The sequence below is a fragment of the Dermacentor andersoni genome, chromosome 1, assembly GCF_023375885.2.
Source record: "Dermacentor andersoni chromosome 1, qqDerAnde1_hic_scaffold, whole genome shotgun sequence".
Classification (NCBI taxonomy): Eukaryota; Metazoa; Arthropoda; class Arachnida; order Ixodida; family Ixodidae; genus Dermacentor; species Dermacentor andersoni.
Window position 1 is genome coordinate 198,117,416 of NC_092814.1, and position 71,943 is coordinate 198,189,358.

The window sequence follows — 71,943 nt, forward strand, 5'->3', positions numbered from 1 at the left end:
GACGGTCCACCTACATTATCACCAGTATCGCCCGTTCGTGAGTGGTGCACGATAAGAGAGGAAAAGTATCAAATGAAAGGAATCACTGCATTACACCGGCGCTATCTTCGTGCTGACACAGCTCTCGCGCAGCATATTATACGCACATCAGGATTCAATTGTGTTACTGCGAATGTAAGCTTTGCGCAGCTCCAAATACTGCTGCCCGCCTTTTGAGTGACGCTTAATTTAGGAGATATGGGAGGGGGGGGGGGCGGTAATGTAACTACTAGATCTAAGCGATTCTAAACGTCCTCCTAAATTTCGGAAAGATATGGATAATCCGCGATTTGCATAAAAAGAGATCCACAATGCACGTACGTTACTTCGCTAATTGCAGACTAACTAGTTCAGCTTATTCTCTTTTTTAACGGCCATTAACGATTTGTCCGTGTGCGCCATCAAGCCTCCCACACTTCTCCTACAACAACGCCGCGTGTTTGAGCTGCGGGTATACGACGAATAATTAAGCTCGGCTTGTGCATATGAAGGCTCGTTCTAGCTCCATTCATCGGTCGACGCCAGCTTCGCCGCTGAGTCCCCCTAAAGAGCGGCGTGGGCCTTTCGAACGCGCGTCATTCGATCCTATAAATAGTAAACTCACGGCCGTATTCCCACCCGCGCCTTTACTCGACTCTCTTCCTTCGGCTCCGCCGTGAAGGCGCGCTTGAGAAACAGCTCTTCATTCAGGTCCCACTTGGGTGGACGCTGAAAATGCCCGATTACGGAACAACAGTTCAGGAACCAAAAAGTGGCGCGTCGCGATTGTAGCGATAACGTCAGTCGAGAAGGGGGGCCACAATATCTACAGCACGGTAGAATGCTAGGAGGACTTGGAAGTGTGAATGCGCGTTGGTGAAATACGGCGGTCCATTCCTGAAGGCTCATTTAAGTCATTATGGAAATTTAATCTCGAAATCTCACTGTCGTGGTAGGTCTCCTTGATCCTCCTGATATCGCCATTGCTTCGCGTGCACAGGATCTCCACAAGGCAGTCCTCGTCGGTGCCGATGCCCTTCATGGCACTGCGCAACTCGCGCGCCAGGTACTCGTGCATCGGGTACAGCAGGCCGACCATAATGGACTCCAAGTTGCTACGAAGCTCAGATTTGATGTCCTTGATCAGGTCCTGCGGAGTACAAGGCAGCATAATGACTCGGGCACGCCGGTCCGAGCCCTGCGACGAGCTCTCAAAGGTATATGCTAAGGCAGAGTAACTGCAACCGCACTTGGTTAAGCCTGCTCCAGCGCGCACAACCATAGATTTGGTGTGCACGCTGATGCTTCGATGCTTGGATGAGTGCCGTTGCACGGCCGGTTGGTGCAGATGCTTGAAATGGCTTTGAACGACACGTAAATTTAACTGCTAACAAACAAAATATTCGACCACTAAATAATTCAAGTTCACTCACACGGCCGAACATCTGCTTGTAGGTGGTAACAATATCCAGCCTCTGGGTGGAAATCCGTGAGCAGAGGACATTGATAATGGTGTCTTCATCTGTGCCTAAAAAAGTACCAGTATATGGTGAGAGGCCCCACGGATGATTCTATTGATCAGGCCTGTTTTCAGACGCGCGCTGCAGGTGGTGCTGTCGAATACAGATGCAAACCTACCGAATCCTTTCATAGCCTTCCTTAGTGTCTGAGCGTCTTGCTTTGCGTCGAAGTTTGGGTATGGCTTCAGCGTTCCTTGCTGCCCAAGAAAAACAAAATAAAACGAACACGTTGTGACTAACGTTTCTCAACTTTCTAAATACAGAATAATTTATTGAAACGAAGTGAAACAGTGCATCGCCGCCTGCGAATGGGCGACTCCACTCCGGAGCAGAGGTTAAACGTTAAAAGAATCTCAAGCCCTTTATTTATCGAAGATATGTTCTCGCTGTTCAAGCTGATTTTCAATGAGTATCATGATTGCGAGTGCTCTGAGCACTGTCCGCTCAGCAATGGTAATGCCCCAAGCGTTCGAGTGCCAATGCGTCACCATTCTGGACTATCATTCATTCCTCTGTCACCCAAATGCCCATTTAAGTGGGCTCCGTTCACCTATATAAACGAAAAAAACATCCAATCTTAAAATTTGTCTTTCGTAAGGCAGCTACCCTACGTGAAGCAATTGTGCGGGAGTGTGCCTCACATACAGATTATCTCTGTAACCGAAGATAGCTCCTCGAATAAGTACACCCAAACATACACCCTACTCAAGGCGTTATGACTACGCGCGAAGAAAATCATGAAGGAAAAATTTGTTGGTACGCTTACGCAGGATTTGTAGGTGCCTCCCGTCCCGCCGGATCTCGCGTTGTAGCTGGAAGACTGCGAACACATCGCATTTGAAATATTTAACGGGGGAATATGGATATAAAGTATTTTCCTCAGAAACTCCACGCGACTATTCACGTGGAGTTTCGCGCACAGTCTGGTTTGATATTATCAATATAGCTTGCAATGTAAGCCTCTACAGTTTATATAGATTTTCTACAGCGCCAGAACTGACCAGCCGCCGCGAATGCAGCTCCAAAACAGGGCGTCACGTTCACTGCGGTATCAGTAGTAAATGACTAATCTTATTGGTCCTATGGACAATATTTATGGGGTTTAAGGTACCCAAAACAAAGCACTGGAATCCAGCACATCGTCACAAGTCACTCCCACGAAGACGTTGGCCGTTCATCCTCCCTTCGGCCGTCTCGGCTACACGTATGGTCGGCGACAAGCACAGCGTTTCGCGGGGGCGCTGCGGGACCAGTCACCCACAAGCAAGCTTTCAAAACGGCCGGGCCTGCAGCCCGCTGTCCTCCTCCGTTTCGCCGCACTGTGGACGCACGCTTTTCTGCGCGCGTAAGCATTGCGGCGATGATTTGCCACTAGTGCTTTGTATCGAAGGACACGTACTATCCGCGTCAAATGAAACGCAAAGGATAACTGAAGCTATAGGGCGCGCCGTCCAGTCACCACCATTGACGGGCACGCACATCCGGTTTGACCGCACTGCACGATGATGCTTTCCATTTCCGTTTCTCTTCTGGTTCTCTTTTCTCTTTTGGTAGAAAGCGAGAAAAGAGAAATCAAAATTAAACGAAAGCAGAAGCTAAAATATCGCAGCATAGGGCGAGTATTTATTGTCCAGTGCGGCGAAACCGCTATCGGCGTCAAATGAATCGCGAACATCGGTGCGCGTGGTACTGCTTCCGCCGTCATCATTGCTGCACGGTCATCTGTTTGTCACTTTCAAATAAAAGGGAACCAGAACAGAAACGAAAATATCGCAGTACAGGGGCGGCAGCATCGCGCCGTGCAGCGCCATGCGCGCCTGTCAATGGTTGATGACTGGACGTCGCGCACTATACGATCAATTATGCGGTCCGCTGCTCGCGTTCCACTTGACGCCGATAGTATACCCCCTGATCTAGACCGAACTCAAATTATTTTCGCCAAGGAAATACGCGTCTCTGTGTGCTCATCTCAGCACATTTTAAATGTCCTTAAGGCAAAATGAATGAGAAGAAAGGGGGTTAACCGAGGGGTCCGAGTTTATTAATCATATCGTAAGAAATCAACAAGCAAGGACACCAAGGACAACGCAGGGGAAATTACTTGTACTTACTAATTGAAATAAAGAAATGATAAATTAATGGAATTGAAAGTGGATGAAAAAACAACTTGTCGCAGGTGGGGAACGATCCCACGTTCTCGCATTACGCGTGCGATGCTCTACGTCAATGAAAAGTGCTCACTTCATTAAATTGCGGCGTTTATCATCCAGACACTGCAAGGTGGACTATGAAGGACGCCGTAGTGGAAGCCTCTGGATTTACTTTTACCGCCTGGGGTTCTTGACTGCACACCTAAAGCACGCTGAACACGCGATCTTGCAATGAATCTCTATCGAAATGCGGCCACCATGGCTGGGAATCGAACCCATAGCATCGTGCTAAGCAGCACGGATTGAGTAAGTAGAACAAGTGTGAAATGAAGGCAACGAGTTCGAATACAGGTCATTTGATAGCATTCAGGTTCTGTTAACCTTTTTCGTTTTAATTTTTATTGCTCGTTCTTCAACGGTCAAAACAGTATATCTCTTCTTCCAATTTTCCCGAAATATTAGGCCCCTGGGATTGACAGGGCCCGCTTACGTGTCAAGATTCGTGTTTATTTTGTATTCTTACAACCAATTGAAATAAAGAACAGTCTACTGGCTTTTTAAAGAATTTGGTGTACAAAATATGTTTAAGGTAATGCTAGGTGCCAGGTGAAATATTTGAGGAAGACACTCAGTATGTTGTATGTTTTAATAAGATAGTCTACCAGTGATACCGACAGCCTCACTTACCTATATTCTTAAAAGTTCCTTCTACTACCAGTGTGCCGAATTCAGTTCCTCCACCCAAGGTGAATTGTCTGGCGCTTCCGCACAATCTGAACAAATTTGCCTTGATTTCTGTCGCGCCCATGGGAATATTCCCGATAAAAACACGTTGCTGGACTAGTTCGTGCACAATTTTTCTTACTATAATTACTATAATATTGGCGCAGAAAAAGTCCAAGGGTGACAGAACCAACATGGACAGGCCCACTGCCATGTTTCGCGCCTGCCCACGTCAGTTCTGTCGTCTTCACTCCTTTGTTGCGCCATAATTCTGACCAAAAATTGTCGGTTTGTTCACAATGGACATAATTCAGCTTCTTCGCATAAATACTTCTCGGACGACTCTCAATTATAGGTGATCGCAAATAAAGGGCAAGTTGGCATAATCTTAATTCCTTGCCGAGCCCCATTCACTCTCTTAAAATTAGGTAAGCTAGAGAAAGAAAACATCGCTTTTTGGGAGTGCAAATGGGAGGCAACATACACGAGCGGTGTTAGCGTTTTGGCGACGAAGTTATACATTGCTAGTTTATAACACTGGATTTGCCACTGCTGTACACATCACTTTACGAGAGGCTGCGTGCTCACCCGTCCTGCGTCATAATTGGTGCTGGATCCACCATAGCTGGAGCCTTGGCCGCCGCCGTAACCGCCGCCCCGATCGCTGGCGTAGCCACGGCCTCGCTCACCGCCGTAACCAGCGCCCCGATCACTGGCGTAGCCATGATCCCGCTCACCGCCGTAACCACCGCCCTTGTCGCTTCCGTAACTGGCCCCTTGTCCACCGTAGCCGCCTTGGGGAGCTGGCGGATAAGTGCTGGATCCTGGCGGTGCGGCGTACGGCGGTGCGCTGTAAGGCGCCGTGGGGTATTCTGCAGACGACTGCCGACTTGGCGGGCCTCCATACGATGGCGGTGGTGGAGCTCCGTAGGATGAAGAAGGAGCAGGAGGAGCTCCATAAGGCGGCGGGGGCCCGTACGAAGGCGGAGGAGGAGCCCCGTATCCGTCCGCTTCGTGCCGATAGCCTCCGCCCGGTGCCGGCATGCCTCCCGGTTGCGGCATACCACCTGGTTGTGGCATACCACCTGGTTGTGGCATACCACCTGGTTGTGGCATACCGCCAGGTGCACCTTGCCCGTACGTTGGAGGGCCACTTGGCGGTTGCCCGTAGCCTGGGAAGCGCGGAAAGCAGTCGCTGACTCTAGGCTAATTCGCGAGGCCTCTCGCACCTAAGCACGGGGCCACAGCTGGTCGCCGGCAAGCCACGGAGCGATGCGATAGGACAGCCGAGGCTGCCAGCCAATCATAAGCCTCCGATGTGCTAGGTCGTTGGCTGAGCAGTGCTCGCTCTAGCGTTCACAGCGCTTAGGGTTTAAAAACAGAAGACACTTTGTCGAGACTAAAGTGTGAAACGGCGGAAGCCGGACACCATTGCCAATGGCGATTTGTTGCGTCGGAAACACCACGGAGGCACACAACTCGAACACTGTTATGTGACTGCTTGTTTATTAAATGCCTGCAACGTCGTTCTGGACAAAGTGTCTGTTAAAGTAGTTTGTGGCCGCCTGGAACTGTTGCAGCGCCGTTTGTGGATCAGGAGGAGACGCGTCTTCCATGGCGGTGTTGGGGTGTAGTTGGCCATCCTCATCATCCACTTCGCTCGATTGACTTGTACTTGCTCGGCTTGCCGCGGCAAGATGGCGGTGACGGTGCTTCCGAGCTTCATTTACCTTGGTACCCGGAGATGCAGCGAGTCGCTTCAAACGCATTGCCTCTCTTGCGTTGGCCCGTCGCGTCCCTGGACTCTGTGGTGTCGGACGCGCCTCGCCGCCCTGATGCATGCGACGTATACGCTCAGCCTCTCTTGAGCGCCGCTTGCGTTCAGCGGCTGCCGCACGTCGCGTGTTGGGAGACACTGGTTTGGCGAGACGAGGCATCCTTCCCACACGATACCGCAAAGTAAACTGCCGCCATCGCCGGCGCCACACCACACCCAAGCAGACGGTCGCCGCGCGCGCCTCGGAGCAGTGACGTCAGAGCGCACCGTGGAACACACGGCCGCCACGCGTGCCGATGTGATGAGTCATCTCGCGTGGCGCCGAACCACCCCGAAACCCACACTTGACGACAGTGACGTCACGCACGCGAGCCAATCAGGAGGCGCACACCTGTGCCTAGCGACAGTGACGTCACAACACAGAGGAGACCAATCAGGAGGCCGGAAAGCTGTGACAGTTTCTGCTAACTGCAGATGACCTTGACAATGAGCCATTAAAGGCTTCCGCCTTAAGAGAGCAGAATTTCTTAGCTGACGCGACTGATGTTTGTCTGGTCACATTCACAGCATAAGCGCTTCGATGGAGACCTCTCGCCGCGGTAGCTTAGTGGCTATGGCATTGTGCTGCTCAGCCAGAGTTCACGGAATTCCGATGGAAGCCAGAAATATTCGGCTAGTTATGGCGCACGTTAATATAACTTCAGCTCGTCAAAATTAACCTTGGTACCTATCCACAAAAAAGCTCTTCCGTTAGAATTGTTCGTACAAGAGAAAATTTCAGCCAATCCCGATGACGGACATATTAGCGAAGGTGTCCAGCCAATGGCAAGAAACACGAACGAATGTGAACTGGGCCCCAGTTTTAAGCACATAACCAAGAACCCACCGGGACGAGTTTGTTTCTGCAGCATCTGTTCTACATATAGAGACTGCCGCAGGCGGCATCGCACGGAGTGAAACATGAACAGACCCACACCAAGCTCTCCAGTGCAATATCGTCTCTATCTCCATCAAGCGCAAACTGCTTTCGCTTGACCGTGTCCAACGTAGCCAACATTCGCATGCGGTGTTTAATATGTCCTTACCACCAATACGTATTCGTGCGCGTATAGTAATCTGAATACTCTCTGCACAATAAATAAATCGACGGCAAAATAAATAATCTTTAAGGAATATGCATTTGCACTACGAATTCTTCTTTTCTATTCCCTTACCAGAAGTCAAGACTGTGACTGCAAGACGATTGCAAGACGACCAAGCGCATAGTGTTCTACAATGCTTGCTCACCCAATCTTTTGTCCCCCGCGAAGCACGCGAACAGTAGCGATTCATATTGCCTCGCCAAACATGCGTCGACATGCGCAAGATGCTCCAGATCTCGCCCAAATACTGCTGAGCGGGATCAATAACGCGATCAAGACATGTAATTAATGAGAACAGATCTGCCACTGACCGCCGTTAGGTCATAGACAGCAAGTTGGGCTTGCTATAACTAGGAACTGAATTTTTCGGCATCTATTTTTGAGATTCGGCAGGCATTAATCAACGTTTACTATGCTCGAGAAATCCGGCAGTTATTGGCAATTATTTTTTATGGTGAGCTTTTTAGGCATTGTCAACACTTTGTTGAGTTTTAAACATTAATCGTCGGTATTTAAAACGGGAAGCAACAGTGGCACGGGAAAGCTTTGATGTTGTAAAGGCAGTCAGACAAATGAATTACTCTTGAAATGTCGCTTTTATTTTTCAAGTTGTTGGAAATATACCGAGTCTTCTTTTTAGAGCATGCATAATTTTTAACAGTCACCTGTGGCAGGTAGCATATTTCTAGTCATTGAGCTGAATTATAGAGGCGGACATAGCTTGCAGGCGAAATTAAAATGCATAATAATCGTATAACGAACAAAAGCTAATTAATCTTTTAACTAATTATTTCATGGCACATATTGCAATTTACAAATGGCAGCCGGTGAGTTCGCAAGGCGTATCAACTTGGAAGGAATTTTTGAAGCTGAACCAGTTTCGATAAAATCCTTCCCAAAGTGGGCGACGAAATGCATGGGCGTTCCAGTTTCTTTTGTGCTCCAATGTAAAGAACGGCGTTTGGTAAAAAAGTAAGAGGAACAATGGTGCATTTTTACCGCAAGTTTCACCGCGCATATCTCGAAACGCGTGCGATCCTTAGAATTCATTCCATGTGAATATGCCTTCAAACTCACCGGCTACCATTCGTAAATTACGATATGTGCGTAAAGTAATTAATCGAACATTATTTAGTGACATTTTGTTATTTTTCGATTGTGCAGTTCGACTTCTCGTGCGAGTGATGACCACCGCTTCGAATAATCGAACTCAGGGACTACAAGTGCGCTTTCTGCGAGAGGCGATTTTTTGATGCGAATGCGCCAAATGGCCGATTGGGCGAAAAAGCCGGCGTCTGTCCTCTGTAGCAGCGAAACAGCACCTAAACTCGCATTGCCATTGGCTGCAACGCCACGTCACTAGCTGCGCCTCGACGGAGCAGAGCGGGCGAAAGCGAACACCAGCTGGAGCGATAGCGCGCCAGGTGTTGCGTGAGGGGAGAGAGCATCGACGCGACACGTTGTCCGATGGGCATCGCCGCGTCGGGTGGCACCGAAGGCTGCTGCTGCTGCTGCTTGCTGGCTCGGGCAGCAGAGTACCGCTGTGGTACATTACTCGCAGCGCAAAACTCGAAGGACCGCTCAGCGCCGTTCAATCCGCCGTTTTCATGTTCCTGTGCTGCCCTCTGCCGCAATCCGTTGGAAACGTTTTGGAAGGGTGTCGGGGCTTTCGCCGGTTCATTTGTGTACCTGTGCCTATGTTGAGTGCGCGTCGGTTGTGCGTTTCGTGGATCTCGATTAATTATTAATGCCTTTTCCGGGACAGCATGTCGTTCCTGGAAGTCAGGTGGCACTCAACGACTACTGGGTGAGCAGGTCTGAGTGCACTGTTGTGCTAACAGCGCGGCCGATAAAGGCACGCCGAGTTCCGTCTGCCGATGCGGCTGCCTTGGAGTTGTCGCTGATGTATGCTCTTACACCTCGCTTTCTGTATTCCTTTAACACATTCTTTGTACATTTTGCATATTCAAGAAGTCTTCGAGTGCAGCCTTACGCTTCGGATTTGCCAAAGCGGTGCATTTGTTTATATCGACATCTACAGCCACAGATCGTTGCTAGCTTCGAATATTGTGGAAACAGCGCATCGCTGATATGAAGTAATGTCAAAACGTTGCAAAATATACATATCTGCGCACATTTGCCGTGTTGTTCCTCCCTGAGACGAGTCGATATGAGCCGCCGAACCACTTAAAGAACGGCAAATGTGATCCAGACACATATATTACGGGCCGTTAATTTATTACTGGTTCTCTCTTTTCGTAAACTCCATAATACCTACAGTTTGCGTGTGCCATAAAGCATTATCTGTGCTCGGGAAACTGTGCTCGCGATAAGGGCTCACTTGAAGGCCGTGTAGTAGTTCTCTCGCGAAAATGCGGATGCCATCGCTGACACCATTGGTAACTGAGCGAGGCGATTGTTTATGCGGCTTTACCGAATGTACTGCCTCTTGTTTCTCGTTTGATGCATAGGCAAAAAGTGCTTCTCTTGAACCAAGAAATGTGTCAGCATAACGACGTATACAGAACCACCCAACTACGTAGCCAATGCGACCGGCAGCCTTCGGGAACGGTGACGTGCAGATGTTGGCACGGCGATGTGTCGCCGATTGCTGCTTATTGTGCAAGCACCGTGCGAAGTGTACTTGACATCAAATCTGTATAGGGCCACAAATGTAGTATAAAAGCAGTTTCCTTCACCGTAACTGCTTATCTTTAAGTTCAGGTCTACGGGTAGCCGGTGCACCAACTCGACGGGGCCAGGCCTAACCCAACCTTCGCTTAACAGGATCAACATTGACTCAAATTTCAAGTGCACGGCTTGAGAGGACTGAAGCTTGCGCATTTAAATCAATGTCAGTCCATATAGGTCGCGAAGCTTCGGCTGAAAAGCGATTCAGAACAAATTGTCACCGACATCAGCAAGCGTGGTTATGGGAGCAGCGATTGAATCGCGACTATGTTTGGCGGAACAAACATTGGGAAAGAAAAGCGCGTTTCTTAATTAAAACGAGACACAGTTAGATTCATCAACGAAAATAAAATTCCTTATGAATTTTATATATGCGTGACGAGTAAAGAAAAGACAACTCAATATTATTTCATCCTTATCAATAAATACCTTTTTCAGCGCCCATTGTAAGAGGGCAAGTCAGGCACGCACTGCCACCACCAGTAAGAGAATGCTGACGCTGCAAAGAGGCTCAACGTGATATTCTTAAAATGTCGCGCAAGTGTAACGCAGCGTTTTTTCGCTAAATTTGCTAGCCGTCAATGCAAGGCGGCAACATCAAAGGCGGTTCACGGTGCAGTCCGGACGAAGCCCTGGTCGCTTTCTGTGGAAACATGGCGTTGCAGTCTAACGCTACGCACGTTTTCGGCACCACACCGACATAGAGCTACTATCGGAGTTCCAACGTGGTACATGGCACGAGTGTTTGCTAGCAGTGCGTGTCCGTGAGCTTTTTAAAACGAAGCTTTCTGTGTCTCACTGATTCGTCCGTGAGCGCCGAAAACACACTGCAGGAAAGCCAACTTACACCATCTGCGTAGAACACTACAGTTCTAATTCGCAGTACCGCGCCAGCGTCGACTGGCCGGCCGGTCAGTGCGTGATAACGGCGCGAAGTGACAAGCTCAGCAAGAGTAGCGCATGCGCACAAAGTTCACTGGAAGCGCAAGTTGCGTCTGCTAGGCATGACACCGCCCCTGTCGCGACTAACTGAGCTTCCCTGCTTATCGGATACAGCAAGTGCGCGTGAACACGGGCTCGTCTTAGGATCTGAAAAAAAAATTTTTCAAAGCCCCTTTCTTAAACAAAGATGGTTGAACGCCACGCTACCCAATGCTACCCAGGCGAACTGTATATATCTGCATTGCATTATGCGTGTCACGCAATGCATTCCCGGCCGTCACCATGGGTAGGCAGCGGGTACAACGCACGGCAGAAGAAGAGGCTGCCGTACGCGAACGTAAGCGCGATCGTGCCCGTAAGGCCGATCCCGTGTACCGGCAACGGCGTGCAGAAGCCATGTGAGAGACAGACGCTTGTGCATTCGAGATGCCTACTGGTCTTGTGATCGCCAGCGTGTGCATCAGACCGAACACCTCTCGTTGTGACGTGGAAACGTTCCTGGCAGAAACGATGAAGACCTTAAAGCCACGTGCATAGTACACCGATCCTCGTGTTCGGTGACCTTAACATCGGTGTGGCGAAAGAGAACGGCAAAAGGATCGAGAGTTTCATGCTAGATCGCTACTCGTTGAAACTGAAGACGCTACACGACGCTGCTACACGACGCTACACGACGCGTCGTGGGCTGAAGACGCCCACGATGCTACACCGTTCCTACATTGATCTCACGTTTGCAAGCAGGCTGTGTCACGTTACGATGGCAGAGCCTCTGACCGTCTACCACAGTGATCACAAGGCAATACCGCGCAAGGTTAGAGTCGTCCGTGAAAGTGTGAGTGTGTGCGTGTAATCAACGGCTACATGATCTAAAATAAGGGCTAAGCAACTCAACGAAATGTGTCTTTATTCAACTTCAACGTTCAGAAAACACAATCCTAAACAAGCAATCAAATCACATATGCATAGCATCGGGTCACTCAGCATTTCTTGGGTTGGTTGCGTGGTCGTTGGCTTTGGACTTCGATTCAGTTTGCATTGGGGGAAAGCTTCGCGTCAGCCATGTTTTCTTAAGAAAGCGGCATTGATTCTTCTCTATTTTTATTATGTTTATATTTTATTTTTTTTTTGGGGGGGGGGGGCTTTTCTCCGATTTCAAGCCGCGCTGCCGAGCGCGCGTCCCTACCAAAACGTTTCGCGACTAATCCGCTAGGGCAGGGCGCATGCGCCGTCGTGCCATGAAAAAAGGCGGATTGGACATTAATGCTTTCGCATTCACAACTCATAAGTACTTAGGTGTTCTCGATTTTTTTTTAAGATTTCGGAATAGCCTTTAAAAAAAACGCGCCCTATGTACATGAAGAGGATTTCGTCAGAGAGCTCCCAACGCTGTCTTCAGTTTAGCGTCCGCACTTGGGAGAAGCGGCACGCCACATCGACACTATACATACAGGAAAGGAAAACGCTTTAAATACCGGCGCGCGCATTTAAGAGGTAGCTTTAGCTCGTGACCAACTGACTTAACCTAACCCAATCTCTAGTAATCCGCGAAGCACGCGAATAGTAGCGATTCATATGGCCTCGCCGAACAGTCGTCGACATGCGCAACATGCTCTTACTATTCCATCATCTGAATGTAGCTGCTGCAGTGATGCAGAGGTCGGAACACGAAGTTATGCACCGAACTGTCAAACCATGCCCGGAGACTGGGGCTTTTTTTTCTGTTCAGCGGCAATTTGTGATGATGACATGCCGACTGGCTGAAGAAAAGCGCTATGCGAAGACCCGTTTGTGAACCGTAGAATGGCTATCACCACTAAATGTGAATTGAAGCCAACTAGAGAAGCGAGTGGCTGCGGAGACGGGGGGACTGATTTCGCCTCCTGTCGATAACTGTTAAGTCCGTACAAACGGTGCAAACATCGATTCCAAGTATCTTATTAAACGAGTCATACAATATAATGCATTCTTTTTGTGAAGACTGAGGGATAACGAATCAGTGGGAAAGACAAAACCTACTTTTACTGTCGCTGTGTTTAATTCTTTGTTACTACATAGAAATGTTTCGTCTGTTGTGTGGTTATACCGCACGTCATTGCTAACGTTTGCGATAAAGTACTCAAGACGTACCTCCTGGTGGACCGTAATCAGCTCCTGGGGCAGGCGGGTAACCAGGGGCTCCTCCTCCGAGTGGCGGGGGGTATCCGCCGGAGCCACTGCCATAGCCGCCCCGAGGTGGTGCCGGGGGTTGGCCACCGTGTGGAGGGTAGCCCCCCTGTGGCGGGTTGCCCCCAGGGTAGCTCATCACTCCAGCGGTACCGCCCTGGCGCCGCAGAGAACCTGCACGGGATCATGCGCACGCAGCTCGCGAACACGATTGCCCTTCCCGGCGCTTTCGCAGTCCGGAGAGACAGAATGCTCAAACGGTGAACAGGCGCGTTCCTTGAGGCTGTTACTAATCGCAATGTGGTTTTTACCATAAGCAACGAACCTGTTCCTACTCGCCAGAGGTCATCCCTGACCTATTACCGACCGCGGTGTCCCAGTGGTTACAGCGTTCAGCTGTTGAGCACAAAGTCGCAGATTACATTGCCGCTGATGCGGTAGCATTCTGACGGGGCAGCACGCAAAACACTCTCGTGCACACTCTAAGGAACTCCAGCTCATCAAAATTTACCCGCCATCCCTCAGTACGGAATTCCTGTCCACCGTGAATCTTTAGTATGTAAAACCCCCACAGACCCCTCTCTAAGCCGTTCGGCGTCCAGGGCGTTTGTGGAGAGATGTTCTTTGACTATAGGCAAGAACAGCAGGAGCTTGATGTTATAGGCAAGAGGTCTGACTGACGCTGTAATATGATGTTCCAGGCAGTAGCACTGACCAGACTGGCACGATGGTTTCATATGTGACGCGTCCTGAAGTCAGTGCTATAACCGAAATTTCAAAAACATGGATCTCGGCACTCCGCTTCCTTCGTCTAAATTGATGGCACGCTGAAATGGCAGAATTAACGAAGCATACTCACCGGAGCACAGAAAATTTTGCTGCCGGCTTCCGGCGAACGGCGAAGGCCGAAATCTTCTTCCACTGCGCGACGGCTAGCACGCGCCACGTGCCCCGGGCGCGTCTTTCACTTTCATGGCACGCGACAGGCATAGAAAAAATAGACGTGTCAAAAACTCTACGCTCCATTTCGCTGTAAAAAAAAATATTAACTTCTAATTTTAAGAAACTATAGCATGAAAATTATTATTAACGATTGGAATTAATTTAATATCACATTTTCAGTAAAAAAAAAATCCTATTTAGGCATTTATTCTTTTTGAACCCACTGCCGCCCGATTCATGGCCAATCCCCCGTAGTGGGTTGTGCTATATCTACAGGCTCCAAACCAAACCAAATTCTTATCCACGTATCCTCGATGTGCACTAGCAGGTAACTGCTGTTAAAATGCGGTCAGTCTAAGATCTTTTTTGTAACTATATTCATAATAGATTCTTGGTTGGCGGCAGTGCAAGAGACAAGGAGGAAGGAAGCGAGACGACAAACACGGCAGATGAACAACAACAACAACAAACACGGCGCTGATTCACAGCGCAATTCTTTACGTGATAGATTTCTAGAGAACTAAAATGGGCGGTATATTTCTTTGCGTATCACCTGCACCGTAAAGAAGAAGAAAATTTCATTGTGGCGAATAGTTCCCATGGATGTACGACGATCTCTTCATACCGCGGAAGCAAAATGTGCTCGATCCCCAAGTGGTCGAAATTTCCGGAGTCCCTTACTACGGCGTATGCAGCTTGAACGCTACACTCCGCCAACAGGCGATCGAAACTCATTTGGTTGCGTCGCTCAGCAGACATTCAAGTGATTTACGATGTCGTGCTACTATTGGGCTTCCAATGTCAACACGGCAATTCTCCAACGTTTTTACAAAGAAAGGCGCTTTTAGCAGCTATACCGCAGGTTCCAGTTATGCAGTTATGCAATTATGCGCAGTTCTGCGCGTAATTTGACTAAAATGAGAACGGAAAGGCACCTTAACAAGCCGAAATCGGGTACTCTACTACCAAGATTATTGAACGAGACCGAGAGCGTGACAAATTCTCTGCTAAGGAGCCGCCATCTTGTCCTTGTTTTTAGTGCAGTGCTCCAGCCTCCTCCTCCCATGCGGAGTGCGTGGATTCGAGTCCCGCCTAATCTTTCTTTCCTTACTACAGCGAAGCTGTTTATGGCTAGGGTTCCGTGCGTTTTTCGTGTCCGTCAATAAATCTGTAAGCAAAAAACTATCATCAGCAACGGCTCGTGCCACTGCTCGCGCGTTCGTCGTCGTCTTCTTCCACAGCTGGCTCCGTTGCCGCTTATCATGGCAGCATTCCCATACTGCCCCTCCCTCTGCAGAGGCGCTGACGGCAGTGGCCTACTGCTAGTCGGTGCGGTGATTTCGGTCCCACATTTGGTTAATATGAAACGATAAGTGATTTCAAAGACGGCTGCTTTGTCTATTGCGTAGACATTAAAATGTTTTTGCGCTTTCCAGCCGCACTCACTCGGGAGCCTACATGCAAGTATTAACATTGGCAGTGACGCGGCGAACGCGTAGCGGCCTCCGCCTTTTTTTTCCCTCCATGTAGCGCAAGTCAGCAAACATTCCGGGTCGTGCGCCGCTTCTTTTTCAGAAGCGTGAAGTTCATCGTAAAATTTCGCTGCGTGTATATTGCGTGGCCCTAGTGTCGAGGACAGCAGTCATGCTGCATGTCTTCTCTTTTTCTACGCGGCGAGAGAGAGAGAGAAATAACTTTTATTTATGTAGCCGGCAGTTGGTGGTGATGGGGGGGGGGGGGGGGGGGGGGCGACACCGCCCAGATGGCGGTGAGAAGCCCTTGAGCTCTAGCGGCATCCTCGGCCTGCAGCACGGCCAAAAGTTGGTCTTCGGGGGCCGAGCTGAGCAAACACGGTTTCCCGCTGCTTCCGATCCTTAATTTTTCGACCCTGTCAGGGCGCCCAAGGGCAGGCTCAGATAATGTGATCTAGGTCCGAGGCACTATTTTTTTTAGGACGTCTGAAATACTTACATACCAGAAAACAATTTGAAGCGCTGCAGACACCCGAGCGGCGAGTAAAGCATCTTGCGGTCTGCAACCGGCTTTTGACGTATGCGAAAACGTCAAACTCAGCTGCGCGATAGTGCAGAGGACAGCTTTTCTCAATCCTAACAAATAAAATATGGAAAGAAAAGCCACCAGCAGCAGTCAGGTTCGGCAGAAAAATTCCAAGCACGCTCCAGAAGTGTATCTTGAAGACTCCAGAGTCTCTGTCACAAGAAGACACAAACACCTGGAAGTGGCACGGCTAGCAGCGCTGTGCAAAACCGAAACGCTTCGTAGGGAAAATTCCTGCATGGCAAAGCTTCAAATACCGAAATGATGGCGTTGAGAGGGAGCTGTCGGGTGACGAGGAAAACTAGAGCTCGGAAGGACCACACCTGAGGATGTAATACAGTTAAGATGTTAAGGATAAATTGAACAAAGTGGAAGAAAACGCTACACTGGCTAAAGAAAAACAGCCACTACGGGACGCAATTGATGAAGATAAGCGATAGTTAGAGGATGATTCGTGCATCATAAGCGCGACGTCACCGATCCAAGACTACCGATTACCTTCCAAGGTCAGTGCGGATCATCAGATTTACTTTCCGCGTGAGCTTTAAAAAAATCTTTCTGGGTAAAAATGCCATGCTAGTGCTGTTAAGCCGAGACCACACGTACGCTTGCGGACGCGCGCTAGCTGGCGTCCGCGCGCCTAGCGCCTGCCGCGCCTCGCGAGTAATGGTGGTTTGCATCCACAAGGAGGCGCGACAGCGCGCGCTCACTGGGCTCACTCACAGACGCCTCGGCAGGCGCCGCTTCGTACTTTGTTACTGACAGCGTTTCAAGATGCTTCGATATTTATAAACGTAATTGTTATATTTTTATAGCTGTTAGATCAGTGCAAAAAGGAAGGAAGAACCACATTCTTGCACGATATAAATCTGCTTCACTGAGAGTTGAACGCTCCGCGCCATAGCTGCGTAGCCAGGCGCGCCGGCGCGAGGCAACCCAAGCGCGCCATGAGCGCGCGAGCGCGCGGTAACAGAGACGCGCTGTTCCCCGAGATCACGCCGCGTTTCGACGCGTACGAGCCATGCCGCACCGTGTGCGCATGCGTGGGCGCGTGAACGCGAGCTTGCGCGCGTCCGCAAGCGTACGTGTGGTCTGGGCAGTGTGGGCTTTACAGCTGCCACCAGTTGGTACGGGGACGGCATTTCGGCAACCTTCAGCAGCGTCTGCTTGGAGCTCGAATCAGGTAGACCATCGGAGAGGGTCCGGCAGGGAAGACGAGGTGATTCAGTCATATATCGTTACGGGTGAGTGGTGCGCTCCACGGAAATTACATAAACGTCAAGCGTGCGTGCACCTGCGTGCACCTGCATGCAAGGGCAGAGAAGATGCCTCCACGTGGCGGCTCGCTGGCCTTATACCCTCCACCATCCGGGCAACCTCATTCTCTATTGCTCCCTGGTAGAGTGCCTTGTAAGGACACGTCGGATCAACCTACACAGAGAGAAACCGCTCTTTGGCGTAGAAAGGTTGAACGTAGGTCACGTCGGATCAACCTACACAGAGAGAAACCGCTCTTTGGCGTAGGAAGGTTGAATGTAAGATAAAGGAGAGTAGGATTTGCACTGGTGCATAGTCCCGTAGCACACACCCGAAGGACAAGTATTTTCATGTGGACGAGCGTGACAATTAGACACGTCGTGTCTCAGGCGTTTGGCATCCATTTCATTCACTGACGCACAAAGTGAACCGTAACAATGCCAACATGGATTCCCCCAGAAGCCCTTTAACCAGTGTACGAATGAGGAAAGCATACAAGCACAGGCTTGTCTTGTGGCTTAACGCGCGACACACGCCGGCGTAAACGCCCTTGCTGTCAAAGAAAAACTCGCAACAGCATATCGTCATAACACTTTACGCTCTTCGTACGAAATATATCGACAAGTAGTTGCACAATATAAAGCACCGCCGAGTGACAAGGTCGTGAGCTGTAGCACATGCTGCGGGAATGCACCGGTAGCGAGCAGCGGGAGTTCCCGACCGTGTCCACGGACTCGAGGCCGTCACCTGGGATGGGGTGCTTATGGCCCCACCCCGCCCAAATCACCGGACATTTCAAACACAGCTTTCACTCACTCAGAAGGATAGGAGCAGACGCCGAGGCTGTGGTTTTCTTGGGCATGTTCTTCAACTTGGGCATAGATGCACTGTGTCCGCGAATGTTGAATACATCAGTGGTGCAAATAGTTTTTCATCCAACGCGACGACAGGACTGAATAACATAAGTGCCACGAACGCTTCTTTAAACACCCCACTACACCAGTAAACATACCAAGTATACAGACTTTGAGTCAATGTTAACCAGCTCAACACTCAAAACCCAGCACATTGTCTGTCTGTCTGTCTGTCTGTCTGTCTGTCTGTCTGTCTGTCTGTCTGTCTGTCTGTCTGTCTGTCTGTCTCTCTCTCTCTCTCTCTTCTAAATAACTACGTCCGCACAACCTCAGAGTTACTTGTTGGAAGTGCTGTTCTTATAGTACAGATTTATTTTACAGTGAAGCTGTATATGGCTAGCCGATTCGTCCGCCCGTACATCCGTCTGTCGGTCGCCTGTACGCCGAAAACTCCTCCGGCGCAACCCCATGCGCATGCGCATAAAACATGAAACAAGGAGGCGCGCGTTAGATAACACCACATAGACAGCACAGGGCCTGTTTACTCCAATCCATGACTGTCACGCTACCTCGCCCGAAATTTCCATTGACAAGGCTGGCGTGATAAAAATGGTGGTGTCAAAATCCCTGTTGCCTACTCGAGAGCGTCCCCATTAGATTCTATGGCAGTCAGACCAGGTAACATGACGTCATGGATCGGAGTGAAAAGGCCTTGAGCTATCTAGGTGGTGTTGGATTAGCTGCGAGTGACATCGTTGCTCTCCGTCGCAGCCGAGCGCGGGCGCAGCTGTTTATCTCCGGCTCCGAAATAGGCCACGCATCATACGTGCTCCTTCGGAGAAGGCAGCTTTCGATCAGCAACGCCGCGAGCAGAACTGGGAACGAGTTCGAGTATGCGGCGCCGTTGCTGCAGCCCGGGCACAAGAACGGGCTCGTGCAGCCGAGCGCAAACAGCAACTGCGTACCGAGGATCCGGCAGCCTACCAAGCCGTCGTTTAATGAACCGTCCGGATTAACCCAGTGATGAACAACGGGGCCGCACGTTTCAGCTTCGCTGGTTAACCATCTGTACAGAATGCTTGCGCGGTGATTTTTGTCGGTGCTTGCGATCGGCCTCAGCTAAATATAAGTCGTATGCATTGCTTTTTCTCCGCCCTGTAACACGGAATAAATAGCAGAAGAGCGCTGAATTGCTTAAGAAAAGTCAATAGCTATATTATTTTTACGTAATACTACTGTTTAATCATAACTGCTGTGCGTAACAAGAATAGTATGTGCGCAACTTCACAGGCACATCTTACGAAATATGCACACAGCTGCATTGCACTATAGTTGTTGCGCATTATAGGTCAAAGTCAATAGAGAGTTTTAGGTAAGGGGACACAAGCGGCTTGCTTACGCAAGAACTAGCAGTGACGGTACTGCGCATGCGCAGATACCTACGTCTGGGTCGGCGCATGCGCAGTACCGTCGCCCCTAGATTTGCGTGCACAAGCCGCTTGCGTCCCCTTACCTAAAGCTCTCTAGTGGCACAGCCGTCGCGCACGCGAAGTGCGCACCCGCAGGCACATGCAAACCTGACAGCAGGGTTTTATCTTTGCCATTGAAATGGGACGTAGCGGAAAAAATTCTTACATGCGATTCGGAACAAAGAAACGAACGCATGCTTTCAATCCATCCCTAATTCTGAACATCATTCTTCCAGGAACCGTGCAGGCTGTCCAAATAAACGAAAGCCATGTAGTGACTGGTTCACCGAGCGCGTCACGTTGCCGTACGTGTCATATCGAAACATGCATTCTCATGCTGCAGCAAACAGAAACGTTGCAGCGCAGTCGACAGCATTTTCATCTCGACCGCGATTTTTGGCGATGCCTTTTACTCGATTCGATGCCACTCTGTCATCCACCGTTCAGGGCCGGCTGATACGTGTTGATAACGCGGGCGGAGCGCCGCCATATACATCGCCCTGACGAAGAGCGGAAAGCGTCATAAGGAATGCCATAAGAAAAGGTATCGCTACGAAATCGTGGGCGAGTCGTCACAGCCTTATGTTTGAGGCTGTCAAAGCACTCTGGTGACGCACAGCTCAGCAGTGTGTGCGTGCATGCGTGTGCTTCATCACTACGAGATGCCAACTGATGCCACCACTTCAGAAAAGTACGCATTCAGTTCAACAGATCCGCATTTATTATCGACACAATCAACGAATAAACTGTTTCTCATCAGTTGAGAAAGTACTGGTCAAAATTTATAATCAAGCATAGTGTAGCCAGTGCGACGCTGCTGGAAATCACACAAATTTACGCACACCTTGGCAGGAATAAAAGCGCTTCTAGGCATAATTTTGGGTGTCCTCGAATTTCTCGTTCAAAATCGTCAGAGGCTTCTGCATCGTAGACGAATGAGTTGATTCACGGGGCTTGCCTGTCCCGACTGAACCGTTCGGCAACATTGGTAGTCTCCCACGGATACTGCAAGCGAGCCGATGCCCAGCAAGTGCACCTCAGTTGCCTCCGACAATGGCAAGTAGGGCCTTCCTGTAGTTGCCCGACGTGTCTGACTGCAGGGCAGAAAAGAATAGCGTGCTGTAACTCGGCGTTGCACCCTGTTCGTCCTGAGGGTGCGCAATAAATAATATCGGCAGTACTGGTAATGGTAAGAACGCCGGAACAAGAACAGGCGCTTTTTCTGCCCCTCTTACCTTTGTGCGATAAACTTTCTATAGATGTTCACCCTGGACCAGGCCGTCATCGAGGGCGAGGGGGTGATGGGTATACGCATCGTGTTAGAGTACACGGAACAGTTGAAAACAATAGGAAAAAATTTTGCAGTTTCACTCATAATCGCGATGCAATGTTACTGGCATCTCCGGAGGCCTGTCGCATGAGAGGGTCGCATGAGCAGGGGCCTCCGACGCTCAAAATTATTGAAGAGCCTCCACCAAGTTTACATGCTAAACCAACAGCCAAAAAAAAAAACAATTAGGCCAATAAGTGGCAGGTGAGCTCTAAGTGGCAGATGAGATGAAGTTGTGGTTAGTGTAGCTGTAGGCCCAGGGCCTAAATTCTGTGTATGACAAGGATCCGACCATTTGTGTTTAAAATATAAAACGTCTAAGCTATCTGCCCAAATTTTGGAGCCCGTCTATTGGACAGTAGAGTGGCTAAAATGTTCATAGGGGACTGGAAAGAGTGTTTCTAGCACAGGGCCAAGCTCCACGGTTTCTTGACCCATCACTACCCACGATACGGCACAACTGCGGCAGGTATTACATGCGCGCTGATGTCCCGAGAAAGTTATGCTTCATTCTAGTTTTCCTGTATATGCAAGAAGAGTCATTCCACGCCAACTGTCCCAACCGTGGCGCTCGAGCAACATCCATTGCACTCAAGCAATTACAAAAAAAAGAAAATTACATGTATATAAGCATTACTTTCACAGTATTTTACCGAAATATCTTTCTATTTTTTATTTATTTTTTATTTGTACATACTGCAGCCCGATCAGGCTATTGCAGGAGTGGGTGTGAAAGGCAGAGAAATGAAAATAGCAAGTAATACAGGCAATACGAACAATACAAACCAACACAAACCAAAACTATTCAATGGCCGTCAAGAATAAGTTTAAAGGAAGAGAACGAATAAGACCAGGCAAAGAATTCCAGTACTCGATTACACGGGGAAATAAACTTTATTTAAAAGTGTCCGTACGGGCAAAATAAGGTGCGATGTTTAAGTGATGGTGACTTCTAGTATTGGATGGTTTTGCAGGAGTTAGGTAGTTGTCTGAAGATATACGGCAAGAAGAGTTAATAATTCAATGCAAAAACTTCAGTGATTCCGTGCGTCGGCGATCTGAGAGCGGTTGTAAGCCTAGGGATGAAAGCACTGTATACGGTGAAAAATCCCTATAGTACCTACGGCATATGAAGCGGATCGCTTCCTTTTGGATGGCCTCAATTTGATTAATGTCACACTGTTTGTGTGGATTCCAGACGGGAGAAGCATAATCGAGTATAGGCCGGATTAGTGATTTATACATCAGTAGTTTAGTATCCCTTGGGGCAGTGGTCAATGTGCGGCGCAGATAGCCTAACTTTTTCAGTGCTTTTGAGGTTATTAAATCTATGTGCTACGACGAAGACATACTGGATGTGAAAACAAGACCAAGGTATTTATATTCACTAACGCTCTGAATTGGAGTATTATTAACTTTGTAAGTAAAAGCGGAAGGGGTCGTTTTATTAGTGAAAGTCATAACAACGGTTTTACGGATGTTAATTGTCATTTGCCAGGTATTGCACCAAGAGCTAAAATTAGAAAATTATTTTGTGGTCATCAAAGGAGGAAATTTTATGATACAATACACAGTCATCAGCATACAAACATATATTTGAGTTTATGTGATGAGGCAAATCGTTTATAAAGATCAAGAAAAGCAACGGACCCAGCACGGAACTTTGTGGTACTCCTGAAGGCACCTCTGTCACCCTGGAATTAGCTCTGTTAAAGGTCACAAATTAAGATCGATCTGAAAGAAAACTAGAAATCCAGCTGAGAATGTGGGGATTATTAAGGATGGCGTCAAGTTCATACATCAATTTCGAATGAATCACTGTATCAAATACCTTTGAAAAGTCGATGAAGATTGCGTCAATTTGGTTGCCCGTGTCGAGGTTAATACAAATGTCATGTGTAAATTCACTTAGCTGTGTTAATGTGCTGAACCCACGTCTGAAGCCGTGCTGGACATTAGTTAGTAATTTATGTGACTCCAGGTATTCCATAATGTGTTTGTAAATAATATGCTCTAACATTTTACACGAATGAGAGGTTATAGAAATTGGCCTATAATTAGATACGACGTGTTTGTCACCGGTCTTGAATAAAGGAAGAACTTGAGCCATTTTGCAGGATGAGGGTACTGTAGAGGATTCCAGGGACTTGCGAAATATGACAGTGAGGTAGCGACAGGTCCATAATGAGTACCGTACCAAAAACAAGTTCGGAATGCCATCTGGCCCAGCAGATTTCTTAATATCGAGTTTCAATATTAAGTTCAACACACCTTCTTCGGTAATGTTAATGTCATTGATGGGTACGTCACTACGAGCAATGGTGTCTGGTTGGATGACGTTGTTGTCACGAGTGAAAACGGACTTGAAATACTCATTAAATGCATTTGATATATGAAATGGATCATTGGTAGAATCATTGTTAATCGCCATAGAAGTAGCCGTCGTATCACGTGGCAAAACAGATGACCAAAATTTACGCGGGTTGGTTTTTAGTAGGCCCTGAAGCTGCACACCGAAGAAGAAATCCGAAGAAGAAAAAAATATTTGCGCCCGTGATAGCCACTTCAATGCCACGAAACTTTGGAAAACCAGGTACGAAACAAAAATTTGCGAAAAATTGACTGATTCGTGCATTCTTTCAAACTTTGCATTCTTGCGTTGTCTGAACATTGTGCTTTCATTATAGAACGACTTCACAGAATAATTTTTATGCTCTTTCACTCTTAACAGTGAGGCAAAAAAAGCTCAAATTATAGCGCTTTTAGGAAATCTTTCACAAAAAATGGTCAAGGAAGAAAACATGGAATTACTTTCATAGAACTGTCCCAAAAACGTACTATCTTCTACAATTTTGGTCGAGCGACTCGGTTGGGACAGTTGGGGTGGAATGACCCGAAAAGGAATTGCGTTTGTACAATAGCCTACGTGATAGTGTACTGTATTGATCTTCTTTCAGCGTGAACACGGGAGCGCGTGACTTTCATACAACGAGCGCCGCTTAGCGGCACCGCAGACTCGCTCTGCGCATGTGCGGAGAAAGTATATAGCCTCCCTTCGCGCGCGTCACGTCAGCTCGGCTATCGTCTGCGAGGCTCTTCTTCTTCCCTTCAGATCGGGACACATTTAGCTAATAAGCGACACCAGGCAGCTGCTACATCAAACGGTGCGTCTGGGCTCAGTACCATGCGGTATCATGTTCGCTGTCACTTATACCCGCAAATACATTCACCCTGCAATTATAAAAGACAGAAAAATAGGCTACGCGAAGGAACGTACCGACCACTCTTCATTTCATTCATGCTTGACCAAATATCCTAGGCACAATTGCAAACTCAACAGCTGCTGGCTGCGATTAATCACTGCTTGGATCGGGATCGGGCAACATTGACGAATTCTACAGCATTAATGAGAGGGTAGCAGTAATAGTAATCAAACTTAATAAGAGGTATAGATTAAAAGTATTACAAGCCTACGCTCCAACATCCAGTCACGACGATGAGGAAGTAAATCAGTTTTATGAAGGTGTTGAATTAGCGATGAGAAAAAGTGCAAACTCAGTATACTGTAGTAATGGGCGACTTCAATGCAAACGTGGGGGGAAATCAGGCTGGCGAACAAGCAATTGGCAACTACGGCGTTGACTCTAGGAACGCTAGAGGAGAGATGCTGGTAGAATTCGCAGAAATGAATAAGATTCGAATAATAAACAACTTTTTCAGGAAGCGTAGCAATAGAAAGTGGACCTGGAAAACCCCTAATTTTGAAACAAGAAATGATATTGATTTCATACTTTCTGCTGATCCCAAGATAATGCAAGGTGTAGAAGTGTTAGGCAGGATAAAGTGCAGTGATCATAGGTTATGGATGACTAGGATTTACCTCAATTTGAATAGAGAAAGAGTAAAATTGGTCAAAAAGAAACAGGTCAACCTAGAGGCAGTAAGGGTAAAAGCAGACAAATTCACGCTGGTACTTGCTAACAAACATGCAGCCTTATAACAGAGAGATCATGATGACATAGAGCTAATGAATGATACCGTAACTAGGTTGGCTTCAGAGGCAGCAATTGAAGTGGGAAACAAGGCACCAACGCAACCAGTAGGCAAGCTCTCCCAAGTAACTAAGGACCTAATAAAGAAACGAAAAAGGATGAAAGTGTCCAACTCAAGAGATAAGATAGAATTCGCGGAACTGTCAAAACTGATCAACAAGGTGAAAATAAGTGATACTCGAAACTATAATGTGAGAAAGAATGAAGAAGCCGTAAAACATGGACGCAGCCTGAAATCAGTCAGAAGGAAACTTGGCATAGGACAAACCAAGATGTATGCACTAAAAGATAAGCAGGGTAATATCATCAGCAATCCCGAAGATATAGTAAAAGCAGCGGAAGAATTCTATACTGACCTGTACAGTACCCATAGGAGTCAGGATAGCTAAAGTAGAAACAGTCATGAACAGGACACAGGAAATCCTCCTATAACAAGCGATGAGGTAAGAAGGGCCTTGCAAAAGACATGAAACGAGGAAGAGCGGCAGGAGAAGATGGAATAACAGTCGATTTAATCAAAGATGGAAGAGACATAATGCTTGGAAAACTGGCGGCTCTTTATACGAAGTTTCTATGGACTGCAAGGGTTATAGAAAACTGGAAGAATGCAAACATTATACTAATCCACAAAAATGGAGACGTTAAAGATTTGAAAAATTATAGGCCCATTAGCTTACTCCCAATATTATATAAAATATTTACCAAACTAATCTCCAATAGACTAAGGGCAACACTGGACTTTAGTCAACCAAGGGAACAGGCTGGCTTCAGGAAGGGATACTCTACAATGGATCACATCCATGTCATTAATCAGGTTATCGAGAAATCCGCAGAGTACAATAAGCCTCTCTATATGGCTTTCATAGATTACGAAAAGGCATTTGATTCAATAGAGATACCAGCAGTCATAGAGGCATTACGTAATCAAGGAGTACAGAACGCTTACGCAAATGACTTGCAAAATATCTACAGAGGTTCTACTGCTACCTTAATTCTACACATGAAAAGCAGAAAGATACCTATAAAGAAAGGGTTCAGACAAGGAGACACAATCTCTCCAATGCTATTCACTGCGTCCTTGGAAGAAGTATTTAAGCTTTTAACCTGAAAAGGCTTAGGAGAAAGGATCGACGGTGAATATCTCAGCAACCTTCGGTTTGCCGATGACATTGTCCTATTCAGTAACAATGCAGAGGAACTATAACAAATTATTGAGGACCTTAGCAGAGAGAGTGTGAGAGTGGGGTCGAAGATTAATATGCAGAAAACAACGATTATGATAAATAGCCGGGCAAGGTAAAAAGAGTTCAAGATCGCAAGCCAGCCTCTAGAGTCTGTGGAGGAGTACGTTTACCTAGGTCAATTATTCACAAGAAACCCTGCTCATGAAAAGGAAATTCATAGAAGAATAAAAATTGGTTGGATCGCATAGGGCAGACATTGTCAGCTCCTGACTGGAAGCTTACCATTATCATTGAAAAGGAAGGTGTACAATCAGTGCATTTTACCATTGCTGACATATGGGGCAGAGCCTTGGAGACCGAAAAAAGCTTGAGAACAAGTTCAGAACCGCGCAAATAGCGATGGAACGAAGATTGCTAGGCATAACGTTAAGAGACAGAGAGAGAGCGGTTTGGATCAGAGAGCAAACAGGTGTAGCTGATATTCTAATTCACATTAAGAGAAAAAAAGGGCAGGTCATGTAACGCGCCGGTTAGATAACCGTTGGACCATTAGGGTTACAGAATGAGTACCAAGAGAAGGGAAACGCAGTCGAGGACGGCAGAAGACAAGGTGGAGCGATGAAATCAGGAAATTCGCGGCCGCTGGTTGGAATCGGTTGGCGCAGGACAGGGGTAATTGGAGATCACAGGGAGAGGCCTTCGTCCTGCAGTTGACATAACACATGATGATGATAATGATGATGATGATGATGATTCGGAGAAACATCCTTCGGCCGGAACCATTGCTGCCATTTTACACTGGAGTAAATTGTAGACAACTGGCACGAAGTTTAAGTCTGCTCTCCGATTTCACCACTTTTCACAAACAGATGCTCATGGATAGTGGTCGAAAAAATTGACGTATCATCACGGCTTCCTTCATGCACCCCGATACACATTCTCCAGAGACTAACTACTCCGTTTGCCTATTGTGACAGCCCGGTGTGGCAGACAACGAGCGCGATGACATGGGGTCATGCGCGGGCATTAATTATTCATTTACGCTACACCTACTTAGCAAGTGCAAGTTTTTAATGTTCCTGCATTCAAATTTCACGCTAACCTCGCAAGTGCTTGTAATAACACTACAAACACACACACACACACACACACACACACATCCCCGCCGTGGTTGCTCAGTGGCTATGGTGTTGGGCTGCTGAGCACGAGGTCGCGGGATCGAATCCCGGCCACGGCGGCCGCATTTCGATGGGGGCGAAATGCGAAAACACCCGTGTACTTAGATTTAGGTGCACGTTAAAGAACCCCAGGTGGTCGAAATTTCCGGAGTCCCACACTACGGCGTGCCTCATAATCAGAAAGTGGTTTTGGCACGTAAAACCCCATAATTTAATTTTAACACACACGCACGCGCGCACACGCGCATGCACTTTGTATCCGTTTTTACCCCTCAAACTTATTCTCTGTGTAAGCCTTCTTGGTGCACACGAGTCAAGGCTACGTACCTGAATGGCACTGGCCAGTGTCATCTTGTATTTGTCGAGGAATTCTTCTTTAATCAGCTCCAAGTCCCTCTCGCAGCGTGACAATATCACCCGCTTCAGCACTTTGTCATTGGTGCCGAGTCCCTGCGGTTCATAGAATGGCACAGAACGCGCATTAAGCGCATTCATCATGTTTTCTTTTCGTGTGAGTTAGATTTAAACACACGTTAAAGAATACCATATGGTCAAAATTATCCGGGAACCGTCCACTACGGCGGCTCTGATAACCTCAGCGCTGATTTGGGACCATGTCACTAGAAGAAACTGCAGACATATCACAGGTGTTTCTTTTTATGCAAAACACTTTCTTTTAACAGAAATTGTCACACGTAGGTCTCTGCCTTTTTTTCCATAGAATACATGGCTACGAGGACATTAGTGGTAAAATAATGTCAGCGATAGTTACGCTAATTAACTGAAGTGTACAAATTAATTTTAATATTCACTTTAGAGCGCAAGTTGTAATTGCAACATTGAAGCCTGCGAGTGGCGAAGTCATGTATGCTGAGGAAAAACCCTAACCGCGGCCCTATTCTCAAACGATCCTCGACTTAAGCTGTTCCTCAACTTCACCGAGTCGAGCGCAGCGCCATCTCTCGATTGAACAAGGCACTGTATTTCTGAAATATTGACGCGGAGTGACCTTTTCAGTCAAGGGGTGGTGCTGCCATCCTCTTTCTTCAATTGAGGTGGAGTGTTAAGTGGAGGAACGTTCTTGAATACGAAGGTAAGACTAGCACTGCTTTCGAGGTATCTGCCCCTAAAGTCGGCGTAAAAGGTGCGGCGTCTAATATTGTCCTGAACTGTTAGAGGCACGCCTTTAGGATATATATATATATATATATATATATATATATATATATATATATATATATATATATATTCGCGTCTAATACACCTTTGTGTGTTCCTGTCGACGTGCCTGCGACACAACAAAGCAGAAGAGGCCATACCAACGAGCCCATATAGCTACCCTCATCGACTTCATCGCACAAGCTCTTTCAGTCTGCTATGTTATGTAGGCTATGCATTTTTTCCTGTTTAACAGAAAGTAAGACCTCTTAGTATCCACTTTCTGAGTTATCTTAGGCCATAGTTGTTAGAATTCCTTGTTCCCACGCTGCCTACAGTGCTCAGTTCCTCGAAACGGTGTTTCCGGCACTCGCTTCTTCGCATTTCTGGAAACGACTCGTAAATGTCTTTGGAAGTTGCTTGATGATGACGATGACTGAAGTTTATTGGCACAAGGGCATCTAAGGCCAAAGAGCGCCAGGACATGTGTTTTGGTTTAGTAAAATTGCGAGGTTAGGACAATGACTTAAAATGAAGGCTGTATAGAGGCCTACGCGTAAGATAAATTTATGAATATTAGTGCATCAATTCCAAGATAATTACTAAGATATATATAACGCCTTAAATGCGTTCGATACAGGCACACATGTTAAATTATTCTTTATTGTCCGAGTCCCTTGCTGTACAATTCTTGCCTACGCAAGAAGTGCAAGAGCTCAGACATACTTTGCACATCAGATTGTACCTCACCTGTGAGGCACAATCTGATGGTTAGGATGGAATGAGATGATTTTTAGAAAGTTAACTTCTGCAAGATAATTAAGCCCTCTTTTAAAGTTAAAAAGCGCATCCTCTGATAAGAACATCGCGGGATGGGGGGGGGGGGGTGTATATGATGTGAATAGAGTTCTTTAAAATGAGCCACTGACTCTCGGTGAAGTTCAGGACATTGAATGAGGACATGTAGAATAGTTAAGTTCTCACCCCAGCGTGTTTACGTCGGTGGATCAGTTGCAGTCAAGAGGTATTTGTGTGTGCCATAAGTGTGTCCTATACTGAGTCGTGCCAGGGTGACTTCGGTGTGTCTATCAAGCTTCAGTGGGAAAGATTTGGTTAACTGCGGTTTAAGCAGGTGCAGCTTATTTTCAACTTCCTTGTCCCACTCAGCTTGCCAATGATTATGGAGCGCCTTTCGTACCGCAGGTTTCATATCTACACCAGGTACCCAGCTTACATCAATTGTAGTCCGACTTGTCCAGCATTTTTGTCCGCCATTTCATTGCCTGCGATCCCAGAGTGGCCTGGCAACCAGCTTACAACAAGATCAAGGTTTTGTTTATACGCTACGTGAATGTGTTTAAGGAGCCGGTTAATTACAGGGTTTCGGCTTGCTTTGCCGCAGGACAGAGCTGTAACAACGCTTAAAGAATCTGTGTATATTATAGACTTGTATTTTGTGCTGGTACTGTGTACTCAACAGTTATCAGAATACCGTACGCTTCTGCTGTAAAAATGCTGCTATGGTTATGCAAGGTTTTAGAGTTGGAGAAGTTTGGGCCATGGGCTGCACATGATACCGAAGTTGCAGACTTTGAAGCATCAGTAAAAAATGCCATATATCTATACTTGTCTTCAAGGGCCAAAAAATGTTGCTGGAGGAGGGCATTTGGACAACTCTTTTTGTTAAGTTTGGTAAAGGACAAGTCACAGGTGACTGTACATTGCTCCCAAGGTGGGATGGGTTCAACGTAGTCGCTTTCCTGCAGATCTGTGAAAACTACTCCCGAGTTTTTCCGCAACAGATTTTACTGCTAACGGGAACGGCGGGGCGTGTGAAGGCCTGTTTAAACACAAATGATTTGTGGACTGATCACTTATGAGTGCGTTGCATGGATGTTGTTTTAGCGACATGGTTCTTATTGCATAGGTGACTCCGAGATATGTACGCTGATAATCCAGTGGCCACTGATCCGACTCTGCATAGAGACTTTGGATAGGGCTCGTACGAAAGGCACCAAGTGCTTGGCGGATACCTAAGTGATAGACAGGGTCGAGTACCTTAAGTGTTGTCTTTGAAGCCGACTGGTAAACAATACATCCATAGCCTATGCGTGACAACACAAGGCTTTTAAAAAGAGATAGGCGGCAATACCTATCTGTTCCCCACGACTGGTGAGATAAAATCTTTGAAAGGTTCATAGTTCTAAGACATTTCAGCTTCAAGTTTGAAAGTTGCTTGTTTCTGAATATTTTTTTGTGGGAAGCTTCTGCAAACGCTGCAGCTAATCTTCGTCTTTTAGGTAGGCTGAGGGTTAACGAGGCTGCAGCACATAATATTGGGTCCAGTTTGAACGAAAACAAGAACCAAAATAATTGTATCAAACAGGCAGGAGGAAATTGGTACTGGCTTAGTGACGCCTTTTTTCGTCTTCATTTCGTCGGTCTTTCTGCGCGGACTTCTAAATAATTTTGTTCTCTTAAATTTTGCACCAGCCCTCAAGGAGATGTCCCATATAGGAATCGTATGAGGGCGAACTGTTGCGTCAATCGGAGGGGAAGGCTCCTTAACGAATATGCGTTGTATACTGAGCCTAAGGCTGGATTTATCATGGTGGACAGAATTTCACATTCAGTGCGCCGCTGAGCACGACGCGTCTCAGTGCCGCCGAATCACGCCGCACACGAGTGCATCGCAGAAGAATTGCTCGGCGACGTTCATTCCTTGTGGCTACGTCACGTTTGGCCTGCGGATGGAATCAATGATTCAGCTTGTCGTATAAATCCATCTTAAACACTGTGATTCGTATTATGTGAGCAAGTGCACCAGTCTTTAGTCGGTGCTTTTTGTAGCACGTATGTTCAAGGACACGGCTCGCTTCGATAACCTATATACCAGCTGTCGCTCGTGTCTACTACAGGTACACTCATAGGGCTGTATTTTTGATCAGTCACCTTCGCAGATATCTAATGGTCCTTACTGCGTTTGTCGTTCTGCCTGCGCTACAACAAAGTAGACAGTGCAGTGATATTCGTCCATCGTCACAGTGCTCGAGAACTACAGTGATCGACAGCTATAGTGAGAAGCATCATAAAAGCTGGGCCACTTCCATAAAACAAGGCCCCCTGTAAGAACAAATCAGAAAAAAAAATAGGCGCTAAATGCCACCCCCCCCCTTAGCAAAACGCAAGGATATCCCAGAAAGCGTGCTCCCGATGAAGTGCCGCTTGCCGCTATGATCACCAATGTACAAATATCGGGAGGCGTCTACGGTAAAACAACAATAAACATAACAGTCTTACCCCTCCATATAAAAATCCTGCTCATAGAAGACAAATTTTCATTGTACAACTAAAAATCACAAACAACGATCAAAGCACAAACTTGCCACCGAAGCGCAAGGCAACCACGCAATGAACTCAAAGCAACACATAGGAGCAAGCCGCGAATTAACGAGCAAAAGTGAGTTTCTAGCAAATTCATACAATGAAGAAAGCAATCGCCATACAAGAAAGGGGGAGGCGCGATGACTACTAACTAGGCGAGTAAAAACATTTAAGTGACACGCAGTAGCGAAACGGAAATAAGCCATATTTCTCAAATTCGTGGGTAAAAAAAAATAAGAAAGCGCCTCACCTTTATAGAGTGGTACAGCTTTTCGGCAAAATAAAAAGGAGGACTGTAGACGCACTTCACTGCAAAAAGAAAGTAAACAAATGGCCCAAATGGCTGTATACATGGCGCAGATAACGGGTACAATGTAGTATATGAATGAATTGCTTGCCTGACGAGCATGCAGTGAAAACATAGGCAACTAGTAACAACAATTGCTAAAACAGTTTTCACCAACAAAATGAAGTCTCTTAAATAAGCGTCAATGTGTCGGCTACTAGTTGTTAGAGAGAAGCTCGGAGAGGAATTGGCAACTGCATCATCCCTTGATGATGATGTAAATCTTTTCACTTACAGAGTTGACCTCGAGGCCTCGCATGATGCCGAGCCTGAGCAAATGCCCAGCATGATGATGAGTGATGACATGACAGCATGATCGCTTTGAGCTGGCGATAACGCGTACCATCACTCATGGTGCATTCGATTGGTCCCTACAGCACTTAGAGTCGATTTGCAGCAGTGTGGAGCCCTTTTGAGAATGGCACCAGAAAAACGAGCAGTCGCAGCAGCCACGTAAACGGAATTCTTCCGCATCTCTGTCCTGCTCCCAGCTAGAAGGTGAGATAGCCTCCGATAGTTCTGAGCTAGAGTGCGTCGCTCTGAATGAACCAGCCGGATGTAAAGCGCACCGCCAGAGCGCTCGAAAGCGACCACTCGAATGTACCGTTAGTAGGAATGGTGACAGGAGATGGGAAGCCTAGAAAGGTCACTGCATGTTAACTCTTGATCAGAACGTTTAAGTACCCGTGTGGCCTTATCGCCATTTTTTTCCAGAGCAGAAAGCTCTAACAACGCTTAACAGCTGACGCACCGGCCAAACACCAAGTCATGCGGCCTACACTTGCATTACTGCGACGCAATATGCGCATCTGGCGCCTCGCCGGGTGGTAAACTGCGTAACAGTGTGTCAAAGAGCTGTGGTGCAAAATGCCTTCGATTAATCTTCGCCAATGGAAATTCGTAGCAGGACGCTTTTCTGGATTTTTCATTACTGCTGAAAAGTGTTCGAGGGGTCCTAACAACGCAACTATTTTTCATAATAGAGGGTATAACACAGCGTTCCACAGGGAACAGAAAAAGATCAAACATCGTAAAACATTAGAACGGAAGGACATATAAAAAGAGATCCGGGTATTACAACATCGACCACAACACAGATCGCTGCGTCACTCGCAGTGTACATGCTTCAATGGCTGCCATGACAACAAACTTCATACTTCGAACGCGCGAAAGCGACCGATGCGCGCACAAGGCAGTAGACGCACCGATGGCGAGGAATCCCCGGCGGAGGTCTCCGCTCATCTCGCTCTTGATGGCCTCCATGACGGTGTGGTTGGCGAGCGTGTTGTACTCGCGAAACACGAGGCGCAGCTGCTCGTAGCTCTGGTTGGCGATGATGCGGTTGAACGCCGACACGTCCGTGCCCCAGCGCAGTACGCCCGCCCGGTACAGCTGCTGTGAGCGACCGCGTACGCCACAAAGTTGACGTTCCCGAAGACATCGTCATAAGGTGAGCGGTAACATCACGCACCAAGGCGACTTGCATGACATACTTACACCGCTGAAAAAGAATGAAAAAAAAAAGAACCTAGACGGAAAACAAGACAAAACAGGCGCTGGCCTATCTTCAGCGCCCGTCTTGCCTTCGTATAGCGTTTGTTGTTGTTGTTGTTGTTGTTTTGCGCTGTATATAAGTCACATATCTATGTGGCCCATGGCTCAGTCAATGATCGTAATGCTAGCTCATGCGTATCTACAAATAGGTACTACAAGCACGACAAAACAAGAGAAAAAAAAACGCTATGCCACAGTTTATTTATCAGGGGAAGCTTCTGATGCAAAAATTATTTGCTTTGCAAGACCTGAATCCAATACTTATTGAGCGAGGAAAGTGTGAGATGAGCACAAAGAACGTGCCTTAAAGGCAAATGACTTATTAGGTTAATAAATACGCTTGTACTGGAATTCTTTAGCAAAGCTGCTAGTTCTTTACTAGTGGTACGAGCGTTGAAGAAACGCATAGAGAACATCCATGGAGATACCCGAAGACATCCCTGAGGTTGTGAAAGGCAGCTACAGTTCTTGAGGTGCGACCTACTGACATGTCGAGAGCTGAGAGAAGACAACGCAATTGCCGTCGAAATTTGTTTTATGCGGTCTAGCTTAGTGGGTCCCGTGAAGCATTAGAAAAAATAAATGTCACTCGCCGTGGTATGTCAATCCCAACCCAGAATCAGTGGCCAGTTTTCTACAAGATGCGCGTTTCAACTCTTTCCAGCTCGTCCACTGGCGGAAGGCTGAAAGGATGGCTACAATACTCACATTAGCGTCACTGCGTGCACGAGCAGGATCCAAGGGAGCGTGTTCTTCCCGCTGACCCTGGAAAACATTTCCTTCTTAATCTAATGTGCTTAGTAACACTATGCATAAATGTGCCATCACAACGCACTTGTACACGGCAGAATAACCTATCCATAACAGAGCTGACTAGAACGCCCCCCCCCCCTTTTTTTTTTGAGGTTAAACTCTTGATACGGGTATCATAGACGACAAGAGCGTCCAAAGTAGGTCTTGTGTACTGTATGAATAAATTAAGGAAGTCAAGAAGAATATAAAAGTAGTCATAACGCAGAACTTCGGGAACTGAAATGGCAGGAGTCAGTTATAGAAGTCAGATCATTTTAGATAAAAATTGACTCTTGGCAGGTAACAGCACGAAGCTGTTTCTGTAATCGTATACTATGGAAGCTGCGCCCTCGCTATCCTTCACAATCACGTCACCATTTACACTTGCCGCGAACCTTCGCTGTTGGAAGAGTAACTCATTTGCTGTGCTCAAAAGTGTAAAACCGGGAACCTAGCTTCGCGCAGTAGACGTAACAAAAATGTCACCCATGTTAAGATGTAACCCTGTCGCACAACTGCAGGTGCTGCCACTCGTTCGCGCATTTGTTTCTCTAACACTGTGTGCTCGGCGCTTTTCCTGTTAGAAACGTTATCGGCGCGCGTAGCTGTTCTAGCAGAAAAGTACCCGACACACTGTCGGTGAAATGATGGCGTAGGCTGACGACGTTTAACTTCTGTGGGACACATGCATACAAAACCTGGATAGATGTATGAAAGCAATTGCCTGTGCCATGTAGTCTGTATTCAGTTTATATGACTAAAATACGGCGCGCGTGCTGCCAAAGCAGAAGCGATAGTTGGAGAGATATAATTCATTCGTTATAATCGATGGCGACAACTATCGATTTTGAGCCCAACGCGAGAAACATTTGCGAACAGAATCTAGTGCACCTAATAAATACGTGCACAACTCGGATTGCGAATGCACATGCCAAGAATGGAAGGAAGCCTTTTCAGTATCCGATACAGTCTCTATGAAAATGAAAGTTGATATTTCCTTATTCCTTACATAATCTATTCGTCGTACCGCTCTCGCGCACTTACATTACACATTGACACCAGTAGACGCCGGAAGTCACCAGATGTGTCGCCGATGATGTCCTTCTCTAGTTCTTTATTAAATACTGAAAACAAAAATTATAGCTATTTTCAGAGACCGCAGTATATATATACGTACAGTAGCAGCACATATTGCGATCCTAATAACAAAACGAACAAGTCAGTGTCAGTGAATAACACAAAACTAGATAATATCGGCGTCGATCCGTGCCGCCATAACGAGATATTAATCGATGAATCCGAGTTACAGCTAATCATGTGACAATACGAGCAGTTTGTACAAGTACATGGTAGAGGGTCGGCGTATTTTATTATTATTATTATTATGGTTATTGTTTGTGCACTCACGAGAGCACATCGTCTGGTCTGCGTTGAAAGAGATGCTGAAGTTCTATTTACGGATTCTTTTCATACTGTCTTATTTAGTGAGTGTTACACTGGAACAGTTCGAGTGTTTAATGTGTGTTCAGCATGAGGCATGTCCTGAATGAGTGGTTTTAGGCCGACAAGCGTCATTTGAAAGATTACCGAAGTCGATGAGTATGCATGAATGATGATTTTAAAAAAAAAATCTGCCCATCGACTAAATATGCCGCGGTAAGTTGGATTTAAGGCTGCTGCGGCAATACAAACTAAGTTCACTGCACCGTCCATGTCCACCCCGGCCCCAAATCTAAACGCAGGCGCGAACTAAAATCACTAAAGACCAGACTTGTAAGAAAATAAAGTAACCGATTACAATTACAATTACTTCATTCCAAAATGTGATTGATTACAGTTACATTCACTGCACCACGAAAGTAATTGAGGAATCACTCAATAGTAATCGATTACTGCTGCGTTACCTTACTCTGAAATTTTATTAACACTGCGTGGATATAAGAAGGAGCTGGCCCGGCCCTTTCAGAGCGTCCTCTGCGGCCCTTCATACCTTGTTTATCTGCACTAACAATCGCTTTTGAAGAATTTCGCTGGCCATCGTTCCTCATTTTTGTTGTGAAAACACCAGCAGCGACACAGAAAACTTGCTCGAGTAGGAAAAAAAGGGAGAGAAAGACAGGAAAGTTAACTAGTTCGTTCAATGTGCGCACTGGGGGGTAAGGCGGTGTTCTAAAGTGTACGGACCTTGCACACAATAGTGTAGTTACTCAGCACATGGGACCTATATGAAGCACATCACTTCATTGTTGCTGGGCCCTGGAGAATACGCTCCCGGTTGAGCCAATGTAAAGCTGGAAAAACATCCTCCCTATGTGATCTCCTGGAATTTACTTCCCAAGTGGCCTTCGCTATCGAGACATACCAATTCACTTCATCGACCAACGTTTGGTGGAGCGTCAAGACGACCCTCGGAAACAAATATTGAGCCCCGGGTTTCACTGTCTGAACTTGCGAGAGAGGCTGCTGTGTTGCGCGATCTCGGGCGTTCTACTGCATATCCCACCTAAGTAATGTTCTCAAGGCTGCATCGCTTGTTACAGCTTGTCTCGTCAATAAAGCAACTAGCTGCATGTAATTAGTTACTGAAAAATGTAACTGAATTACAGTTATCGTTGCCAAGTAAACAAAGTAATCGGTAAATTAAAATGCACAAAAATGCAATTGATCAAGAGCAATTGATTACACGTAATTCGTTAAGCACAAGCCTGCTAAAGACGACGGGCGAAGCCGGAAGAGGGGGGACAGGTCCGACGTTCGCCCCCCCCCCCCCCTTTCCAGAAATTTCTGTGTACCTGGATTCCTAGGCTAAAACGACTTGTAATCGATTGTATTTAGATTTAGGTACGTGTTAGAAAACACCAGGGGGTCAGAAATATATCGTAGTGCCCCCACTACGGCGTGCCTCATAATCAGATCATGGTTTTGAGCCAGAATTAAATTTTTTTTTATGCATCGATAATCCTGGCCGATAAGGTCCGCCTTCGCTGGAACACGGGCATATGTGAAAATCGATCGCTCACTCCGGTGGTAGTAATCCTTGATCAGCCGGATGTCTTCGTTGCTGTGCGTGCAGAGTATTTCAATGAGGCACTCCTCGTCGGTGCCCAGACCAGCGATGGCCTTGCGGAGCTCGCGTGCCAGGTACTCGTGCAGCGGGTAGAGTAGCCCGATTATAATGTCCTCGAAGTTACTGCGCATGGTGGACTTCGTGTCGCCCATCAAGTCCTGCGATCATCATGTAAGGGCCGCCGTTGTTTGCTCTTCGTTACATTCTTTTTCTCCTGTACTTTGCTTTAAACTCTGCTCGCCGAAAATCCTGCAAGTGCGAGCATACATACCCGCGAAGAAGAAAGCAAATAAGAGAATTAACGTACGAACGTGCACAGAAGGCTTACGCGTCCAAACGATTGCTTGTAGACTTTGACTATCTCCTGCCGCTGATAGTCCGATCTCGCGCACAGGATGTCGATGACCGCAGCGTGGTCTGTGGCTGAAATTGAAAACAACGCACAGTGAGTGGGCCCACCACTCGTCTACGATACTGATGAGACAACATGAATTATTCGTGCGAATCAGCGTGCTCCGTGATCGTGGCGCAGCGCAACATAGCATTCATAGGATTTTCGAGTACCTTGCAGTAGACGCGATGTGTAATATTATGGTCGCAAGCATCGTATCTAACAGCAGCGCTCCTGAAACTGTGCTACGCAGACAAACCGGCAGATTTTGAACGGGGGCTTCGTTCTTTCTGCTAGCGATCGAAGTTTGCGTCATTCTAAAGGACTGTATCGTAAGGCAGGAATGGTCGCACGCTTGTGCGATGCTTGCGTCAGTTTTCCGAGGATAAAAAGAGCTAATCTAGCTGAGCATACGCTTAGACAGCCTGCTTTGCCCGTTTTCACAAAACTTCCTATACACAATAGCGTTTCCTCATTTACCGTATGGGCTGTTTGGGCTCTGCCTAGACTCACGATCGCAATTGGTGGGAGTAAGAGGGAACCGTTGCAGTGGTGGCCATCCTTGCACGTCGCTCATTGCAGGCGATTGATTGATTGATTGATTGATTGATTGATTGATTGATTGATTGATTGATTGATTGATTGATTGATTGATTGATTGATTGATTGATTGATTGATTGATTGATTGATTGATTGATTGATTGATTGATTGATTGATTGATTGATTGATTGATTGATAGCTGCATGTTGCACCTTGAGGTATGAGCGTTCCATATTAACCAGACTACCTGTAGTTGATTAACATGTGCCTCAATGCAAGTACACGAACGCTTTTTCTTTTTTTATAATTTTTTTCATTCAGCCTTCATCGAAGTAGGCCACCGCTTCGAGTCACTGTACCTACACGGAGGGTGTATACTGTGTGCAGACTGTAACTCACTGTCGTCGAGTGTTCTGGTGATGTAGCCATCGATAGTGCAATTACCAACATACCCAAGCGTGCGCTTTCAGAAGGCAAAGCTCTTGTTACTGCTTGAAAAATTCGGCGAATAACATGTCTAACGCATAAGCAAGAAAAAAACTGAACGCTCATCCTGTTCTTCTGGGCTTATTCACACCAAAAAAATGTTACGCTATAAACTGCTGGCAAGAGTAGATGCCATAAAATTGTGATGTCCGACACACTAATGGCGAAGGCAGCCCGTCCATGGCAAATAGCACTGACAAACAAATAATTTTCTTTATATGGCCCTTGGATTTTTGTGTGTCCATATATTTTGCGGTCCAACTTTCCAGCTGAATATATACCAACACAGCAACAAGTTTTACTCAAACACTTTAACGCGCAGTGGTGCACCGACGGAGGAAGGTTGTTGGGCTTGCAAAACTTCAGAAGTCAGCCGACACAGCTCACCCCTCTCCCCATAATTACTAAACATATATATATATATATATATATACACACATGCTCTGGCGGTGCCCCGCGTTACGAGGGGACGAAGCCAGGCCTTTCTGTCCCGACGTGGGAGCGGCCCGCTACGTGCTAGCGCAAGATCGGATGGACCACAATAAAGTTTTTCCATCCATCCTCGACAGCGCTTCCCGTCTCTTGGCACCCATTCTGCAACTCTAATGGTCCACCAGTTACCTGCTCTTGGCGTTACATGGCCGGTCAAGCTCTACTTCTTCCTCTTAATGACAACTGCAATATACGCTATCCCCGTTCTCGCTCCAATTCACACCGCCGTCTTCCTTTCTCTCAAGGTTACGCCCAACATTTCTCGTTGCATCGCTCATTGCGTGGTTCTTAATTCTTCTCAAGCTTCTTTGCTAACTTCCAAGATTTTGCCCCGTATGTTACAGAATATATATATATATATATATATATATATATATATATATATATATATATATATATATATATATATATATATATATATCCGGAATATCAGCCCCCGGCCAAGAAAAATCCTTGGTGCGCTGATGGTACCACGAACGTATAGCCTTCAGCATAGATGTTCGTGCTGGTAGTTCTAGCACCTCAGAACAGCAACATTAGGTGGGCGAAAGTATACGATAATATTCTGCTGATTCCACTGGCTATAATATGATAAAAGACGGTTGACAAAAATGTATTCCATTTTATTCTCACGTTAGGCTAGACAGCCACTCTCCATAGCATGTGGGCGAAGTTTAACGTGCGAAGATGTTAAAAATTAAATTTCAGGGTTTTCGATACCAAAAGCAGGATAAGGTTATTAGGCACGGCGTATTGGGGGACTCGAATAATTTTGACCACCTGGGGTTGTCTAACGTGTCTCCAATGCACGGGACACGGGCGTAATTGCATTGCGCCTCCATCGCAATGCGGCCGCCGCGGCCGAGATTCGATCCCGCGACCTCGTGCTAAGCAGCGCAACAACAAAGCCACTAAGCAACCACAGCGGACAGTGGGAAGATGTAGCAACTCGAGATGCTCCTAAATGGTTTCTGGCCAGCGAAATAACGATGTTGCTATGCCAGCTAGCCAAATTGCCCTGTTTAATTAAATGTGCTGCCGCGAGTTGCTCGTGATTTTTTTCCGCCCTCTCTCTTATCACTTACTCCATCCTTTCAAGGCTTTCCTGAGCGCATCGACATCTTGATGGACATCGAAGTTCCTGTACGTCTTTATGGTTCCCTGTAGAGATAGAAAGCGGTAATAATTTTTTTTTCACGCGTTCACTGTAGAAACGTAAGAAAAACAACCCATAATACATAGATGCGACTGCATGGGCTCAATAAAAAGAAATAAGTAAATGAGATGCCATCGCACGTTTCCTCGTGAATGACACTGTTCATATAGCGGTAACACATGGCATAATGATCAGGCGAAATATATTTATTGGCTTACGATATGTAATCGACCTTGTAGAATAACAGGTCTGCAATGTGAACATGTGGCTTAAGCGTAGGAATTAAGAAGTCCATCGAGAAATCCTTGATCAATAAAATAGTGAAACGTAATTCGTAAAAAGCACTGTGTTGGTCTCGCAATATAACACAACCGCAAAGACGTAATAAATGTGAAGCGCGAGAGATCATATACCAGAAATATGCCTTGTTTTAAGTGCCGCGAAATGAACAGCCGCCAGCACACTTGTCGAGAGCCTGCATGGGAAGGGGGCGCGCGCCTCCTATCGGAGATCACGCTAGGCCGATCAAGGCCATTTGATTCTGGTCGACTGGTGCCACCCTGGCATGTCACATCTATAGATGCCCCTTCCTACACGCGGCGCGACTGCCTCGTGCGATACGACGAGATGGGCCTTCACTTGGCACTTTGGAGACGGCTGAGGCTCACTTGGCGCACAGCGAAGTCAGTGGCAAAAAGAGGACCGCCAAGCACGAGCAGCGACGGTCGGCGTTTTGTGCCAACGCATGCTCAAAGCAAGTTGCCTGCAATCATGTCTGTGCTAGACGGCGCAAACGCAGTCCTAGGAGCACCACTTCCACGCACTAGCAAGTGTGCTGGGTACTGGCATTCAGGAGTGCGATTCCGATCGCACTTTAGAGCCACGAAACCAGCCGTTCCGTTGGGCCAATCTTGTTTTAAACTTCTTCAACGTAGACAAATACCAGGGCTGTGCGGTATAGGAAAGAAATGAGGACCGATAAGCAACATGACGAGTTTTGTCTTTTGCCGTTTCTCGCGTATGTCCTGCTATTGTTTACGTTTGCGAGATTCGAGAGGCATGCGGTGGAATGCTTTATCGCGAGATCAAATAATAAGTTTTTTTTTTACTATGTCTTGTCTCTGTAGCGTTGTTTATATTTCGTAATCGCGCTTTCGTGACAACTCCACTGCCCTTCAGATCGTTTGCGAGAAAGATCCGAGTTGCAGTAAAGAAACAATCAGCGACTCTTGAGAATAGCACACACCATGCGCGCCCAGCAGTCTCACCCGTCCTGGAGAATAGCAGGAGGTTCGGGCCCCCGACCCGCCGTAGTAACCGGGCGAAGCCTCGTATACCTTCGTTCCGCCCGAGGTGGTTCCACTAGACGCCGATGCATACTGCGCACCGCTCTCGGGACAGGCGTATCCGAGGGTAGAGTAACCGGTGGCAGCGCGGCCGCTCGAACTGTAACCGCTCATAGGGTAGCCGGCAGCAGTCGGCGGCTCGTAACCAGGCCGCGAACTGGCGGGAGGAAGAGCGCTTGGTGGCGGGTACGGGTCGGTTGGATAGCCGATCGACGTCGACGACAACGACGGGGTCGGAAACGATCTTGCTTGCGTCGGCATATCAGGTAAGGAGGGCGACCCATGCAAGGAGTACAGAGGAGGTGCTCCAGGCATAAGCATTGCCATTGATGAACTTCTGCGTGGATACCCTCCTGGCTGAGAAGGTGGGTACCCTCCTGGCGAAGAAGGTGGGTACCCTCCTGGCGAAGAAGATGAATAGTAGCCTGCAGTTGAGTCTGAGCTCATTGTCGGCGGATACCCTGGAAAACGCCGAAGATATTTCGTATCAGCGGACAGGCACCGTCGTATTTGGAGAATAGAAAAAGCATAGTGAAGGGGTGCATAACTTTACGATCTGTTTATTATTGGACCAAAAAGGCGGACGCTTCGTGATCAAGTCTGGGGAACTTGGTGATCTATCGCGGCCTTGAGGTGCAGAATGCAGGATAATTGTTGACTAAACCTAAGAGACAAGCCGATTTTTCTGGACAGCGCAGACAACCCGGGCCCGACCCTATTTCTCACTCATCTCACTCATGAATCGACTCACTCAGACTCAGACCGAGCCGTACGTCTGAGTGAGCCTGGCTGAGTATAATTTCGGTGAGTCTGAATCCGAGTGAGCAGAAGTGAATAAAATTTTAGTGAGTCTGGGCCAGAGTGAGCCTTGAGCAAAAAATATATTTTATGCGTGAGTCTGAGTGAGTGCTGCTTATTTTGCCGACCTAAAATTTAAAACATCGCTAAAGTCAGGGCGATGGCGGCGCGCAGTGTGCACCCCACGAGTGCATACAATGAAAAAAAAGGAAATATCGAACACGGGAATACGCGGCAGTCGCTCACATTTTCGTCCTGCAACACCCTCACCTGCAACTCCTTTCCCACGCGCTTCCTAGTTCCCTTGCATAACGCCCGCGCATCTGTTTTGCGCGCGTTCTTATCGCAGCACCGGCAACACAAATTGAAGCGCTTAAAGGCCGCCCCACATTCGGCGTTTTCCCGGCGTTTGCTGGCGTTTCGCCACCCGGCGTCGCTCGGCGTCGACGCTGAGGGTGGCACGCTCAAGGGACACCAGCCTGAAGCTGCAGATCTCACCGTGGCCGCCGGAAGCGGCTCGATGAATGCAGACCAGTCAGCGCTGGTCCGCGTGCCGCAAGCGTGGCTCGACGCTCTCTCTGGGGCCGTTCACGCGACGCGACGCCGAGAGACGCAACGCCAGCAAACGCCGGCAAAAACGCTGAGTGCGGGACGGCCTTAAGACTTGACAGTTGATTGTTGCCACACTTGGACCTCCCGTCGACCCGCGCCACGCGTTCTCTGGTCTACTCGCTCCCGTACATTCCGCGCGCTCAGCGACTGAACATTACCGCTTGCGCATCACGCGGTGCGGGCCTATCTCGCATGAGCATTTCCATTCATATTAATGCGAAAGCATTATATGCCGCACGAACCGGAAAATCGTCCGGCGTTATCATCCAATGGTACATAAACCCACGTGACCAAGTGATGATGTCACGTTCCCGGCACTGGACTTGTTGCGGCTCGCACCAAGGTATATGTAAACTGGTAGCGAAGCTTCCATAGAAGCACACATGTAAAGAAAATGGCAGCTTGTTGCAACCGTTGCCATCTGCTGATCGAGGGGACAACTAACAGCAAGCAAAAATAATAAAGAGTGATGGCACAACCGGAAATGGCAGTGACGTCACGATCTTATGCCGATTGGCGCGAATGTTTGAATTTCTTTAGCATCTGGCATTTCGACCAGCAGTTTTCTTTTGAGGCTGAGGCGAGCTTGCGACTCGCCTCAGCTGAAACGCCAGCGTGTCATTAAACTATAGGAGTGGCGTATGTCTTAATGCGAACATAATTAGGCTGTTATTGACGGTAAATGCTACAGTGTGTTCCTTAGGAAATTGAACGAATATGATGAAAATAAATGACATGCCACAAAGGTTTCAAACGCACCTTCACTTTTATGCGTCTAGAATAATGCAACCAATATAGCTGACCAAACAAACGTGTTTCAATGGATGAAAACACTATGGCTAGCACACAGTCGTAATGTATGGCAACGTATGCGAAACCATTTCCCAGAATCATTCGCAATTCCATGCGACACCATGAATTCATATCGAACAGTTATCAGGCAAGAACACATTCTCCCACACTATCATTTATAAAACATTCGACTTAGTAATTTTTCTGCTCGTCGAACACTGAGAGCCTTTTTGTTATGGCAAGTGAACAGACATGGCGCGACGATTCCTCGCGGCGCGTTCCGCATTCATCGTCACGACGAGACACAGCGCAGCGTGAACTTGCACGATAACAAAAAACCAGCACTCACACCTTTCCCCAATAAATCATGTGCGCTAGGTCACTGAAAATTTGAAGTGAAGCGCACGCCACACTTTGAACAAACACGCAAGAAAATGGAAACCACCGCGCTTTTCCGCGCGTCGCCTCGCTCGTGCGGTAAGGTGTTTCCTTTTCTCTTGAGAGGTAATTTTGCTGTTTCTTGTGTGAAGAACATTATTAGCAAGACGTTTGTTATTCTGGCTGAGCGTATTTTGCACGTGTAGCATAGAATATGAGCAGTACCCGCCGTGGGTGCTTAGTGGCTATGGTGCTGGGCTGCTAAGCACAAGGTCGTGGGATCGAATCCCGGCCACGGCGACCACATTTTGATGGGGGCGCAATGCGAAAACACCCGTGAACTTAAATTCAGGTGCAAGTTAAAGAACCCCAGGTGGTCCCAATTTCCGGAGTCCCCCAGCCGTGCCCCATAATCAGATCGTGGTTTTGGCACGTAAAACCCCATGATGAGAATATGAGCCGTGGCACCCGTTTACCATGCAGCCACTCGTTTGTTTTCGCGCCCATCTTTTCCGGAAGAGCATGTGCACTACTTCCAGCGCGTAATTTTCCACAAGTCACTCGCAAGACCTTCGGTTTAAAGCACAGCAGTTGTTATCAGTGGGTCACTCGTACCATCCCACAAACATTTCATTTGGCGCGGCTCGATCAGTGTACTGCGAATTTGGGATCGTTTTGGGGGGGATGTTTACTTCACTGTATATGCACGTTGCAAGTGCCACTTTTACTTGACGCGTTGCTTGTGATGGCTAAAACATTCTTCTTGTAGTTTGTATCTGTCTGTATTTATGAAGTGTGTGCAACAGAGAAAAGCGGTTCAGAAACTGCAATAGTATTGCCATAAAGAGAGCTCTGATCACATTATTTATCCAATCTGCATGAGCCTTGCTTAGGTTCTTCGAGAAGATTGGCGGTTTTTCCAGTAAAAACGTTGCGGTCCGCATGTTTATTACGTCTATTTGTACAGCATGCTTAAAAATGAAATAGTAAAGCTCTTGCGCTCCACTAGAGATGACGTAGTTGAACATTTCTACAACCAAACGTAAACCAAACTCAATAGCATTGCTATGGAAACAAACCAAAACAGAGCTAAACTACGCGTCTAAAATTTCGGAATACAAAATTAGTGGTCTGACAAGCCAATCGGGGCGCTGGCGGCAATGAAGTAGCTTGGCCGCAGGGCCCTATGGGAGTGTCCGCTCCTTACCTATATGTTTCTCTATGTGTTGCCTGGATGATCGCGTTTTGTTCTCGCAACTTGCCCGGATGTTCTCGTTTGAGTGCCCGGATAATGGCTCTGGCTTTTGGCTCAAGGTCAACGACAACGGGAGCTATAAAGCATTTCATGCTTAAAAACTGAAAATGACACCTGTTATAACAAAAAAGACTCCAACAGCAAGTATAACTCGTGCTCGTTTCCTTTCGTGCTGCCGAGAAAACTGCGCCCTCACTTGCGCCTAGCAGGCGACAAGTAGGATGGCCATGTTCCCCTCGCACATCAACAAAACCGTTGCCATGACAGCAGGCATGATTTTTTTTTTCTCAGAAGCATTGCCTACCAGGCACGAGGGGAGAAAGTGACGCTAATGACGAAATTGCCGTTGACCTGCGAGGTATACCAGCTGCACATAGCCGTGCCGATATAGCTGATGGCTTAATGTGCGCTGTCTTCTCAAAGGCCTAGTTCGCGTTGAAGCGAGAGGCAGCGGGAAGGGCGATTCGCTTGCGGCTGCTGGAGCTCTTCGTCACGTCAGCGTTTTGACAGCGAGCGTACAAGCGGTCATAGAATGAGATGTGTTCATGTTTGCCTGTACGATGCTTGCTAATTTAGTTAGTGAGTGAATGCTAACTGCAGTTTATACGGCCGATGAAACTAATATCCTCAGTAATTCGTATAGCTGTCTAATAATTTCTTATCGCAATCAATGCTTCGCCTTTCGGTGGAAACTGACGTTTTGTTAAATTATGTTAACTCTAAGAAGAAGATATCCTGTGTAACATAGGCAAAGGAATCTTTCCGCTTTCAACTCGCACAAAGACACGCAAACCCGCCGCCGTATCTTGGCGCCTATGGAGTCACGCTTCTAAGCTCGAGGTCGCGGGTTTGATCGCGGCCGCAGCGGCCGCATCTCGGTGGGCCTATAGAAATGCGAAAGACGCTCGTGTACTTATATATATACAGGTGCACGTTAAAAGAACGCCAGGTAGGCAAAATTAATTCGTACTCGCCCCACTTCGGCGTCCCTCCTAATTACACAGTGGTTTTGGGATGCAAGTATAACTCGTGCTTGTATAATCCCGAAGATTAAATAACGCATGCACGCATCTTTCTCACCTCCCGCAGGTGCGGCGGACGACGAAACCACGAAACCTGGCGGCGGCGCGCCCGACGCGGCCGGCGGCCGTTGGGGATCATCGAAACTCACCGATCCCAGGGGTCCAGCCGGGTAGGAGGGCGATGATGTTGTGTAGCGCGGCGAGTAAGGCGGGGGGACATGGCCCCGGTTGGCATTACCAGAGGTGCCCATCGCGCCGGGACCCGCCCGGAAACAGTGCACCTCTTGGCTTGTCTGCAGCATGGAAAAGAGAGCTGTCCGTTCCGCAACCACCACTGACAACAGTGACTTTAGCCGATGCAGCTGCGATGCGCGCCGGATAGGATAATACTTTCTAAGGCGCGCCCTAGTGTCCCTGTATACGCTCCCGCAGATATGGTCCCGCACGGAGCATATACAGGAACACTAGCGCGCCCTACCGCCGAGCGCCAGCTGCCGGAGATCTACTATAGTAGGATACAACTTAAAAAAAAAAAAAAACAGCAGTTGGCCACCGAGGCACACGGACCGCGCGGTGTTGTGTTACTCCGCCAACCAATCACAGAAACAAACAAAATCGTCGTCATGCGACCTTTTCAAAATTGCATCGTACTTGATACCTCTGGAGCGTCTGCTGTTCTTGAAGAGTCTTTTCATCGGCGGAAGCGATGAGGTGTAAAACAGGCATGGACAAAGTGCATGGAGTCTGAGCACTTCACTCTTCAAAAGTCCGCGATACAGTTCATTCCACTGCTGAGCCCGTTTTACTGATGAAATTTCACTGCTAACTGAAGTGAAACTTGACAATGAATAGTGGCAGTCATATAAGCGTTTTATTTCAGTTCAATAAAGAATTAGGCTTTCACCGTTCCACTATAATAGACGAATGAAAACGTATAAAATTGCGCGCTTATCACTTTATTTTTGTGATTACCACCTTATTTAGGTCACAGAAAAAGTTTTAAGTACGAACTATTTTCAGCCTCGCGGAGGAACAGTGGCTGACAGTTATGCGGGCGTGAACCGGGCTTCATTGCAGACTTGAGTTGTATCTGACTATAGCTGACTCTCTGCTTGTTAGTCGCGCTGGCCGCAAACGTTGTACTGCTCCTTCCGTAAAAGCCTTTTACAGCAATGCTGGCAAGCCGATTCGTCCGTCCGTCCGTCTGTCGCCTGTACACTGAAAACTCCTCCGGCGCAACCCCATGCGCATGCGCGAAAAAAAAAAAGAGAGAAAAAGAGGCGCGTGACTGCCTGCGCCAGTAGTGACGTCGTTGCTCTCCGTCGCTACCGAGCGCGCACGCCGCAGTTTCTCTCCGGCTCCGAAATGGGTAGGCCACGCGTCATACGTGCTCCTAATGAGCAGGGAGCTTTCGATCAGCAATGCTGCGAGCAGAACCGGGATCGAGCTCGTCTACGCCGTGCCGATGCTGCAGCTCGGGCACAAGAACAGGCTCGTGCAGCCGAGCGCAAGCAGCAACTGCGTACCGAGGATCCGGCAGCCGTCCAAGCCGTCGTTTAACGAACCGTCGGGATTAAACCAGGGATAAACACCGGGGCCGCACGTTTCAGCTTCGCTGGTTGACCATCTGTATGGAGTGCTCGGGGGGCGATTTCTTGTTGGTATTTCCCGAGGGCAATTCTAACGCTTAGAATTCGCAACCACATTCAATCTCCCGAAGGCATCTCAAAGTGAACAAAGAATCCATTCAGAAGATCTAGAGAGGCCCTTGAACAACTCTCTTCGAAGCTGAGTTCCCCACGTATTCATTCTCAGCTCTCCAGTGAAAACACGCACCACTACGGCGAATTTCCAGCCGTATAGATGCCCAGTCGTGCACCGTCAGGCTATGTAATTTCTATATTTCTTATCAAGCAAGTCGACATACATAGTGCTAAGACCATTCACCGCTCCGCCTGATAGCTTGTGCCACAATAATTTCACGCACGTCCTCATCCCTGAGTCTGACAAAAATAACACAGTCCTTGAACAAAGGTGCACATCCGCACTCCTGACAATGAACAGACATTGCGGTCGCGATAATTACTTAAACTACGTTGTCTTAGGCGGCCATTAAGACATCGTCCCATTTGTCCTGTGAATTTCCTGCCACAAATGACAATGGCAGTTCATACACCAGTTCTTCACACAGAGCGCATGCTGATGTGTCCTTCGCAATATCTTCAGTGCTTTACCGGGACTGGTTATGCAGCATTACTTTATGTAAATGAGCAATTATGCTAATGCAAGTCAGTAAACTTGGTTGAAGCTTGCGAAAAGATAACAGAATGTAGCAGAAAAAGGAATCACTTCGTGGAATCAACAGCATGTAGTTCACGAGCTATGGACTTTACTTGCACTTGTGTATGACTTATGACAGTTGCATAGCAAAATGTCACACCTTTTCATGCGCGAGAGTATGAGCGTTGTACCACTGGATGCAATCCTCAAAAGCTGGGGCTACGGTTAGTACGTGTCGCACAAGCGTAAGAGAGGCGAACAGTTACTAAACGCGTAGACATTTCATTCGACACTACGCTTATCAACTATAGTCACCTTTTCAAAATCTTAGTATCAGAAATAGGAACCTTACCAAAGATAATTTTGTGTGGATGGCTGACAGGCGTGGCCGTGGTTGATGTCTACGATGCTATAACCCGGGTAGCACGAGCCGATAGCTGTGTATATATGCGAAACCGGGTAGCTGAGAAGAGGAAACGTTGAAGATATCAGAAAAAAAATGAAATTTCACCGAAAAATAATCCTTCACTGCATGTATGATCTTCCTGTTACAGCAATTTGGCGCTAGATCGATAAATACGATTCAGCACTTGTTGTTCCTCTGCACAAGTGGCACATACCCGCCGTGGCGGGGACATACCACGGTGGGTATGCGTACCATAATGACGAACCTATATCATGGCTCGCGTCCACTATGGGTGGGGATAGGCCAAGAATCGGGGAGCAGGAGGTAGCTGAAGGAAATGCTTATGCGCACCACTTGCGGCGACCGATCTATATCCTCACTTTCTTCTTCGCTCTTGTCTTCAGATAACGCCGCTGAATAAGGCAGTTTAATATTGAATTCGACCATTCACTTTACTTTAGGTATAATTATTATTATTATTTTTTACTCTACCTGTTTATGCAAGGCTGACACACTGTTTTGTTTCAGTTATTATCAGTTTATTTCACATCTTCGATTACCTTGTTTATCATATTACCGCCCGGTTCGTAGCCTGTCCCCCACAGTGGGTAAATGTGTGCCATCATACGAGGAATTGTCATTATCATCATCATCAGTTCTCAACAGTCAGACTCAAAATTAAGGAGGCACGACTTGCTCCAATGGTGACAGTAAATTAAAATCCTGTTGTGGTCCATTCCAGCGCTCTATGCGATACGCGACAGCAAGCACAATCACCGCCTGGCGGGCGCCGGCTGAATCACGGATATTGTGGATTGCGCCGAGCGTCGTCTGCATGCTAGGCACTACGTGTTTACGTGTGCGTGTACGGCGTGAATATATTTAAAGATAGTTTCTGGCGTGGTTGTAGCACAGCCGTAAATGCTTGTCTGTAATTTTTGACGATGTAAAAAAGCATTTCGCTCTGCGTTGTCGTCGTTGCGCTGTAGCAAGGTAAGTGACGCATGCCTTGTGTCGATCGCGCGATGTATGATTGTCTCACCCTACACTCGCCGCAATCATGCCAATTTTATTATCGCTCCGTGTTTGGAATACATTACAAAAAAAAAAAAACTTTTAGCTCGTTTTAAATAAATAAAGTGGTAGCAGCGAGATGTGAATGCCAGCGCTTTAGCGACTTGTCACGATGTGTTGGTCGCTCTGCAATCTAATTTCACGAAACATGGACGGCGTGGCGTGAACCTCACTCAGCAGTAGAAAAAAACAATCGTAAGTGTAAACCCATATCATATCATGTCATGCACTTTATATTACGATAACTGCGAGAACTGTGTAACTCTCGCTTAATGCATTACGCGACTAGCGGAGTTATTTTATTATGCAGTTCTGATTCCACTCCGGTGAATTCATTTTGCTTTGCAATTAAATCGTGGGCTTTTTCACTTTGAATTCGCTGCTACAAAATGAAAGCTGAAATAGGGTATTCTGTCAACAACATGTTTGAAACGGCAATTTCCAGACGCAGGACATCGTAACACTGAGTTGAGAGGGGGCTGTTGTAATTTCCTTTCGCTCTTCATTGTGGCCTTGTGAGTTCGACGGTAGACAGCGCCACAATTAGCTGCAATAAAACAACGTAATTATTTTATCTCCTCAAATAATTGGAGCTTTGTCGCAGCGCTGTCGTATGTGCAACAGTGCGACGGCGATAAAAATAATCTCATCTCAAGCAACGTTACGATCATGCTGAGGTACTGTCGCTCACAGTGCTCACTTGCTTAATTGAACTCATGAACTGCTTGCACTTCACGGCGAAAAACAAAGTAAAGAAGAACGGAGGTGTAGCGTACAATTGGTGATATAGAGTGCTCATTGTAACTTTCTACTTTACCTTCGTTGTACAGGAACGCACTTTTTTTTTAAATCGTGATAGACAAACAGAGAATGTGGTATAAATTAACTTGTGCAACAATATTAACAGAGTAAGCGGAACGCAAGCGAAACACACAAAAAATATCCCGACAAGGTGCTGACACAGCGACTGTGTGTCTTAGTGCCAGTCCCCCGGTGTGCGACAGTTTGCGCTTCTTTCAAGTAAATAGAAATGTTTGCCACATTTCGTGGAAGAATGTGCGATTGAAGGGCAATATATATATATATATATATATATATATATATATATATATATATATATATGCAGGGTGTTTCAGCAAATACTTCCAAAGATTCTTAATGTTGCCTGCGGCAGATAACACAATTCTTGTTCATGAGGTGGTCTCCTCAAAGCGGGGCACACTACTTGCACGAACAATTGAAATGCACAATCGATTAATTAACAAATATTCGCTAATTAACTTTTAAATAATTACTTTATGGCCCATATTGCAATGTACAAATCGTAGCCGTGGAGTTCGCAAGGCGGATCCACTTGGAACCAATTCTTGGGATGACACCAGTTTCGATATAGTAATTCCCGAACTTTGCGGAGAAATGCGTTGGCGTTACAGTTACTTTTGTCCTTGAATGCATGAAACGACATTTTGTTAAGAAAGTAACAGGAAGTACCAACGCATTCGAATGAGAATATCAAAGTAACTTAATGAATGTCTGGCGAGCCACGCAGGCTTTCACCTTCATCCTCCCCCTTTAGCGTTTGCGAAAGTGACTGCACCAACACTACATTCTACAAACTTGGCATGCTTATTCTCGTAATCTTGTTTCTTAATCGTTTTAAGAGGCGCAGAAAAAAAAAAGCGAACTGGTACATTGTATCGGATTGCAACGTTCTTAAAATTATAAGCAACCCTATGACAATACGGTACTCTTGAGGCCACTTTAATTGCGTGACACAAGTACTGTTGCGCCGCTTACCTTTTATTTTCTGAAGCAAGGCCTCAGAAATGGATGTCAGCACTAAACTTCGGTAGCCCGCCGCCTGCAACCGTCCCCCCCCCCCCCTCCTCCGCTTACATAACTGCGCAACAAAACTATCATTTGCAAGATATGCGTGCGCTATTTCAGTAGAGCAGATTCTATAATCACATAAACCAAATGGCGTGTTTCCCAGTTTTCGAGTGCGCAGATGTTTACGGTATATAAATTCTCACGTGCGCGTGGCGAATACATTCTGCAGGCGTGACTTTGTAAGGAAAGCAGCAAGTCTGAAACCCGCAGCTTCCCATTCTTCGGAAGCACGTGTGTTAGGGTTACACCTTTGGGCCATTGTCTCTAAAATCATTTAAAGTTTCAGCCATGAAAAAAAAAAACAGCACTCTTTGTTAGACTTCTTGTGTCATCCTGTTTTCGCTAAGGTTTATTATGAATATGCACCAACTAGCCCGTCAATGCATTCAGCTGGAAAATACTACGTTATAGCGTTCCAGTTAAACGCCCAAAAATTTCCGGACGGCATTTTGGATTGTTATCTTAATATATCGCCACCCGCCGTGATGGCTCAGTGGCTATGGTGTTGGGCTGCTGAGCACGAGGTCGCGGGATCGAATCCCGGCACCGGCGGCCGCATTTCGATGGAGGCGAAATGCGAAAACACCGGTGTACTAAGATTTAGGTGCACGTTAAAGAATCCCAGGTGGTCAAAATTTCCGGAGTCCTCCACTACGGCGTCCCTCATAATCAGAAAGTGGTTTTGGCACGTTGGAATCAGACATATGCTGGCGGGGTGTCCCGCGGCTCTCCCCAACCTCGTTGAAGAATGGACGCAGTGGGAGAAAAGGATTCAAAGCCCATTGTTTCAGGACCAACTGAGGGCAGTCCAGAGGGCCCATGATGTCGCTGAAAGGCTTGGCCTGACAGTGCCAACGTGCCTTGGCTTGAGAAGTCGAGCCTCCGGACCTCATTACAATAAAAGTTTTCACACACACACACGTAAAATCCCATAATTTAATTTAATTATTATATCGCCATATTTTACATACAGGAGTCCACTCTTTCATGTTTCCATGCGTACACCCGTCTACTTGTGTGATCTTACGTTCAAGTGGCCGAATGTGCAACTGTCGAAATAAGTTTTCGAACCACGAGACCACCAATAAACCATCGATCGTACCGGCTGTGCATGCATGCAGCCAGGAATTAATAGGTGCACTCTGAACTTGCACCGCTGCGAGGAAATTCTGCTTAATTTTCTTTTTGTTTTTCGTTGTGCCACATTAGGGATACTTTTGCGCGCACCTGTCCGTATATCGCAACACGTGCAGCGGCAGGTGGCAAGACGTGCTTTGGCGAGAGCTTGCTTTCCCACGAAGAACCTTACGGCATAAATTTTCGATCGCGTATTTAACAGGTCGCGAGTCCAGTGATTGGCGTATTATGTGTACAGTCTGGATTGGTTTGGAGTCGAAGCTTTCAGGCTTATCCTATAACTTAACTAAATCATTTCTAGTTTATTTGTTTCTGCAAGAAAAACGGTTAGTTGTTCCATTGGTTACTTTCTCCTACGCCATCACGTTCATGGGAAGGCAAGTCACAGTCGAACCAGAAAGTCGAACCAGGGTGTCCCAGTTAATGTTAACCAAGGTGTTCGAAGAAAAAAATAAATATTTAAACAACGCGGTGTAAGGTACGATTTTAAGACGTATACAGTGTTCGCTCATCAGAGATCTGACGACCGAACACTGTAGGTCATATAATCGTATCTTGCACCATGTTTTCTTTAATCTTATTTTTTTTATTAGCTTGGCTATAGCGTTACCTGGGTCACACGGTATATTTTAACCCTGTTAGTTTGACGCATTGCGAATCGCGTTCATATTCCTTCATATTCCCTATTCGGTACGCACTTCGCCTGGCATGTTAATAATCTCAAGTACATGAAATACTAAAAGGCCTAGGCTACTGGTCTTACATGCAGATTAAAAAAAGTGTTTACCCAACTGGCAAAACGCTGTGTGGCTTTAGCTGAAATCGCACCAACGCACAGGCCATGGTCGACGCTCTCGCTAAGTCAACTCCCTTGATTCAGAGCACTTGCGAGTGTCCGGCCATATCACTACGACATCATTACTCTTTGCATTTGAAAGCACCGATACGCGTTGCCAGCTAGAAGGCCAGCCAAGGCAACCCACAGCAAGGGCGCTATTCTGGACATTCCGCCATTTTCTTCGGTGCGTGACGTAGGCGCGACGCAAACAAAATGGCGCTGGTGGCCCAGTTCTGCTTACGTAACGTGACGACAACTTGACGTTTCGCCTAAGAAACTGAAATGAAGGCACTGAATGTAGCGTTATCGGTAAAGCAAAACAGTTTTCCTCCGCAGTAAAAATAAAGCAATTATCTCAAAGCGTATGATTATTCCGTCGAAAACGCTTCTCGCTTCCGTCGTCTGCTGCGTACAAGCCGTCGTCTGCTTCAATAGCTAGAATGCGTGTCGCCGGAAAATGGAATGAGTCATCGCATGTTGGCGCCAACGCGCTTGTTTTCTTGCTTGAGACAACATACGCGACCTACCAGTGGTGATGCGCGCACGTTCTAGGCCACGTTATCGCTATCTCGTGAAACGCAAGTGACTCAGCCCGACTCGGCTGGCTGAGAAACGGCTGAGTATCACCGATAGCGTTGCGCGCGCCAGAGATATCCACTAGCACGACGCAAGCGCCGGCGCTGCCATCTCTTGTTCATTTCGCTGGTTACTCGCACCGCGGGAGGAAACTTCAAGGCGCCGCCTTGCGTACATTTCCTTTTTATAAATTAGAAAGAGGCCGTTGCCATAACTTTTGATTGTGCGAAAAGGCATTAATCTTGATTACAATACAAATGCAGCAGTGAAAAGTGGACAACATTGCCGAAAGTTTGCTATGTTCAACCAATATTATTTCGTATAAACGCGTTCTTTTAAAAAATGATGGCCCCAAACACAAATGCCAACACTACCCGAGAGCGATGCAAATACTATGAGCACGCGTTATGAACAAAAGATTTTCGTGGCGCCAAACGGCGTTGAAAATGTGGCGATACGCATTCCTCGCGGCTGTCATTGCATATGGCTGCTCATTAGCATAATTCGCGCGGCTCGTCGCAGCAAAAATTATGGCGGAAATCTCAGCAATGGCGGCCCAGCGCAACGTCACGCATCGTCAAAATGACGTTTACGAAACAGCCCTTCCTGTGACGCTCCTCACGAGATATTCCTTCAGCCAATCAGCAAGCTGGCATGGCGCATATCTTGGATCGCCACCACATATTCGCGCAATTGCACATGCATTGCACTGGTTGTGCATGCTACCGCTCATATTCTTTTTGAAGCGCTAACATCGCTATATAGCTGCCAAGGACCCAAAAAATGTATTAGTCCATAAGATTTGCAGCTCCACGTCACGTTCCGTCATCTTGATGAATACGCAAAATTGCATTTTGCAATACTTCCGCTTCCCGGCACAAATTTCAAAACACGTGACCTTTTGACAGCCAATCAGAGAGTAAACATGGCGGATAATGGCGGCCGTGCAGCCGCCATGCGTGTCCAGAATAGCGCCCCAAGTCACGGTCGATTTAACGAAGATCTTGGTGAGTACTTGGTTTAGTGCAACGAAGAAGGAGCATGTTCTTTTCTTGTCTGACGGGTAATGCACTTAAAATACCCACAGGCAACGCTGACACCACGCGATAGCAGACGCACAGGCGCGGTGCACTAAGATTATACGATAAGCGTTTGCTTTTTTTCTTTTTTTTTACAACTTCGGCATAAAGACGGTATCAGATGGCTTAGAATTTCTACGTTGCTCTGCGCGTGCGTTCACAATGTGCGCGATTTGAAATCGCGAGCTTATACTGCACTTGGAACAGATGACCGAAATCTTAATAAGGCGCAGCCCGTGGGCACCATGGACCATCAAGTAGCCGCATTATTAGCGAGGTTGCAAACATGCGCAGTGCTATTCTGCTAGCGGGTGATGAACCGCGGACGCCTCAGGCCTTTTGCGCTACAAGCTGTAGGAATTCAGGTTACTGAAGGCAGGCTTCCAAATACGGACACAATATAGGAACGAAAACGACAACACAAACGCCGTTCTCATTCCTACTTATTATGTCCGTGTTTGGCAAGCCTGCCTTCAGTAACAAGATTCCCTATACCAACTTGTTAAACTTTCAATGCTTCTACGCTGTGGGAAGTTGCACCGTTCGTTGGGTCGCAGCAGCGACAGTATATGCGACCACTGGGAGAGAGTGAGACGATGATAATGGTGTGTGTTGTTTTATGGCGCAAAGACCAGGTATAGCCAAAGAGGCCCATGACAAATGGTAATGTTATCGATGAATTGTGGATGGCATGGACAATGAATTCCTCATGGTAGATGTGACATGGCAGTAAACAGGCCTAAAAACTGTCGCTGTAAATTGCGTAAAACATATAAGTACTAAAATAATGGCACTGACTAGTTAGTGATGTGAGCTATGACAATTGGGTTTCGTTAAAAACATATGATGCAACAAAACATAACAGTTACACTAGAGCTTTAAGAGAGCCCTTGAATACAAGGGCCGTTAATCACGCGCTAAAAATTATCTGGCCAAATGATTTTCAGGGTGCCTGTTTCAGCTAAGAACTCTAAGACTATTTTCAGATTAAAAAGCGGTTAATTGCTAAGAAAAAATGCTAGGTTGACAGGTATGTTTTCGCGATATGCAGAAGGTAAATACTCTTTCTGCTCTACTTCTATTGCCGGGCATTGAACACGAACCTGTAGGACTGTGAGATTATTGCCGCACTTACTACAAGCCGGAGGATCCCTCCCAGTCTAGAGGTAATAGTCAGTACCGTAAGTGTGTCCTATTCTTAATCGGCAAACAAGTACTTCCTTGTACCGTGCTGTTCTCTCACTTATCCAGTTGCCTAATTTTGGTTTTATCAAGTGCAGCTTATTCAATACTTGGATATCCCACTCTCCTTGCCAATGCTACTTGCCAAGCTTACGGCGTAGAAGACACTTTAGGTATATGGCAGGGATGGCGATATTTCCATCTATGTCACTAAAATTTACTGACGTAACGTTTTCGTAAGCAGCTACGTTGCCTTTTATACATTTGCGGCCAGGTACCCAGCATAAGACAATCAGTTGGTCGCATATACATGCTGAGCACAACAAGCTGTGCAGTTCATTAAAAACGGAGTTCTTGTTTTTTCATACACTAATTAGGGCTCTGATTAAACTTAATGAGTCTTCGAAGACAATAGCCCTAGAGAAATTTCTGAGCCTTATGCGTCGAATAGCCGAGAGTATAGCGTATGCTTCCGCTGTAAAATGTGGGTGGATTTAGCGCCCCAGATGTTCAAAATGAGGATCCTAGAGCTGCGTAAGCAACACCAGCAGGGGACTTTGAAGCGTCAGTGTAAACTTCAGCACAGGAATACTTCTCCTGAAGTTCAAGAAAATGCGAATATATATGTGCCTCTTGCTCCTTTTGATATTTCTATGAAGGAAATGTTGCATTGAATAGTCTGCCACCCCCAAGGCGGTGGAAGCCGAGTAGGAGCCATTACGACATTCTCTCGAAGAGGGACCCCTGTTTTTTTCTGGAGGGACAGAGGAGGAACCGAAGGGACAGAGGAGGCCGGATGGCTGGGCGGTTACGAAACAGCCTAACAGTGGAGATGTCGTGAATACTAGAATGACATGGATGCTGAATATTTTATTTAACTTTCAGGGCGTAGCAGAAATTTAAATATGTGTTTTTTAGATGTAGAGACCATTCGTTGGATTCAACGTACATGCTTTCTACATGACTAGTCCTGAAAGCACCTGTAACAAGGGATACCCAAGTTGTGAACGGAATCTAGCCTCTTCAAAGCACTAGGTGTAGCAGAGTCAGACTATGGCTCCGTAGTCAACGCGTGACCGAATCAGGCTTTTGTACAGGCTCAAGAGGCACCTTCTGTCACTTCCCCAAGTGGCGTGGGACAAGAGCTTCAGTAGATTCATTGTCTTCAGACACTTCGCTTTCATATATTTCAAGTGGGTGATAAATGTTAATTTAGAGTCTAAAATGAGGCCCAGAAATATATGTTCATGGCTCACGGGTAGCCGTTGTCGATTAAGGTAAACAGGGGGGTCAGGTAATATACCTATCTTGTTCTAGAAGAGAACACACGTGCTTTTTTGAGGGTTTAGTTTAAATACATTCTCGTCAGCCCACTTAGATAATTTGTTTAGCCCAAGCTGTACATGTCGCTCACAGATAGAAATACGAGTATTAAATGATTTAAAGCCTATTTGTACGTCATCCACATACACAGAATAACACATTGTACGTGGCACGACAGTACCGAGCGAGCTCATTTTTATGACGAATAGAGTGCAGCTAAGCACACCACCTTGCGGTACACCCGTTTCCTGCGTAAAAAGGCGAGAGAGGACATTGCCTACTCTAACGCGGAACGTGCGGTTAAACAGGCAACCGGATGAAATTCAGCAAATTGCCTCGGATTCCCACTCCAGCCAGGTCACGAAGAATTGCGAAAGGCCACGTGGTGTCATATGCCTTCTCAATATCCATAAGTACTGACAAAAAGAACTGCTTATGCACAAAAGCATCGCGAATGTTCCTCTCGATGCGGACAAGGTGATCAGTTGTGGATCGACCTTCCTTGAAACCACACTGTAGGGGCTCTAATAGTTTGTTACTTTCAAAGAAATGAAGTAGGTGCCGGTTAACCATATTCTCAAACAGTTTACATAAGCAACTTGTCAAGGGTATAGGCCTATAACTGCTGACCGAAGTCGGGTCCTTGCCGTCTTTTAGTTTTGGAATGATTATTGCTTCTTTTCAGGCGGACGGAATGCAGCCGGCAGAGAACACGGAGTTAGTGACAGTAGTGTTTTGTGGGTTTCAGGGTGATGTAAGGTTTGAGAAGTTTTGTGATAAAGCTCTGGAATTCTGTTTTGGAAATTTAATAGCTGAGAAGGATCTATAGAGAACTAATTGTGACTAGCTTATCAAACTGCATGACTCTGATAGCAACTGCCTCAAAGGTAATTTGCAGCTTCAAATACTGGTAGGCGACACCTTTATCTACTATTATGGCCACACCGCCTGACGAGGCGAGGACATCGGTGCGGTCTTTGCGATAGATGGCATATTGTCGGAGAAAGTTAGTGTGCGAAGGATTGAGGTTTGTCTCTTGAACACGCAGTACCCTTGGATTTAGCTTACGTAGTATTTCCTTAATGTCATCAAGATAGTGTATTAGACCTCTCACATTCCAATTATTATTTGTGTAGCCATAAGTGTTTTGTGCTGTGTGTTAAAGAGATCATTATCTCACGAAACCTTTCCAGGCCCCATGATAGGGAATTTTTCTTTTCTCCGGGGTAGTGTTGCTGGCATCCATCGCCTCTTCAGAGGCGGTGGATGACGTCCGCTCGGCGGACACACTCGGGAGTTTTTTGGGCATATCTGCATGGGCAGTGGCCCTGGGACCGGCAGGCCAGGAGCTCTGCTGGCCCTTCTTGGCAGGGGGTAGAGCAGGGGGCTGATGGTGTGACCACTGTCACACTCCGTGTGACTTGCACGGCCGCCGAATGATGTGGCGCTACCCTCCGGCGCGTCACGTCAGTGTAGGACGAATTGGACTGATTGTAGGAAGAAAAGCGCTTGCGCGCTTCTGGAAAGAAAATGTTTAGTTTGAGCTTCAGTTCTACGATTTGTTGTTATTTTTTCCACGAGGGGCACGATCGCGAGTAGGCAGGGTGTTCTCCTTCACAGTTGGCACAGCGGGTTGCTGAAGTGCAGATGTCCAAAGAGTGTTCGATCAGTAGAACTACACTTAGCACAAGTAGCACGCCTTCTGCAGCTTTGCGACCAATGCTCAAAACGCTGACACTTGAAGAATCGACGCGGATTTATAATGTATGATCTGACACGACGCTCACAGTAAGCGGTTTCGATAGATTCAGGAAGGTTGCTGATTCTGAAAGTAATGGTTATGGGCTTTGTTGGTATTTACTTGTCATCTTGCCTGATTGTTATTCTTTGCACTTTGACTACGTTTTGGTCTTGCTATCCTTCAAGTAGTTCGCTTTCACTGAGTTCGAGAAGGTCATCTTCCGAGATGACACCGCGCACTGTGTTACTCGACCTATGCGGGCCCACTGAAACTGGAATGTCCCCAAACGCTACAAGTTTCAAGAGCTTTTCATACTGTACTTAGTCGCGAACTTCGAGCAGAATATCGCCGCTACCCATTTTCGTTACTTTATAACCTGGGCCGACTGCTTCAGTGAGACATTTGGCTACAAGGTGAGATCATTCGGTCTATCAAGTTTGCGTGCTGAATTTGTACGACGTGATACCTGGGAAAAGTCTGTTTGTGTTGCATAAAGAAACTGAATGTTTCATCGGTGCGCGCCTTCTTCCGGGAGCGATCAGGTAGGGGGGAAAGGCGTTTGCCATATAACCTTGTAAATGTCGGCGGCGATGGTAGCCACCCACCACCCAGCTCAACGAGAGGACTATATAAAGTTAGAAGAATACCTGCAAACGCCAGCCAAGCATCGCCGCCATAACCTAATATAATATACCCAAGGTTGGACAACTACACCAGGTTAACCCTTGCGGCCCGGAAATTCAAAAAGACAGGAAAGATGTAAAAGCAAGAGAGAAAGAAAAAGGTACGCAACAACAACAACAAAAACAACAAAAAGGTACGAAAGGGGAACAGGAAAAGGCGACTGCCGATTTCCCCAGGTGGGTCAGACCGGAGGTGCCGACTACGCGAAGCGGAGATCAAAGAGGTGTGTTGCCTCCGCCGAGGGGCCATAAAGGTCCAAACACCCGGCATTCGCTCAACCTCCAGGATCATCTTTTCCCCGGACACGGCAAAGCCACGCACGGGTAGGCGCGGGAGCGTCCAACCCTCGTCGTGTGCTCAGGCCAGTGGTGTCGCAACAAACCAAACGCCTGCTGACGCAGACGCACCGGGGAGGGGGAGTGAATAAACATCTTTATTCAGGGATTCTTAAAACATTGCCGTCGGGGTGGATAGATAGATAGAATAAACTTTATTTTCCAACGGATAAGGTGGTCTACCCACCCCCCGACACAGGTCAGGGGGCGAGTGCCGCTGCCTCAGATGCAGGCTGGGAGGTCTTGGGTCCCAGCAGCCTCTTCAGCCAGTTGGACGAGCCGGAGCTGGAGCTCAGAGTCCGAGCTGCGCAGCAGGGTCTCCCAGGTGTCTCTACTACCTATTTTCTGCGTTCCCCCGGGAGAGTACGGACATTCCCATATTATGTGGTCGAGGGTCCCTCTCGCCCCACAAAGATTCTTCCTTTTCTGGAAACCATAGGCTTTCGCCGCGTCGACGGTTCTCGCTACCAGATGGCGCTGGCTTGCGTGGGTGGAGGAAAAGTGGCGGAAAAGAAACTAGGAAGCTTACCGGCAAGTATGCGGCCTGTAGTCAACACGGCAACATAGAACGTCAAGCGGAAAGTCAGACAGGCTGAAATAATCTCATGAGTGGCGGCAATGGAAAAGAAACGTGCCATGAGTAACTAACGATGAAAAAACGAAATCACGAAAGAAACAATTTATGATAACACAAAGGGAAGCTCATTACTTTTCGAGGCGAGATCGGGATGCCTTAGCACACGCACCTATAAAGCGAGATATAAGAAGAAGCATGTGCTTGCTGCGGTAAATCTGGGGAAACGATGGAGCATGTTTTATTAGAATGTGAAGATGTCTGCCCAGTGGTCGATTTAGGCACCACTGGCCTCCTTGAAGCCCTTGGATTCAGCGAGAGCAGGGGGAAAGTAAACATGTCCGCAATAGAGATTAGTAAGCGGCGATTGGAAGATTGGCGGAAGAAAAGTAGCGAAACGACACAAAAAATGGTGATGTACAAAAACAAAGTTCACAATATGGGGTCAGAAAATTTGGTTATGGGAATTCATCGTGGGTTTTCTTTTTCTTTTTTTTTTACCTAGGTAGGACATTAGGCAGTATAATAGCAAGAGCTCAGTGGCGCAACCCACCGCCCCGTTCTAAAGGTGACGCTCATAAGATCCATCCATCCATCCGGAGCTGGCTAGGGCTCTCTCCCAAAGCTCAGGTGTGTGGTATGGATTGGGTGTGCTAAGAGGTGATTCTGTACAGCCCCCTACCCTGTGGTAAAAAGCAAATGCGTGGGTAATTATAGGGAGAGCTCGCAATTACGTCCTCGCCACTTATTGGCTTGAACGCTCAGCCCCACAAGCACATCTCCAATACTAGCTGGCTGTGACGAAATAATCATCCGACTACCATCATGCATTGTTTTTAACAAGCGTGTGCACTCGACCTGCTGTGGTGGCAGATAGTGGGGGAAAATTCCGGCAAGCACAAGGGATCCATTGAGGGCGACGTGATGCGAAGCATTGTTGTTAAGTTAGGAGGGTTCTCACGAATGGTGTTACATTTTTGGGGTGAAACGGCGACCGCTGTTATAGCGCGTGTGCGAATTTTTTTTATTTATTTATTTTGTGATACTGTCAATCCCATCAGGGATTTTTACAGGAGTGGGTTAGAAGGGTCTGTAGACATTGTAGTACAGGCATTTACATAAGAATACAAAAGGGTACTTGGTAAGTGTAGAGTTTCATGGACCTATGTTAACAGCAATAAGTATGGCAAAAACATAACGCACAAAGAGCTTATTTCAATTACATATGATGTTTTGCAAAGAGACAAAAAGGAAGAAGGATAAGCATAAGGTTATACAATTGATAGCATCAATTAGCATTATACAATTGCATTATACAATTGATGGTACGTGCAGCGGGAATGACGCAGTGGTTGTTGAAGATGAAATGTTTCATAACATATAAGTGTTTAGAGATGATTATGTTCATTGCGGTACATACCGTATTTACTCGATTCTAAGCACCCCCTTTTTTTCACGATCGCGATGCCCAAAGTGAGGAGGGGTGCTTAGATTCGAAAAATCTAGAATGACCCCCCCTCCCTCTTTTCGCTGCGACATCACGACGATACGGGTGCGAGACATAACATTTCATTTTGCAAACATTCAAGAGAAAAATCGGTGCAGACAGTGAACCCATCGCTTGTGTCGGATGCTCAGTTACTATCACTGCCACTCGAGTTCGTCGCACCGCTTGAACCGGCGCTCTCGGTATCCCACAGCAGGTGGTCTTCCGTTCCGTCGAAGTGATTTGGGATCGAACACTTAAACGATTTGACCACAACGTCCACTTGGACCCGCTTCCACGCGTCCGAACTCCACTCTGCCGCGGTTGATGCTTTCTGCAGCTGTCGCCGCACAGTCCGGCTCGACGGCGTACTTATGCTGCGGACGCCGTGCCACCTCGGGACTCAGACGGCTCGGCGACAGAGTGAGCAAGCGCGCTTGGCGGCCTTGGCTACACGCTCTTCCTAACAAATAGGGGGCTGCTTAGATTCGCATGCAAACTTTTTTCTCAGTTTTCTCGCGAAAATAGAGGGGGGTGCTTAGAATCGGGGGGTGCTTAGAATCGCGAAAGTACGATATGTACATTACTCAGACATTAAGTTATTCAGTGTCCATGATTTCATTGATTTATAGTGTTAACATTCGGCGATCCGTTTTCATTCCAGTAGGGCAGCGCGGGGCTCAGGCGTCTGAGCCTTTTAACGACGATAAGCGGCCGAGGCGCGCTTGCGATTGCGTTCCTCGAACTCGCCTGGGTTGAGAAACTGTCTCGTGCTGCAGGGACCAGAAATGGTGCAATGCTAAGTTTCTCGTGGAAAAAGAAACAAGAAGAATGGCACTCCTTGTAATATATCTTACTTTTTCTCGTCTATTTTCTGTTAGCTCGTTTTTATGTTTTGTTGTGTCATCAAAATAATCTGTTTATTGTTCTGCAATTTTACAGGAAAAAATTGCAAGATAGTTCAATCCGTTAGGCTTCTCTCAAGTATGTGAGAGTCAAATTTTGGAATGCGGTTGTAACAGATTATACACGTACAGATAAGCACGCAAGCGAAAACATAAGAGATGTTACCACCTGACAGACACCTGACGCCAGGACACCTCGCCTAAACGGCACATCCCAAATGTCCAATCTAAGAGTTAACGTAGCCATGCTCTGAGCGGCATGAACTCGCCCTGATTGCTGCTGTATCTTGTTCAGAAACTAAGACCAACTGGCTCGGAGCATGCGAGACCTATCTGCCTATACTTGCGTGCCTGCTGAAGCTCCACACAAACACTAATTAAGGATTGTAAAGAGACGAACAAGTCTCATTTAACGGTCAGTATTGACGACACATTGTCCACTTTACAGTATGGTGACCAATTTCTGTTAAAATCAAGAAAGATTGTGTCTTTCGCCATAAACAGAAAAAAAAATCATTTTTTAAGATGATATAATCTATTTTTCTTCCATTGAAATAAATTTTCTCGAGCACAAATAGAAAGTTTCCCCTTTTCTTTGTTCTTTTTTCCCATTTAATTTTTACAGTGAACATTTTGTGATTTGAAAACTTATATTAAATCCCCTCGTCAGTAGCTACAAAATTTACATTGTTGGTATAGCCGCGTAACTGTTATAATTATTTATATTCATTATGTTTAACAAATTAGTGAGAACATTAGGACACACAGCTTGTTTCCCGGCGTCAGCCATTCCCGATAATCCAGTTTGTAAAAAAAAAACACATTTTAATCTTAAGTGACCTAACTTAAAGAATTTCTGGCTGTCATCACAAAAACACCCGGTATATACATAAATCAGTGACGAAGGCGTCCCTCAGCCACCATGGTGGACGTTGCAGAGAAAGGGGAACTTTTATTCAACATTAAAACTGTGTTGAATCACAAGACACGACGTGTTTGACCTCGTATGTACAAAAGCGCCGCAGCGCCACGTTATACAGGGAGTTTCAGCGAACACTTTCGAAAATTCTCAAAGGATGCCTGTGGCAGATAGCACACATCTTGTTTTTGAGGCGGTCTACTGGAAGCGGCGGACATTAGTTGTACAAAAAAGTGAAATGAATAATAGACTAATTAACAAAATTCACTAATTAGGTTTTACCCCCCTCACCTTATGGCCCATATTGTAATTTACAAATTCTAGCCCTGGAATTCGCAAGGCGGATCCACTCGGAACGAATTCTCAGGGTGACACCAGTTTGGAGGTATTCATTCCCGAACTTTGCGGAAAAATGCTTTGGCGTTCCAATTACTTTCTTAACAAAACGTCGTTTGATGCATTCAAGCACAAACGTAACTGGAACTCGAATGCATTTCTCCGCAAAGTTTGGGAATTAATATCTCCAAACTCTGATTTTAACTAAGATGTTAATGACATCTTAGTTGAAATCAAGAAGAAGTAGTATTTTAATGATTGGAAAATGTAGAGAGGTCGGCCGGATAATGGAGCATCTGGCCTGCTACTCTACGTAAGGGAAGGGGAAGAGGGGAAGAAAAAGGGTCACAATGGGGGATGATAATGGGAGGAACGAGATGAAGGACACATTACACAACTGGTATCACAGGCGTGAGTCCAGGCCCGTGTCACCTAGGAAACGTGAAAGTGCACGCATTGTCTCTGTCGTCTGCCAACTCTGTGGCCATGCGCCTAGCAAGAGGTCCTCCGACAGTGGTCCATTGTGTAAATGTCTCAATGTTGAAATCAAGAAAAGGAAATGGGCATGGGCAGGACATGTAATGAGGAGGGAAGATAACCGATGGTCATTAAGGGTTACGGACTGGATTCCAAGGGAAGGAAAGCGTAGCAGGGGGCGGCAGAAAGTTAGGTGGGCGGATGAGATTAAGAAGTTTGCAGGGACGACATGGCCACCATTAGTAAATGACCGGGGTTGTAGGAGAAGTATGGGAGAGGCCTTTGCCCTGCAGTGGGCGTAACCAGGCTGATGATGATGATGATGATGTTGATGTTGATGATGATGTTGATGTTGATGATGATGTTGATGATGATGATGATGATGATGATGATGATGATGATGATGATGATGATGATGATGATGATGATGATGATCTCCAAACTGGTGTCATCCTGAGAATTCGTTCAGAGTGTATCCGCCTTGCGAACTCCGCGGCTAGAATTTGCGAATTGCAATATGGGCCACAATGGAATTATTTAAAAACATAATTATCTATTTTTTCTAAATTAGTCGATTTTGCGTTTCAATTTTTTGTGCAAGTAGTGTCCGCCTCTTCGAGTAGACCAGCGCATGAACTAGAATTGTGCTATCTGCAACAGGCAGGCTCTAAAAAATTTTTGAAAGTGTTAACTCATGTGATGTGAAAGTGTCACTGTATGTGATGAGAGACGCGCAGCGAAATTACGGGACGTCCGGATCCCGTAACTTCACCGTCAGCTAGAAGATGCATGTGCTCACTTTTTCGAAGTAAATTGTTGCTATGCAACGCACCGAATGCGCCAAGCGTCTCAAAGCGCGTACTTGCGGGAGGGAAATTCGCAAAGATATTCTATTTCGCCTTTTTTAGTCATGCGTCAGTGGCCTAGTGATAAGAGCATCGGGCCTCTGTGCTAGGGCCAACTGGGTTCAAAACCAACCATCAGAGAGTACATATATACAGGGTGTCCCAGCTAACTTGAGCCAGAGTTTAAAAAATTGGCAGAGGCTTAGCTTGGCTAAGCCTAGTGGATTGCGAAAGCAATCTTCTGTTCAGGTTCAATCTTCTGTTCAATCTTCTGTTCAGGAGTGTAACCAATCCGGATTCTTTTTTTTTTTCAATGATGACACGCTGAAATCATATGAATACGTTGAATGGATGAACCTTAATTATGGCACGCTTTTGCACCGATTCAAGTGCGTTGATAAGATACGCTTGATGAGGGTTCCATACGGCACATGCACATTCGTGTTTAGGTCTGATTATGCTTTTGTAGGCTAGCAATTTCACATGCTTGGGCGCTTGCTTTAAGTTTCGTTTTAAAAAACCAAGATATTTATTAGAAAATGAGATGGCGTTAGTAATATGTGTGCTCCAAGTCAAGTCATTAGTAAGGGTAACACCAAGGTATTTGTAGGACTGCGCAGTTTCTACGTCTACGTTATTTATTGTGTATGGGTAAGCTAGTGGGTTACATCGGCGGGAGAATACCACTACTTTACATTTATTTGAGTTAAGTGTCATTAACCAGCAATCGCACCATTGTTGCAAGCGGTTAATATCCTCCTGAAGGAAGGTTTGGTCAGACATGTTAGTAATTGTTTGGTAAACGACGCAGTCATCTGCAAACATGAGAATATTGCAGGATACATGCAGAGGTAAGTCGTTAATATATATTAAGAAGAGGAGAGGCCCGAGGACAGATCCTTGTGGAACCCCAGAAGTTACCGGTAGGGAAACAGATGGGCTGTTGTTAATAAGGACAAACTGTGAGCGGTTACTGAGGAAAGCTTCAATCCATCGCAATATATCGGGGCGCACGTTCGCCAGAGATAGTTTTAGTAATAGTCGTTGATGTGGTACCTTATAGAATGCTTTCGCGAAGTCTAGGAATACTGCGTCTGTCTGCTGGTTAGTATCTAGGTTAGTGTGAAGATCATGAAGAAAAAGTTCCAATTGCGTCTCGCAGGAAAATCCCTTGCGAAATCCGTGCTGTGAAGAATGAAAAAAGTTTTCTGCGTCTAAAAATTTCATAATTTCTGTATAAATGACATGTTCCGTGATTTTGCAAGGTATGCTTGTTAGTGAAATGGGGCGATAGTTAAGTGGAGAGTTCCTGTCACCTGATTTGTAGATGGGAACAACCCTCTCCCCCTTCCAGTCATGTGGTATGATGCCAGTTGACAGTGACTGCGAGAACAGCAAGCACAAATAAGCAGCACTGATGTCTTTAGTATTTTTTAACACCTTTGAGTTTCTGTTATCTACTCCGGCTGAGGATGTTAGTTTAAGATTGTCAATTAGAGACAAAATACCATAGGCAAAGAAGGTTACCGTGGGCATGACACTAGTTGAGCTGTTAACTGCAGAGGGAAATGACAAGCTAAGTTCATAGGAGAAGACTGACACAAAAGCTGTATTAAAAAGATTAGCACATTCAACATCATCGACCGTTTCACCGTTCTCGTTGACAAACGCAATACGGCTTATTTCCCGAGGATTGATCACCTGCCAGAACTTTCTTGGATTAGTGACCAGCATTTTTGGTAGATCTTCGTGAAAGAAAGACTGTTTTGCCTCCCGAATAGCTGATAAATATGCGCGTTCCGCTGCGTAGTATTTATCCCAGGCGCATGTGTTTGCGCTGCCGTTTGCTGCACAGTACAAACGTTTTTTTTTTAATTATTATTATTATGAAGTCTCTTCAAAGAATTGGTGAACCATGGCTTCTGAAGTTGCGGTCGAAACGTTAAAAAAAATTAAGTCGTGGGGTTTTACGTGCCAAAGCCACTTTCTGATTATGAGGCACGCCGTAGTGGAGGACTCCGGAAATTTCGACCACCTGGGATTCTTTAACGTGCACCTAAAGCCTAAGTACACGGGTGTTTTCGCATTTCGCCCCCATCAAAATGCGGCCGCCATGGCCGGGATTCGATCCCGCGACCTCGTGCTCAGCAGCCCAACACCATAGCCACTGAGCAACCACGGCAGGTGTCTTTTGAAGTTTCTGGCGTGGAATTGGCGCAAAGTGAAAGGAAGCGTGAATAACCTTATGGTCGCTAATTTCCTTCAGATAGGTAATTGACGATAAACTGTCTGGTCGACTTGTTAGTATTAGGTCCAATACGTAATAACCGAGAAGAAAGGGGGTTAACCGAGGGGCCCGATTTTTATTAATCATATCATAAGAATCCAACAAACAATGACACCAAGGACAACATACGGGAAGTTACTTGTAAACTAATTAAATTAAAGAAATGAAAAATTAATGGAAATGAAAGTGAATGAAAAAACAACTTGCCACAGGTCGGGAATGGTCCCACATCTCCGCATTACGCATGCAGTGCTCTACTAGAACTAACCCTGGGAGTGTTCCCAGGGTTAGTAGTTCCAGTAGTAAAACATAAGTAGCCAAGAAAGTGGATAGGGAAACGGCGCCGCGGTAGCCCAATTGGTTAGAATGTCGCACGCGTAATACGAAAACGTTGGATCGTTCGCCACCTGCAGCAGGTTTTTTTATCCACTTACATGTCTATTAATTTATCATTTCTTTAATTCAATTAGTAAGTGCAAGTACGCACATGTGAAGGTTACGCGCATCGCCAGAAACATGGGAAGTACATGGGGAGAATAGCGAAAGAAAGCTATCGCTGTAATACAGAAATGCGGCGCCGCACTTTGGTGAATCGTCGTACTTCTCTATCTCGGAGTACAGAATGATCATCAAACACGTTCTTTTTGCACCGATATGCTAATTTGACGCTGAAATCAAATACGCCAAAACTTTACTTCGAGCCTCAATGTTTGCTGCAAACCCACTCTCAAATCCCCACCCCTTATGTAATAGCCCTACTACGGGGTCTATAAGGAAATAAAATAAAATGAAACCAAGGAGTACTTCTGCATTTGATTCCTCGTTCTGTGTTCTATACAACAACGCGTAAACTACGTAGGCAACCGTCAGCCTACGTAGTTGTTGTTAGACACCAGCCCATCACGAAAACATGCACCCTTCCGTGCCTCGGAAATACTACTTTAATAATTTCGTTTGGCGACCCTTCAAGCTCATGTCATTTCCGTCGGTCCAGGCGCCTGCGGCGGTTTGGGTCCGTGCGGCCGGTGGCCCCGCCGGCTAGCGACCTTGTGGATAGCGGGACTGCATTTGGTAGACGCCTGGTTGTTGGTGCCCGTAGCTCTGCACCTGGTAGCCGCCCGGAGTGGAGACGCTGGAAATGCCGTAGCCTGACGGGTATCCGCTTCCGCTTGGGTAGCCTGCAAGATGCATGCCAAGTGCCTCATTCAAAGATGAATTCACGTTTGCTCTCGGGGGATTATTGCCAGGCTAATTCCCTGGCTGAAGCCCACATTGTCGGGGCTCTGTATCGCTGACACTCAGGCGTTACCAGACAACCTTATTGTAGGTGCTCGTAGGCGATGTACTCGTGGATGATAAACAGCCCTTGTTGAAGCTGCGTTAGAGTGAACGTGTTAACAAAACCAATTTCTTGATGTAATAGTTCTGCGAAAGCCCGCAAGGTGGACAGAAGTATTTAATAAAGGGAAAAATTGACATCCACCCAATCGTAGCAATTGCTACAAAGGAAACCCGTACGGGTTCCTCGGAAGAAAAGCCTCGCAGTTGAATAAAAATTCGTACTGGTCCTGGACTCGAAATCGGGACCAACGGGAGAAGGTGGTCCCAGGTTATCTTTTTATAAGACTTTTTGACAACAAAGACTTTTTACAATAATTGCCTGTGGCAGATAGCATAATTTCATTCCTTGAGCTGGATTGCTCAAAAAGGCGTACATTACTTGCATGAGAAATCGAAACACATGTTTTTAACGAATTATGAAAAAGTTCCTAATTAACTTCATAATAAAGTTACGGCACATATTGCAATTTACTAATTGTAGCCGGTGAGCTTGCAAGGCGTATCCACTTAGAATTATTTTCAGGATGACACCTGCAGTTTCGAGATACTCATTGCCAAAGTGTGCGATGAAACACGCGGGCGTTCCAGTTACTTTTGTGCTTCAATGCATAGATGCATAGCGCTGAAGGTCGTACTTAAGAGAGGAGGAATCATTCACTTCCGCAGTGCAAGAAGACTCCCATATACTCATGACTTCACCAAACCGTTAATGTTCTATCACAGATTTGCCTACATAATTTGTTGACAACATGTGTGAGAAATTCCCGCCAAAACTACCGAGCGCCAGTGTATCAAAAACAGGAAATGAACCATCATCGCGATAGCAACGTCATAACACCGTGACTCACAACCAGCTCAACATGCCAAAATGCAACGAAGCACCGAAGAAAAAGGCGTGCGGTTAAAAGCGCTTGTGCTTGTATTTCCTTTCATTTAACCTCGACGAAGTCGCCAAATTGCTATCGTGAAACAATACCATAGTGTAGGCATGGCGGAAACTGAGGCTGACTGCGCAGTATCCAAGTAGGCTCCAAGGAATGGACGCATTGTACACAAGAATGTGAAAATATCGCACGACAGACTGAATTCTGTAAAAGTCGGCACTATTTCATAATAGGACTGTGCTTACGCAAAGAGCGCGTCAAAACGTGGCGAGCATATGCAACTTCTGCATTTGCAGTGGTTTCTTAGCTATAACTATGTCAAT

General features: G+C 46.6%; 3 protein-coding genes across 8 annotated transcripts in view; all 3 read right to left on the reverse strand.

Moving 5' to 3' along the window:
* Window positions 1-14,348, reverse strand: part of LOC126546904 (annexin A4-like) — a 37,610-nt gene extending 23,262 nt beyond the window's left edge. For all 3 annotated transcript variants that reach the window (XM_055062935.2, XM_055062934.2, XM_050194623.3), the window contains exons 1-7: window positions 13,986-14,348; window positions 13,091-13,300; window positions 5,000-5,583; window positions 2,305-2,358; window positions 1,657-1,735; window positions 1,452-1,546; window positions 964-1,168 (exon numbers count right to left, since the gene is read on the reverse strand). In XM_055062935.2, the coding sequence (XP_054918910.1) occupies window positions 964-1,168; window positions 1,452-1,546; window positions 1,657-1,735; window positions 2,305-2,358; window positions 5,000-5,583; window positions 13,091-13,265 (1,192 nt within the window). In that variant the 5' untranslated portion in view covers window positions 13,266-13,300; window positions 13,986-14,348. The remainder of the gene's footprint in view (window positions 1-963; window positions 1,169-1,451; window positions 1,547-1,656; window positions 1,736-2,304; window positions 2,359-4,999; window positions 5,584-13,090; window positions 13,301-13,985) is intronic.
* A 6,075-nt stretch (window positions 14,349-20,423) lies between these two features.
* On the reverse strand, window positions 20,424-49,728 carry LOC126546905 (annexin A13-like). 4 transcript variants are annotated; one of them, XM_055062938.2, is made up of 12 exons: window positions 49,654-49,728; window positions 47,080-47,314; window positions 42,087-42,625; window positions 40,748-40,823; window positions 38,080-38,174; window positions 37,705-37,909; window positions 35,729-35,808; window positions 34,601-34,657; window positions 33,544-33,733; window positions 32,243-32,301; window positions 27,778-27,900; window positions 20,424-20,800 (listed from the first exon to the last, which is right to left on the reverse strand). In XM_055062938.2, exons 2-12 carry the CDS (start codon window positions 47,270-47,272, stop codon window positions 20,744-20,746), a joined length of 1,674 nt encoding a protein of 557 aa, XP_054918913.2. In that variant the 5' UTR covers window positions 47,273-47,314; window positions 49,654-49,728; the 3' UTR covers window positions 20,424-20,743. The 4 variants fall into 4 exon arrangements, with proteins under 4 accessions (XP_054918913.2, XP_072142016.1, XP_054918912.2 ...); XM_072285915.1 differs by lacking the exon at window positions 49,654-49,728 and having other exon boundaries at window positions 47,171-48,357; XM_055062937.2 differs by lacking the exon at window positions 49,654-49,728 and having other exon boundaries at window positions 33,544-33,730; window positions 47,080-48,357.
* A 20,590-nt stretch (window positions 49,729-70,318) lies between these two features.
* LOC126547113 (uncharacterized) overlaps window positions 70,319-71,943 on the reverse strand; it is a 5,921-nt gene continuing 4,296 nt past the window's right edge. Inside the window, exon 4 of the mRNA XM_055062621.2 lies at window positions 70,319-70,573. Within this exon, the coding sequence (XP_054918596.2) occupies window positions 70,434-70,573 (140 nt within the window). The 3' untranslated portion in view covers window positions 70,319-70,433. The remainder of the gene's footprint in view (window positions 70,574-71,943) is intronic.

Bases quoted from the DNA above. Each gene is read 5' to 3' on its own strand.
- LOC126546905 (XM_055062936.2), bottom strand. From the start codon at position 47,323: ATGCTGCAGACAAGCCAAGAGGTGCACTGTTTCCGGGCGGGTCCCGGC. The intron at 38,175-40,747 runs GTAAGTGATAAG...TTTCAATTTCAG, and splicing joins GAAAGCCTTGAAAGGATGGA to CCACAGACCACGCTGCGGTC. The intron at 34,658-35,728 runs GTAAGTGCGCGA...AATGTTTTCCAG, and splicing joins TACTGGTGTCAATGTGTAAT to GGTCAGCGGGAAGAACACGC.